This window comes from Glycine soja, chromosome 18 (assembly GCF_004193775.1).
Source record: "Glycine soja cultivar W05 chromosome 18, ASM419377v2, whole genome shotgun sequence".
Lineage (NCBI taxonomy): Eukaryota > Viridiplantae > Streptophyta > Magnoliopsida > Fabales > Fabaceae > Glycine > Glycine soja.
The window spans coordinates 40,836,522-40,908,610 of record NC_041019.1 but is presented as its reverse complement, the minus strand read 5'-3'; the positions used below and the strand labels follow the sequence as shown (position 1 = coordinate 40,908,610).

Sequence of the window (72,089 nt, the reverse complement as noted above, 5' to 3'; positions counted from 1 at the left end):
TATTTGTTTTTTATTTTATAAAAAGAAATTCTATTTTCTTTCCTATCAAAAGAATAAATAAAATATCATTTTTATTTTCTCTCAAACCATCATTTTAATATATTTATTTTTCTTTATTTATTTAATTATAAAAACCTCATCGTTTTTTCTAAAACTCTATTTATTTACAAATAATAATCTTTTTTAAATTAGTTTATGAAAAATAGGATGTTACAGTAACAGTAGAAGTGGTGGTTTATCCTCTTATGAAAAAATCCATTTGATTGCTCTCTTTTGAAATTTACTCAAAACTTCATAAATGTAAAAGTTTCTTAAGCATGTAAACCATGTTGGCACCTCACAGGTTGTTATTATGGTTTCCCTGACAGGGGGAATAAAACAGCTTCTTGGGGTCTTATTAGAAATCTGGCATGTGATAATTCCTTGCCTTGGTGTATTATCAGAGATTTCATGACCTTCTTGCACAACATGAAAAAAGGGGCCACCATGATCACCCAAACTCGATCATACAGGGCTTTAGAGAGGTTGTAACTGATTATGAGCTACAAGATATTCCTCTTATGGTTTATCCATTCACTTGGCAAAAAAGTAGAGGTGCCACAACAAAAATTCAATAGAAACTAGATCGCGCTATGGCAACTCAGGAGTGGATTGACATGTTCCCAAATTGTTGTTTAAAAAATGTTATCTCATCCAGATCATATCACTCCTATTTTTTATTTATTTTTTTGAAACTCCAGAATAATGAAATACATAGAATCAACAACAGGAAATTCCATTATGAGAACTATCATTTTGCTTAACTAATTCTCCACGTGATGATATTATCATAAAGCTTGAAAATTGTGCAGATGATCTCCTGATCTGGGGCCGAAATCTTCATTCTCAGCATAGTAAAGAAATTAAACAATGTAGAAATCAAATAGAGTTTGCAAGGATCTCCACGATACTATATATTTCTATATCTCGATACATGTAGCTGGAAAAGAAGCTAAATTCATTATTGGAGCAAAAAGAACACTATTGGAAGCAATGTGCCAAGGCTTTTTGGCTACCCAAGGGTGACTCAAATTCCCGCTATTTCCATGCCACTGCCAATAGCAGGAGAAAGAGGAATATTATATCTCAATTGGAGGACATTGATTCGAGTTTCAAAGCCCAATCTCATGATGATATTTGTGAAGCGGTAGCATGCTATTTTTCTCAATTTTATGCTAGCTAAGAGGGGATATTGATGTAAATGCCACAATCCAGCACATGGATCCCAAGCTCAATGAAGATGATAATGCTACCCTCCTTGCACCTTTCACCATTGAAGAATTCAGAAAGGCAATTTTCCAAATGCACAATGATAAATCCCCTGGCCTGGATGGTTTAAATCCAACTTTCTACAAAAAGTTCTAGGATTGTCATGGTGATGATATTTTCAGGTAGCAACTCATTGGCTCAATGAAGGTGTGTTCCCTCCAAATCTAAATAACTCTGATATTGTCCTTGTCCCTAAAAAAGACATTGTTTTATCTATGCTTGATCCGAGGCATATCTCCCTCTACAATGTCTTATACAAAATTATTTCAAAGGTGCTTGTAAATAGATTAAAACCCTCCTTACAAAATGTGTATCACATGAACAGTTAGCCTTGGTTGAGGGAAGATCCATTATAGATAACATTCTTGTTGCCACTGAAACGGTGCACCACATGAAATGCAAAGTTAGAGGAAAAATTGGTGAGATAACCTTAAAAACATACATCAATAAGGCTTTGATAAAATTGAATGGAACTTCCTATTTTTTGTCATGCAAAAATTGGGCTTTGATTCTAAATGGGTTGGATGGATCAAAGTGTGTATTGAAACTATTAATTTTTAACATTTTGACTAATGGCGATGGAGTTGGGCCTATTTCTCCTAGAAGGGGCCTTAGACAAGCCTCATACCTCTTTATTATTTGCATAAAGGGTCTTTCCACTTTGTTGAAGGAAGCCGAAGGGAGAGGAGACATCCATTGTATAAAAGTGTGTATAGGAGCCCATGTCTTCTCACACTTGTTATTTGCTGATGATTTTTTTTATTTTGTAGGACCACTAATAGAGAAGTGGAATCCCTTCAAAATATCTTGCATATCTTTAAGAGGTCTTCTGGCCTTACTGTGAATCTTACAAGTCAAAAAAAATTTCCAGCGAAAACACCTCCCAGGAAGACGGAGAAAATATTTCCAAGTTCTTATGTGTTTTTGAACCCTTAGGAATAGGAAAATATTTGGGATTGCCATCAATGATTGGACAGAAGAAGAAGGCAATATTCAACTACCTATGGGACAGAATTTGGAAGAAGATAAATTAACGATCTAGCAAATATCTATCCAAAGCTGGCAAAAAAGTTTTGATCAAATCTATAGCACATGCTATCCCAACTTACTACATGATGTACGTTCCTACTTCCATCATCCTTGGGTGATGAGATCCATAAAATGTTAAATTCTTTTTGGTGGGGCACAAATAAAATATCTCGAAAAGGAATTCATTGTCTCAATTGGGATCGATTAACAATGAGGAAAAAATATGGTGGAATGAGTTTTCAGTCATCTTTATGGCTTTAATTTAGCCATGCTAGGGAAGTAAGGTTGGAGCTTTTTGTTGGCCAAGATGCTATTGTAACAAAGGTCCTCAAAGCTAAAATATTTCCCTAAGGGGGATTTTTTACAAGCTAAACTGGGTCACAGCCCAAGCTTCACTTGGCGTAGCATCTATTCTAATGGGTAATGATTAAACATGGTATAAGAAGGTGGTTGGGTGATGGTTCGAAAATAAAGGCATGGAACGATCCTTGGTTAAAGTAAAATGAAAATCCTTATATCCGCAGCATCCCTATTGAAGGTTTAAAGGACCTAAAATTTTGTGAGCTCATTCATCATAATACACAAAAGTGGTGCCATGACATTCTCAAAGATATTTTTGATGATTCTGATGTCGCTTCCATTCAATCCATTCCTATCAATTTTGCAAACTTTGAAGATACTTTGATCTAGAGTTTCACAAAAGATGGAAATTACTCTGTCAGGTTAGCCTATTTCCATATTGTCGCAACCTACCCTTCGGCGGGAGGGCGACGCGAGACTCGCGGGATGCGTGTTCCACGAAAGGAATACGCGCGGAGTCGTCACCAACGTTTATTTGAGGAAAACGTCGGAAAAACCGGAAAAGACGCGATCTACGAACTTTTAAGTGAAAGGTTCGGGAGTTGTATTTACGCACGGGGAAGGTATTAGCACCCCACACGTCCGCCCCAAGGGACGGCAGCCTTTAATCGAATGTGCAAACATGACTTTGATTTTTACGTTCCTTTTTATGTCCTTATATCCTTTTATACCCTTTTTATATTTTTCCCTTTTTTTTGTGGTCGACAAGGGTGTTTCCCTTTGCTCCTACGTATTCCTCAATTTGGGATGAGAAAATCAGACCTACGTAGTTCTTTTTTATCAAGTGATTCTTTTTTACTTTAAGAGGTGATCATTTTAAGGCGTTGGACCTTAAAAATGATCCATTTTACTTAGTGAGGAAATGAAATGACAAACTTCAAAAGCCTATTTTTTATGGACGAGCTTGACTAGGCGAATTGATTTTAGCCTTTTAGTTTCACTTTAGTTATTAATCAATTCGATTAAGAATGAGAAATCCCAAAGAGAAAACGTCCACTTGATTTTCCGCTTTATTTTACTAAAAGATGTCTTTTTGATTATTATATTATTTTTTACCTCTTTTTGATTTCCAACGTGGTTACGGCACGACCGAACGGTCGGAATTTATTTTAACCGAAGTTAATGGATAATACAATTCAAACGTTCGGTGGAAATTTATTTTATTTTTAAGTTAAGCGAGAAATGACTTAAGTAAAATGGCTTAAGCACGTCAACAGGGGGTATAAAAAGTAAACAAAACGAGAATAAAAATGCACGAAACACAATGTGGACCACTACGGGCACATAGAATGAATCGAAAAGCTTGGTTCGAGGTACTTACCCGTTGAAGATCGAAGAACAATGAAGAACGAATGAAGAACGTCGAAGAACGGTTGAAATCTTTGCGAAATTCCTCACGGAAAACGTTACGGAAACGTTTCGGAAGCGCCTCGGCTTAGATTTTCTTCACGGAAACAATTTTTCCAAGCAAATTCGAAAGAGAGAGAAGTGCCTAAGGGGCTGAACCCCTTCCTTCTTGCCTTCCTCCCCTATTTATAGCAAAATAGGGGAGGTGGTTGCCGCCCAGCTCGCCCAGGCGAGCTCAGCTCGCCCAGGCGAGCAGGGTTGCTTCCTCCAGAAGCAACCGCCTTCTGGAGGAATATTCCGGAGGGCCCAAGTGGGCCTGGGTGCTATTTGCACCCCCATTTTTACTAAGTACACCCCCCTCTGCTGTTTTTTGGTGATTCTTTTTTCGTAAAGTTACGGAAACTTACGAATTTCGTAACGATACTTGTTTTCTTTCCGTAATGTTACGGAACCTTGCGGATTACATAATCATCCCCTTTTTGACTTACGGAATGTTACGAAACCTCACTTAATTATGCAACGATGCTTCCATTTGATTTCCGGTGTGTCACGGAAACTTACGGATTGTGCATCAATATTTTTTTGGTTTTTCGGCATGTCCTGGAATTTCACAAATTGCCTAATGATGGGTGCCAAGCACCTCACGAGGACCAAAGAATGGTCGCACGTCATCGAGCAAAGGTCCACGGACGAAATTAGGGTATGACAGTTGCCCCTCTTTACTTGTCTTTTATTGGAGATAAAAGGAAAGTAAAGATAAGACACTAATTTCGTTCCTCTCGATTTGACGAGAGTCGCAGGTGACCATAAAATCTCCACATGCAAATGACTTGTTGTTCCCAAAATTTCACAAATTGCCTAATGATGGGTGCCAAGCACCTCACAAGGACCAAAGAATGGTCGCTTGTCATCAAGCAAAGGTCCCCGAAAATCAGTGTATGACACTAATTTCGTTCCTCTCGGTTGACGAGAGTCGCGGGTGACCATGACTTGTCGCTCCTAGAATTTCACAAATTGCCTAATGATGGATGCCAAGCACCTCACAAGGACCAAAGAATGGTCGCATGTCATCAAGCAAAGGTCCCCGAAAATCAGTGTATGACACTAATTTCGCTCCTCTCGGTTGACGAGAGTCGCGGGCGACCATGAAATTTCCGCATGTAAATGACTTGTTGTTCCCGGAGGAACAAAAGGTGCAGAAGACTATGTCAGCCTCTGCATGCTATCAAGCGTTCTGTCTTACAGATAGCAAAAGAATGTTTATACGGATAACCACTCGGGTATTTCCGCGTATCATCGGGCCCGCCGCCTCTGGATGATACAAGGGTGCAGAATGACCAAACTTGGTCTCTGCTTGTCATCGGGCCCGCCGCCTCTGGATGACAAATGGGTGCGAATAACCGTAAGGTATCTCCGCGTATCATCGGGCCCGCCGCCTCTGGATGATACAAGGGTGCAGAATGACCAAACTTGGTCTCTGCTTGTCATCATGCCCGCCGCCTCTGGATGACAAAAGGGCGCGAATAACTGTAAGGTATCTCCGCGTATCATCGGGCCCGCCGCCTCTGGATGATACAAGGGTGCAGAATGACCAAACTTGGTCTCTGCTTGTCATCGGGCCCGCCGCCTCTGGATGACAAAAGGGTGCGAATAACCGTAAGGTATCTCCGCGTATCATCGGGCCCGCCGCCTCTGGATGATACAAGGGTGCAGAATGACCAAACTTGGTCTCTGCTTGTCATCGGGCCCGCCGCCTCTGGATGACAAAAGGGTGCGAATAACCGTAAGGTATCTCCGCGGGCTACCAGCTCTTGAGTCATGGCAACAAAAGGCGGTATGGTCGACAAAAGCGAGGCTCTTGCTCCTACGTATCCTCCAATGAGGAACTCAGACCTACGTAGTTCTGGATAACTTGTGAGACTTGAAAGAGTCTCAGTGTTTTCTTCGCTAAAATGCAAACATGCTTTAGCAAAGAGACAAATATTCCAACTGATTTAGAGCAGCATATGCTCTCTTTTTTTTTTTGAGTGAAAAACAATGCGTCTACCGGGGAAGGAGAGTCTGCTGATGAAATCTCCCATAACCATAAATGAGATTTTGGATGTTAGCATTTCATTTCTAAATGATCATTTAGAGGAAACACTGGGTTCGACAAAAATAGAAGAAATCCACTCAAAGTGTATCAATCTCGCACAGGTAAGTGTTTCATCCTAATTCCGAACCATAGATATGTCATGACTTGACTTTGCAAATTATTTCCTATCAAATCAAAAATTACACGCGTGATCATGGATCAACAGGGCTTCCCTTGGGAATGGGTTCTTTTGGTGGTTTCTTCTTTCGGCTTTTGTGTGTTTTTGGCTTTTGATTTTTCTGGCTTTTTTCTTTTTCTGTTTTTGTTTAGTGCGGGGCGAGAAAAAAGGGTCGCTAGCGCACGGGATTTCGGTTGGTAATCAAAGGGAGAAGACCATTTTAGGTCGTGGATTCCTTTCCTTCTTTTTGTTCATTTGGTGACAATTCTGTATTGTTCAGATATTGTCTGGTTAAAAGACCTTTCTGCACATTTCTTCTAGTTTCTTTGATCAAGAACTTTCTTTCCTTCCTTTTTTACTTTCTCCCATTCTTTGGTTGGGAATTTTCTTTCTTTTCCTTTTGCTTTCTCCCACTCTTTGATTGGGAATTTCCTTTCTTTTCTTTTTGACTTTCTCTTTGATTGGAAATTTTCCTTCTTTTCTTTTTTGCTTCCGAGGGTAAGGATTATGGTGAGTCAGGATTTTGGCTCAAGGCTTGTAGAATGGCTAGACATGATACATGTCAGGGTTTGGTTTGGTTCAAGGATAAAAAGGGATGCCCCACATTATTTCCATGACACAAATGCAAAAATGATGATTTGGAAATTTTATGCAAAACTGGTCATGCATGCACCTATGCGGACACTCAAGTGTCAAATTTTTATGGTCATGTGATGCTAGGGCTCAGGATTCATTCCCTCTATTTTTAGATCAACCCAATGTTTCCAAAATATGTTCTTTTATCAATTTGTGCATTCATCCGAGTCCATTTTGGGCGTCTGGGAAAATCTTCACAGCATTCACCCTTCAGGTGCATACACATTTTTTCAAAAACTAGTTATGATCAGTGAATTTTTCCAAAGAAAAGTTGGAAGTCATCTCTTTTCAACAGCATGTTGGTTTTTCAGCTTGACAACTTATTTTTTTCTTTTTTCTACCTTTTTCCTTACTTGCCTTTTTTTCCTTATTTGCTCTCTTTTTCTTTTCACTTTCTTTTCTTTTCTATTTCATTTTCTTTCCTTTTCTATTTTTATTTTTATCATGATTTTTTTTGTTTATTTCACCTATATACTTTTGGACGATGTTCCTAAACGAAGAACTCTACACGGTTCCAGAATTTCAAACATCATTGATAGTAGTGATATATAAATACTAACGCAACAATCTAAACAAAAATGTATGCGCTGTACAAATGACAATCGAAACAACAAAAACAAACGTTAGTCTCTCAAGTCAAAACAATAACATAGAATAAAAATGACAAAAGAAATATGAAAGAAAACATGAATCTGGGGATCTCCCAGTCACGTATCTCCACTCCCTCCCAAGAAGTCAAGCAAATCGGCCATCTCCTCATCCTCGTGGGCTTCTTCTCCATCGCCGGGAGCTTCTGGGGGTGCCTCTCCTGCTTGGGCCTCGGGCCAATCTCCGGGCCATGCAACCTCTGCCCTGAACTGGTCTGGAGTAGGGCATGAAAAAGAAGCGGAGCCCTGGCTCTGCATGCTAAGGCTCATCTGGTACAGACAGTCATGGGTCCGTACATGTGCTCGGTGGTTGGCCGCCTGCTGGCGAACCAAATGTCGTAAATACTGCTCCATGTCAAATGCCCCAGCCTGGCCAGCCTGATGAGGTGGTGGGGGCGCGCCTGCGGCCTGTGGAGCATCACCCTGACCCTGTCTCTGGGTACAGTACTTCTCAATAAAAACCCGGGTGATGGGCGGCCGAATCACCTTGGTAGGTGCAACGGGGACTCCGAACGACTGGCAGAGTCCTGTGATCAGTGCGGGGAATCCCAGGGCCCTGTTGGACTTATCTGGGTCCAAAGGGTGCCTAGTGGGCGCCATACCTGCAAAAATATAGATGGCATCAGCGATCAACTGAGCCACATGGATGCTCATCCGTGTCAGGATGGCGTACACCAGCTGGCACTTCGGCATGGGGAGGTCGGAATTATGATCGGTGGGCAGGATGTTGCTGAGCAGCAGAGTCATCCATATCTGAGTCAGGGTGGTCATGTTGGTGCGCATGATCCGCACCCGTCTTCCGGCAGCAGTCCGGGCAAAATCCTGCCCCGGTATACATAGCAACTGGGCGATGGCCTCCTCATCGAACCCATCAGACCGGTTCCTCCTCTGGCCATACTCGCACTCCTGGCCCTCTTCTAACACCAACGGATATCCCAGGAGCTGGCCGATAGCGTCGGCATCGAACGGGATCCACTGACCCCTAACCCAGGATCTCATGTCACGCACGCCCTCCTCTGTTGGCCAAGCATTGGCATAAAACTCAAGGACTATTTCTGGATCAAACTTGGCCATGGGAGTAACCAGTGGTGCCCACCGCCGGCGCCCTATTTCCTCCTGGAAATCAGTATACTCGTCGTCCCTGAGCTGGACGCGTCGCTCCCGGAGAAACGACCACCCCTTGATGGCTTCGAAGCGCTGCTGGTGTACCGCGCTCCTAAAGCGGTGACTATCATACTCCGGAGCGGAACTAGTTCCTTCTGCTGCCTTGTCCTTCCTGGACCTCTTTGAGGCAAGCTTCCTCGGGGCCATTTCCTGCGAAGGCAAACATTTGGAAAGTTAGTTTTACCAGTGGGATACTATTCTTAAAACAAAAATGACATACAACCTCCTCCCATAAATACAAACATCAATGTAAATTTAGAGGAAGCTTATGCGCATATTTCCTTACAAACGTTCTCTTGCACAAGACATTCTATTAACCAAAAAAAATGCACCCATATACAATCAAGGCAGCTTCGTTACCTAGATTATTTACACGTACTTCCAAGGTGTATTTGTTACTTACATCACACACCTCCTTGGCTAAATTCACATACATGCATACTCAAAGCATTTTGGGGTACCAAAAATTGCACATGTGCACATCTTGGTATTTCTAATACCTATACATACACAAACTTCATGATGAATCTTGACTATCTACACAATAAGGTGCTACATTTTATGCTCTTTTCAAGTTTTTGCTACCTAAAGCCGCATGCAAATTCAAGTATATTTTCCTTTGCTGACTAAAATTGTATTCAAATTAAAAGGTATACATTTTTTGGTAATGTATCTTCTTTACATAACATGCAACATATTTATGTATATTTTTTTGTGAGACATTTTGACTACCAAAAATTATATGTACATACATCCAAGTATTTTGCTATCATACCCAAAGTGTAAATTGCCAAAGGTATTTTGCTACCTATTCTAAACCTACACATTTATGATGAGCAAAATTCCTAACCCTCTAGGCATAGGGAAAATATTGTAGCGTGGCCCATAGCTGATTGCTGGCCAAAAAAGGGTAACTTTACCCAATATGCACCTCCTTTTGTGCTTTTTTTTTTTTTGCATAAAATTTCAGTTTCTAGGACTAGGATATATGTGGGGCAATTACTCTAGCCTTTTTCGGGAATGAATACATATTCCAAAAAAATAGAAAATATGCACAAACCAAAATACCCCATGGGTTGTCTCCTTACAAAAGTCACACGCTAATGCCATTGAGGCATTCCACCGAACACTTGGTGGGCGCGCGTTTAGGCATCAATAGCAAGAGAACGGGGACAATGTGGCATGTCCTATTGTTTCAAAATGCATTATAGGCCTAGGGCCATCTCATACCAACCCCTAATTCAACCTAATCAAGCAAGAAAACAAATCAAAATTGCCCCATATATTTGAGCACACTCCCACAATTTAGAGCACCAAAAGGAGATCAAAATACACCAATGAAAAGCTAGAAAGCTTAGGGATGGAATACTTACTTGTTGGTGATGAACAAAAGCGCAAAACGGAATCAAAAAATGCGAAAAAGGATGACCCTAGGGCTGCAAATTCGTCAATCCCGTGGGTATGGCTTTTGAAAGGGGGGAAAAGAAGTTTTTGAATGTAAAAACGCCCCCCCTTTCGTCATTTTTATAATTTGGTGCAGGGGTGGCTCGCCCAGGCGAGCTAACCTGCACTTTTATTTTTTTTTTTATTTTTTTTATTTTTTTTTATTTTTTTTTATTTTTTTTGAGGGGAACATTAACCATGTCCCCTCCCTTCTCATGGATTAGCATTTTGCCTAACTTGAACTTACTTAGGTTAGAATTAGGCGTTGATTACTTATTTTATTATTACTCTTTTCCTTTTTAAAACAAACAAATAGTAAAAGAAAGCTGCAAAATACAAAGGATACGGGGCTGCCTTGCAGTGACATTCCCTGCTTGTTTCGCACAGAGAAGGGCAACGATCGGTCGGTCGTGACCCCATCCCCGCTTGCGTTCATCCTTAAGTACCTGCAAGTAATAAACAACCAGGTATGGCCAATCTTGGCCGCATCATTACCCTACCTTGATTGGTTTCTGCCGTTCATGTTTTGTCTTCACTCCAGAAGGTAGCCCAAGGTGATCCTGCCCCTGTTTTACCACAACAATATACATGCGTATGCGTATGCGTATGCATGAATGTTTTCAAACGCAGAAAATTTAGGGAAAGTTGGTTCAGGTTCAATTCTAATTAAGCGCTTGGGGGATCCCATGAACTGAGCGGAAGGGCTCAGGCGATCACAAATTAACGCAAGGTGTGAAACTAACGTGAGGACTAAAAGCCTCAAATCCATGTTCATCTCTTTGAAAGATCGTAACAAGAGATACAACGGACCGGAAATCCCTGGGGGGAAATCTAGAAAACGCATAAAGATAGAGAACATGCAGCGACATCCTTAATTGCCCCAGCTTCTAAGCATAATATTGTTTGACAACATCAGAGTTCACGGGTGAAGGTAGCTCTTCGCCATCCATGTTGGTAAGCACCAGGGCTCCTCCGGAGAAAGCCCTCTTCACAACAAAAGGCCCTTCGTAGTTCGGGGCCCATTTCCCTCGGTGGTCCTTGACAGCATGGGACATTTTCTTTAGCACAAGGTCTCCCTCATGGAACCTGCGTAAGCGTACTTTCTTGTCGAACGTGCTCTTCATTCTTTGCTGGTACAAGCGCCCATGACTCATGGCCGTTAAGCGCTTACCCTCAATGAGGTTGAGCTGATCGTAGCGTGTTTGAGCCCACTCTGATTCCTTTAATCCGGATTCTGCCAAGATCCTTAATGACGGGACTTCTACCTCAAATGGTAACACCGCCTCCATCCCATATACCAATGAGAACGGCGTTGCCCCAGTTGACGTTCGCACTGAAGTCCGGTAACCGTGCAACGCGAATGGGAGCATCTCGTGCCAATCCTTGTATGACACGGTCATCTTTTGGATAATCTTTTTGATATTCTTATTGGCTGCTTCCACGGCTCCATTCATCTTTGGCCGGTAGGGTGTGGAATTGTGATGCTGGATTTTAAACTCCTCGCACATTTCCCCCATCATCTTGTTATTCAGATTGGTGCCGTTGTCCGTGATAATCTTTCTTGGCAAACCATATCGGCAGATGATCTCCTTCTTAATGAACCTGACCACCACATTCCTCGTGACATTGGTATATGAAGCCGCCTCGACCCACTTGGTGAAATAATCTATTGCTACGAGGATGAAGCGATGACCATTCGAGGCCTTGGGCTCAATGGCCCCGATGACATCTATTCCCCACATGGAGAAAGGCCAAGGGGCGGACATGACATTCAGGGGATGCGGTGGGGCATTGACATTATCCGCGAATGCTTGACATTTGTGGCACTTCCTCACATGGACACAACAATCACTTTCCATGGTAAGCCAGTAATAACCTGCTCTTAAGATCTTCCTGGCCATAGCATGCCCGTTGGCGTGCGTTCCAAACGAGCCCTCATGGACTTCCTCGATCATGTGATTTGCCTCCTTGGCATCCACACATCGCAGGAGTGTCATGTCGTGATTTCTCTTATACAGTGTGCCTCCGCTCATGAAGAAACTGGCTGCCAACCTCCTCAATGTCCTTTTATCGTTGTCGGCGATCTCTGGCGGGTATTCTTTGCTTACGACATACCGCTTGATGTCGTAATACCAAGGCTTTCCGTCCCGTTCCTCTTCCACTTGGCAACAATGTGCGGGTTTGCCACGACACTGAAATTCAATGTAGGGTAGGTCCCCGTGCGGTGTTAGCTGGAACATAGATGCCAACGTAGCAAGTGCATCCGCCATTTGATTTTCCTCGCGGGGAACATGATGGAAGGAGATCTCATCAAAAGTCTTAGCCAATTCCTTGATGTAGGCTTTGTAGGGTATCAGCTTGGGATCTCTAGTTTCCCATTCCCCTCTCAGCTGATGGATTACCAACGCTGAGTCGCCGTACACCTTGAGTAGTTTGACATCGGAGTCAATTGCTGCCTGGACGGCTAGGGCACATGCTTCATATTCGGCCATGTTGTTGGTGCAGTCGAATCCTAGCCTGGCTGTGAAAGGTACACATTGATTGTCCGGAGAGATCAACACTGCCCCAACGCCATGACCTAGAATGTTTGACGCTCCGTCAAACCATACAGTCCATTTGTCCCGATCTTCGTCCAACTTTTCCTCGAACAAGGCCATGATGTCCTCATCCGGGAATTCCGGATGCATGGGCTGGTAGTCGTTAAGAGGCTGTTGGGCCAAATAATCCGCCAAAGCGCTTCCTTTTATCGCCTTTTGGGTGACGTAGACTATATCAAACTCAGATAGCAAGACTTGCCACCGGGCGATTCGTCCTATGAGAGCTGGCTTTTCAAAGATGTACTTGACCGGGTCCATTTTGGATATCAACCAGGTAGTATGGCTCAGCATGTACTGCCTTAAGCGATGGGACGCCCATACTAAAGCACAACACGTTCTTTCGAGCAAGGAGTAATTCATCTCACAGGTCGTGAACTTCTTACTTAGGTAGTAAACAGCGCGCTCTTTCTTCCCGGATTCGTCATGTTGCCCCAGCATACACCCCATTGATTCGTCCAAGACTGTCATGTACAAAATGAGAGGCCTTCCAGGTACTGGTGGCATAAGCACGGGAGGATTCATTAGGCACTTTTTGATCCTTCCAAAAGCCTCTTGGCAATCCTCATTCCACCGATCAGTTTGGTTTTTGCGCAAGAGTTTAAACAACGGCTCACAAATGGCGGTGAGCTGCGATATGAATCTGGCAATATAATTCAAACGCCCCAGGAAACCTCGGACTTGCCTCTCTGTACGGGGTTCCGGCATCTCAAGGATAGCCTTCACTTTTTCGGGGTCTACCTCTATCTATTTCTGGCTTACAACGAAACCAAGCAATTTCCCTGATTTGACCCCAAAGGTACACTTAGCGGGGTTCAACCTTAATTGATATTTCTTAAGCCTTTCGAACAACTTCCGCAGGTTGACAAGGTGTTCTTCCTCAGATTTAGATTTAGCAATTATGTCGTCCACGTAGACCTCGATCTCTTGATGCATCATATCATGGAACAAAGCTACCATGGCCCGTTGATAAGTTGCCCCGGCATTCTTGAGTCCAAAGGACATCACCTTGTAACAGAACGTTCCCCACAGGGTGACGAAAGTAGTCTTTTCCATATCCTCGGGCGCCATCTTTATCTGATTGTAACCAGAGAAACCGTCCATGAAGGAAAATAAAGCGAAATTGGCCGTGTTATCTACGAGGATATCGATGTGTGGTAAAGGAAGATTGTCCTTGGGACTGGCCCGATTCAGGTCCCGATAATCTACACACATTCGTACTTTCCCATCTTTTTTAGGAACTGGTACGATGTTGGCAACCCATTCTGGATACCGAGCGACGGCCAGAAATCCAGCGTCAAATTGCTTCTTCACTTCTTCTTTTATCTTCAAGGATGTTTCGGGCTTCATCCTCCTCAATTTCTGTTTTACCGGGGAACACCCGGGATTTAGAGGTAATCGGTGCTGCACAATGTCAGAACTCAAACCGGGCATATCTTGGTATGACCAAGCAAAGATGTCTTGGTAGTCTTTTAGCAGGATTATTAATTCTTCACGGATAGGTGCGGTAATGCCTGTACCTATCTTTACTTCCCTCTTTCCACTGCCAATTCCTAAGTCTACTAGCTCTGTTTCTTCTTGATGAGGCCCCATTTCTTGGTCCTCATGGGCGACCATTCTTTCTAGTTCCGAAGGAAGTCCCACATCCTCATCTCCTTCATCTTCCGTTTGATTCATTTCTTGCTCGAAGTTGATAGACGGGTCCCAGGTATTAGTACCTTCGGGGGACTCGTCATCGAATCTGCCGTTTTAGAAAAAGAAGTAAACATGCAAATGAATGAGAATGGGTAGAGACCAGGAACAGATGAAGAAAGATCCTTGTATTATAAATTCAAAAACAAAAGACACAAAGCCTTAACAAAATGAAAACTCTAAAGCCTAGGCCCAACTATAGAGCTTTTAAAACCGTAAAGGTTTACATTATGCTTGTTGCGTAAATGCCGGGGCGTTCCTCCACTCGCCAATTTCCCAGCTGGAAATCAGGAGAGCATGGTCGTACCAAATCCAAAGTACTCGGAATATCATCTTCGCATATCGCGAACGCTTGACCTTTGTCTCCCGAACCCGCACTTATAAAGCTTCTACTTATGTGGCAGGGCGGGCTTCCTTCACCTTCTTGTCTCCAACGCGAACTTTGACCATTGTTCTTCCTTCCCGCAATGCTTCTTTTCATGTCTGCCTGAGTGGGCTTATAGCCTAAACCATACTTCCCACGATTTCCTTGAGTATTTATCAGGCTAGTTATGCCGCCGTTGTTTTTTCCTAAACCCATCCCGGGTTCAAAACCGTTCCCCAACATAACTCGGGCCATCATTACCGCTGCATCGGACAGACAAGGTTGCCCAAAGAGGGAGTCCACGGAGGAAATGCTGACCACCTCAAAAGACTGGAAAGCAGTTTCTAACGATTCTTCTGCGGCTTCCACATAAGGCATGGAGGATGGGCAGCTTACCAAGATATCTTCCTCGCCTGACACGATGACCAAGTGCCCCTCCACTACGAATTTCAGCTTTTGGTGGAGCGTAGACGGCACGACTCCCACTGAGCGTAGGGGGGGTTAATATCCATTATTTGGAAGGTGACTTGACAGGTGTGAGGGCCTATTTGTACTGGGAGATCGATCTCTCCCCTAACCTCTCGGCGAGTGCCGTCGAAGGCCCGAACCACCATTGAACTTGGTTTTAAGTGGGAAACATTGAATGGTAACTTCTCCAAAGTGCTCTTAGGCATCACGTTTAAACTGGAACCATTATCGATGAGTACCTTGGCTACGATATGGTCCATACACTTAACTGACACGTGTAAAGCCTTATTATGCCCTCTCCCCTCGGCGGGGATTTCTTCTTCGGCGAAGGCAAGATAGTTGTTGGCAGTGATATTGTTGATCAGCCCTCCGAAACCTTCTACCGAGATATCTTGGGCCACGTGAGCCTCGTTCAGCACTTTTACTAGCAGAGCCCGATGAGGCTCAGAGCTCATAAGTAACTCCAGCAGCGAGACCCTAGCCGGGGTTTTGTTGAGCTGTTCGATAACCTTGAATTCGCTCTGCTGAATTATGCGAAGGAACTCGCTGGCTTCCTCTAGCGACACCTCCTTTCTACCATCCTTTTTCTCTGGGGGCCCCTTTGCTGGAATATCTTTATTCGAAGCGTGGGGTGCTTCGCCATCTTGTTCCTCCACCACTTTTCCTTTTCCTTTGACGTCGACGGGTTGGACTGGTAGGTCCGGAGGTGCGAACATACGACCACTACGGGTCACACCACTCAGCCCCGTGATACTTGTTACTTTAGCTGACAGCGAGCTGACGTCAGTGACTTCTTCTTCCTTCTTCCCCGGAGGTGTATATCTCCACGGGACCGCGTGACTATTTTGATATGGGAAAGGAACAGGTTTGGCCATTAAGGGGTGCCCGGGCTTTTGCGAGGCTGCACTTTTAGTGAAGTATATCACCAAGGGTTTGGGCTTCGCAACACCGCTCCCCTCCGTAGATTGCATGCATATGTGCTGCTCTTCTTTTCCTTCAATGCCGACTTCTAGTCGACCTTGGTCTATCATCCGCTGTAACAATTCCTCTACTTCCAAACACGTCTCCATGTCATGCATCTCGCCGGAATGTAGCAGACAGGAATCCTCCTTACACCCACTATGGGGAATTACACCTCCCTTTTGTAGGGCCTCAAAGATAAACCTCCTAGGGGTTGCCACATCTCTTAAAGGTTTAGACCTGTGGGGCCTATCGGATTCAACTGCATTAACTGCTCCCCCTCCATGATTGGCGAGCGGGTTGGTCCTCACATTGGGCCGATCCTCTTGGAAAGTCAGCCATCCGGCATCCATTAAATGTTGGACCTTGTATTTAAGGGCCAAGCATTTTTCGACGGAATGCCCCGGGACACCCCCATGGTACTTGCAAGTTGCATTAGGGTCATACCACTTCGGGAAAGGGGGTTCGAGGACCCTTCCGGGAGTTACCACGGCCAAATGATTGGCGATGAGGGATGGTAGAAGATCTTCGTACGTCATTGGGAGCGGGGTGAATTCCGGCAATGGCCTCGGAGGGAAGTTCCTTGTCGTGTTGGAATTACCGGCCGGTCGAGTCGTGTTCGGAGTTGGAACTTGGGGAGCTTCCCTCTGGGTGGGTGCCTTAGGTTGCACGGGTGTTGAACTAGAGGCGTTCCCCGCATGAGCCGAGAAGCTTGGGTGATGTTGCGCGTACTGATGGGTACCATGAGGTGTTTGCTGGGGTTTGACCCACGCGGGTGTTGAAGAGACGGCATGGGCATCTCCTTCTTTCCTTTTTGCCCCTGTCGCCCCGATTCTTTTGGCATTCACGTTTGTGGAGGAAACGTAATCAAACTTTCCTCTCTTCAATCCAACCTCGATTCTTTCCCCGGCAAACACCAGATCCGCAAAGCTGGACGGCATGTAACCCACTAGCTTCTCATAGTAGAACACTGGCAGAGTGTCTACCATCATGGTGATCATCTATCTCTCAACCATGGGAGGAGCTACTTGTGCCGCCAAATCCCTCCATCGCTGCGCATATTCTTTAAAGGTTTCACCCTCTTTCTTGAACATATTCTGCAATTGAGTACGGTCAGGAGCCATATCAGAATTGTACTGATACTGCCTTAGGAAGGCGGTAATCAGATCCTTCCAAGTACGGATACGGGAAGCTTCCAAATTAGTGTACCACACTACCGCAGCTCCGGCCAAGCTATCCTGAAAGAAGTGTATCAACAGCTTTTCATCTTTAGAATGGGCGCCCATCTTACGGCAGTACATTTTGAGATGGTTTTTGGGACAAGTCGTCCCTTTATACTTGTCGAAGTCCGGCACTTTGAACTTCGGGGGAATAACAACATCGGGTACTAAGCAAAGATCCGTCATGTCTGCAAACGGATAGTCCCCAAATCCTTCCACAGCCCTCAATCTTTCCTCAAGGAGATCGAGCTTCCTCCTTTCTTCAGTTGCCGGGGGCGGCCCTTCCATAGACAAAACTATTGGCGATGCTGCGATGTTGGGTTGAGGCAACGTGCCTGGTGCCGGCCCTTCGGGGATCGGGGGATAAAACTCGACATCCCTCCGAGCATAATCTTGAGGGTCTTTATGGACTTCGTCGGGCTGCTGAGGAGGCTCTTTTTCATGGACGGGAGAAGCAATGTGGCCCGCATCTTCTTGCAAGATGGGTGGTGAATAGTTGGGCGGCAATCCATAAGGGTAAGCCGCTCGGTTGTATCCCAGGTGAGGGCTGCCGTCGTGCCCCAGTGTGTCCTTCCCCGTCCTACTATGTTTGAGGGAGGATGGTGCGTAGTTGCCAAGAGAGTCGGGTCTGCTTCGGCAGCCGAACTGACAGCGGCGGCAGTGGCCGCGTTCTTCTCCATGAGCTGCTTCATACCTAACATGGCCTCCATCATGGAGGCCATTTGTTCTTTCAGAGCCGACATGTCGGCTTTCATCTGTTCCTGCGTCTCCTCTTGATCACCCATCGTTCTAGATTTGGATCTGGTGCGATAGGGATCCCTTGCGGCGCGTTTAGTTATGGTGTTTTTCCCTAAAAAACCAAACGTGAGGAGTGGGTAAAGAAAGAAAACGCATGCTAGAGATGAGATGTAGGAGTGATTTGATTTGCACAAGCTTTTTGGAGTAGAAACATGGGACCAACTCATTTTATTTCAAAAAGGAAGTCATATCTAGTCAAGGTCTGAGAGACCATACAAGTTTCCTAACGATTTCTAATTATGTGGGCCATTAAGTCTATCATATGCTGACAATAGCCGAGAAGCCCATGAATCTCTTCGGGGCGGAGTAGGTGTCTGCCATCGCCTTGGCCTTGGCTAACAATCGGGGAAGTTCTTGACTCCCGTTCAAGGTAAGAGCAAACCGATCCATCCACATGGTTGCCTCTTGGTGTAAAGAGTCGATCACCCTTCCTCTAGCCTCTTTTTCCGCGTATACTTGGGCATACTCATCCGCGATTCTATGCTCGTGGGCCGTGGCTAGACCTAACTCTTCTTGGTACTTGGCGATGATAGCTAACATGTTGGTCTCTGTCTCGCATAAACGCTGAGACAAGCTTCTTTTGGACCTTGAACAAGCAATCAACTCCTCTTTCAGAACCATGCTATGTGCTCGCGACTGTCCCTTCTTCCCTTCGCAACTTGAGTTCATTATTGCTACCCCATAGAGCTCCGCGAAATTTGTTCCGGCCATACTCTTCCTTGCGAGCCCTCTTGGTCTCTTGTTCAAGGCTCTTGCGGTAATTGCATTCTCTTCCCGTAACCCGGCACACTCCTTCCGAACGTGTGTAGCAGCCAACTTGAACTTCTCCTTGGCGAGTTTTGCCTTTCCTAACTCGCTTTTGAGAGCTTGGACTTCTTCGTCCTCTTCCGGTGCTTCAAATTCTCTTCGCTGACGACTTTTAACTTGGCGAGCCAATCTAAACCTCGTATGCGAACTTTCAGCCATTCGTGGTACCCACCAATGATGCCATTACGAATGCCTCTAAGCTCTTGATCTTTCCTTAACGGGGTTTCCCATGCTTATGGATTCTTTGTATAGTCTTGGAATTTTGTGCGCCGAGATCCCTCACAAGGAAAGGAGACATGCTTTCTTCCGTCGGTGCTCCCCTCATGGGGTACCCTAGTTGTCTTATAGCGAGCGTGGGATTGTAATTAATACAACCCCTCGTTCCTACCAGCGGAATGTTTGGGTATCTTCCACATGAGAAAAGGACTCCTTTTTTCTTCCTTCCATCGGGGGAACCACTGATTGTTCTACCTCCTATCCCGGCCAAGAGCTGGTCCCAATCCATTCTCCTCTTTCAGTACACGAGCGATGGCTCAGGAGCGGACATGGATGTCTTGTGTCTTGTTGGAACAAGTGTGAAACCAACCAAACACAGAGGGCGGGTAAGCAACAGATGATCCGTGCGCTACTCTTCTCGCACCTTCGGTCAAATGTGTCAAATAGATCTGCCAAGACAGCTACCACCGGACTTTCCTTGCTATGGTGGTAGGCAAGGAAAGCGTCGATTGCTGCTAGGTCTACCAAACCATCCACGTTTGGAAAGAGGACGACCCCAAAAATTAGCAAAGCTAACACATCCATAAACGGACCCAGTCTCCTTGATTGGCCATACCCCTCGCCTTGTCTTCTAGGTACTTCTGTGGTAGGCCCGCTATGCCGTTCCGAGTCTGTTTTATGCGGTCCAAACCTCTTGCTGAATCCTTGACCACAGTTGCAATTCTGCTCAAAGAGGGGAGACATCCGGAGGAAAGATATGGTTTTCTTCCCCCGAGAGGACATCCTAGAATTTCTTCAAATTCTTCAATGGTTGGTACTAATTGGAAGTCTCCGAATGTGAAGCATCTCAAAGGCTGGTCGTAGTATTGGGTGAGTGATGCAATGGCTTCTATGGACACCTCTGCTATGGTCAACTCTAAGATCTTTCCGTAAGTCTTGCGGAAGGCTTGCATTTGGAGGGGTTTCCATCAACCGCCCTAATTCCTTGATGCTGGTGGTATCTAGGCTTTTGACCTTGACTTGGTAGAACCTCTTGCCGGTTTGATTTGTTCCCATGCTTACTAAAGTGAGACAAAAGCTGGTGCAAATCAAAACTCCGATATCTCATGGGTGGGATGGATGAATGCATGATGGAATGCATATGACACAGATGCAATCTAGGAATGCGGGGGTCCGGGGAATTTGTCCCCTTCTTAGATACGACGTCTAGGGGTAGCGAAATGCCCCAAACGCACGTTTTTAAGAAGGCGACACGGACCCTCCGTTGGTTTGTTACAGTAGGGATCAAGACAGAACCCATATGCAATGCCTATGCAAAAGACACAATGCGGGAATGTGCACAGTATGACAATATTTACCGAACATAAGCAAAAGGGTATATGATACTCATGCATGGCAGTGTGAAAAATGGCACGCAGCGTGTTTGCTTCGTGCCCCTATTAAGGGACCTATAAGGGAGAGAACTAACTAGGCTTTTAGCAATAATCCCCAAGGTAGTTATATCTCTCTTGATGGTTTCTAGAGGTATCATCCCCTTTGACGAACATATTGTAGCAGTAGACTGCATTAACTGCTCCCCCTCCATGATTGGCGAGCGGGTTGTCTCACATTGGGCCGATCCTCTTGAAAGTCAGCCATCCGGCATCCATTAAATGTTGGACCTTGTATTAAGGGCCAAAGCATTTTCGACGGAATGTCCCCGGGACACCCCATGGTACTGCAAGTTGCATTAGGGTCATAACCACTTCGGGAAAGGGTTCGAGGACCCTTCCGGGAGTTACCACGGCCAAATGATTGGCGATGAGGATGGTAGAAGATCTTCGTACGTCATTGGGAGCGGGGTGAATTCCGGCAATGGCCTCGGAGGGAAGTTCCTTGTCGTGTTGGAATTACCGGCCGGTCGAGTCGTGTTCGGAGTTGGAACTTGGGGAGTTCCCTCTGGGTGGGTGCCTTAGGTTGCACGGTGTTGAACTAGAGGCGTTCCCCGCATGAGCCGAAAGTTGGTGATGTTGCGCGTACTGATGGTACCATGAGGTGTTTGCTGGGTTTGACCCACGCGGGTGTTGAAGAGACGGCATGGGCATCTCCTTCTTTCCTTTTGCCCCTGTCGCCCCGATTCTTTTGGCATTCACGTTTGTGGAGGAAACGTAATCAAACTTTCCTCTCTTCAATCCAACCTCGATTCTTTCCCCGGCAAACACAGATCCGCAAAGCTGGACGGCATGTAACCCACTAGCTTCTCATAGTGAACACTGGCAGAGTGTCTACCATCATGGTGATCATCTATTCTCTCAACCATGGGAGGAGCTACTTGTGCCGCCAAATCCCTCCATCGCTGCGCATATTCTTTAAAGGTTTCACCCTCTTTCTTGAACATATTCGCAATTGAGTACGGTCAGGAGCCATATCAGAATTGTACTGATATGCTTAGGAAGGCGGTAATCAGATCCTTCCAAGTACGGATACGGGAAGCTTCCAAATTAGTGTACCACACTACCGCAGCTCCCGGCCAAGCTATCCTGAAAGAAGTGTATCAACAGCTTTTCATCTTTAGAATGGGGCCCATCTTACGCAGTACATTTTGAGATGGTTTTTGGGACAAGTCGTCCCTTTATACTGTCGAAGTCCGGCACTTTGAACTTCGGGGGAATAACAACATCGGGTACTAAGCAAAGATCCGTCATGTCTGCAAACGATAGTCCCCAATCCTTCCACAGCCCTCAATCTTTCCTCAAGGAGATCGAGCTTCCTCCTTTCTTCAGTTGCGGGGGCGGCCTTCCATAGACAAAACTATTGGCGATGCTGCGATGTTGGGTTGAGGCAACGGCCTGGTGCCGGCCCTTCGGGGATCGGGGGATAAAACTCGACATCCCTCCGAGCATAATCTTGAGGGTCTTTATGGACTTCGTCGGCTGCTGAGGAGGCTCTTTTTCATGACGGGAGAAGCAATGTGGCCCGCATCTTCTTGCAAGATGGGTGGTGAATAGTTGGGCGGCAATCCATAAGGGTAAGCCGCTCGTGTTGTATCCCAGGTGAGGGCTGCCGTCGTGCCCAGTGTGTCCCTTCCCCGTCCTACTATGTTGAGGGAGGATGGTGCGTAGTTGCCAAGAGAGTCGGTCTGCTTCGGCAGCCGAACTGACAGCGCGGCAGTGGCCGCGTTCTTCTCCATGAGCTGCTTCATACCTAACATGGCCTCCATCATGGAGGCCATTTTTCTTTCAGAGCCGACATGTCGCTTTCATCTGTTCCTGCGTCTCCTCTTGATCACCCATCGTTCTAGATTTGGATCTGGTGCGATAGGGATCCCTTGCGGCGCGTTTAGTTATGGTGTTTTTCCCTAAAAAACCAAACGTGAGGAGTGGGTAAAGAAAGAAAACGCATGCTATTCTGGATACCGAGCGACGGCCAGAAATCCAGCGTCAAATTGCTTCTTCACTTCTCTTTTATCTTCAAGGATGTTTCGGGCTTCATCCTCCTCAATTTCTGTTTTACCCGGGGAAACACCCGGGATTAGAGGTAATCGGTGCTGCAACAATGTCAGAACTCAAACCGGGCATATCTTGGTATGACCAAGCAAAGATGTCTTGGTAGTCTTTTAGCAGGATTATTAATTCTTCACGGATAGGTGCGGTAATGCCTGTACCTTCTTTACTTCCCTCTTTCCACTGCCAATTCCTAAGTCTACTAGCTCTGTTTCTTCTTGATGAGGCCCCATTTCTTGGTCCTCATGGCGACCATTCTTTCTAGTTCCGAAGGAAGTCCCACATCCTCATCTCCTTCATCTTCCGTTTGATTCATTTCTTGCTCGAAGTTGATAGACGGGTCCCAGGTATTAGTACCTTCGGGGGACTCGTCATCGAATCTGCCGTTTTAGAAAAAGAAGTAAACATGCAAATGAATGAGAATGGGTAGAGACAGGAACAGATGAAGAAAGATCCTTGTATTATAAATTCAAAAACAAAAGACACAAAGCCTTAACAAAATGAAAACTCTAAAGCCTAGGCCCAACTATAGAGCTTTTAAAACCGTAAAGGTTTACATTATGCTTGTTGCGTAAATGCCGGGCGTTCCTCCACTCGCCAATTTCCCAGCTGGAAATCAGGAGAGCATGGTCGTACCAAATCCAAAGTACTCGGAATATCATCTTCGCATATCGCGAACGCTTGACCTTTGTCTCCCGAACCCGCACTTATAAAGCTTCTACTTATGTGGCAGGGCGGGCTTCCTTCACCTTCTTGTCTCCAACGCGAACTTTGACCATTGTTCTTCCTTCCCGCAATGCTTCTTTTCATGTCTGCCTGAGTGGGCTTATAGCCTAAACCATACTTCCCACGATTTCCTTGAGTATTTATCAGGCTAGTTATGCCGCCGTTGTTTTTCCTAAACCCATCCCGGGTTCAAAACCGTTCCCCAACATAACTCGGGCCATCATTACCGCTGCATCGGACAGACAAGGTTGCCCAAAGAGGGAGTCCACGGAGGAAATGCTGACCACCTCAAAAGACTGGAAAGCAGTTTCTAACGATTCTTCTGCGGCTTCCACATAAGGCATGGAGGATGGGCAGCTTACCAAGATATCTTCCTCGCCTGACACGATGACCAAGTGCCCCTCCACTACGAATTTCAGCTTTTGGTGGAGCGTAGACGGCACGACTCCCACTGAGCGTAGGGGGGTTAATATCCATTATTTGGAAGGTGACTTGACAGGTGTGAGGGCCTATTTGTACTGGGAGATCGATCTCTCCCCTAACCTCTCGGCGAGTGCCGTCGAAGGCCCGAACCACCATTGAACTTGGTTTTAAGTGGAAACATTGAATGGTAACTTCTCCAAAGTGCTCTTAGGCATCACGTTTAAACTGGAACCATTATCGATGAGTACCTTGGCTACGATATGGTCCATACACTTAACTGACACGTGTAAAGCCTTATTATGCCCTCTCCCCTCGGCGGGGATTTCTTCTTCGGCGAAGGCAAGATAGTTGTTGGCAGTGATATTGTTGATCAGCCCTCCGAAACCTTCTACCGAGATATCTTGGGCCACGTGAGCCTCGTTCAGCACTTTTACTAGCAGAGCCCGATGAGGCTCAGAGCTCATAAGTAACTCCAGCAGCGAGACCCTAGCCGGGGTTTTGTTGAGCTGTTCGATAACCTTGAATTCGCTCTGCTGAATTATGCGAAGGAACTCGCTGGCTTCCTCTAGCGACACCTCCTTTCTACCATCCTTTTTCTCTGGGGGCCCCTTTGCTGGAATATCTTTATTCGAAGCGTGGGGTGCTTCGCCATCTTGTTCCTCCACCACTTTTCCTTTTCCTTTGACGTCGACGGGTTGGACTGGTAGGTCCGGAGGTGCGAACATACGACCACTACGGGTCACACCACTCAGCCCCGTGATACTTGTTACTTTAGCTGACAGCGAGCTGACGTCAGTGACTTCTTCTTCCTTCTTCCCCGGAGGTGTATATCTCCACGGGACCGCGTGACTATTTTGATATGGGAAAGGAACAGGTTTGGCCATTAAGGGGTGCCCGGGCTTTTGCGAGGCTGCACTTTTAGTGAAGTATATCACCAAGGGTTTGGGCTTCGCAACACCGCTCCCCTCCGTAGATTGCATGCATATGTGCTGCTCTTCTTTTCCTTCAATGCCGACTTCTAGTCGACCTTGGTCTATCATCCGCTGTAACAATTCCTCTACTTCCAAACACGTCTCCATGTCATGCATCTCGCCGGAATGTAGCAGACAGGAATCCTCCTTACACCCACTATGGGGAATTACACCTCCCTTTTGTAGGGCCTCAAAGATAAACCTCCTAGGGGTTGCCACATCTCTTAAAGGTTTAGACCTGTGGGGCCTATCGGATTCAACTGCATTAACTGCTCCCCCTCCATGATTGGCGAGCGGGTTGGTCCTCACATTGGGCCGATCCTCTTGGAAAGTCAGCCATCCGGCATCCATTAAATGTTGGACCTTGTATTTAAGGGCCAAGCATTTTTCGACGGAATGCCCCGGGACACCCCCATGGTACTTGCAAGTTGCATTAGGGTCATACCACTTCGGGAAAGGGGGTTCGAGGACCCTTCCGGGAGTTACCACGGCCAAATGATTGGCGATGAGGGATGGTAGAAGATCTTCGTACGTCATTGGGAGCGGGGTGAATTCCGGCAATGGCCTCGGAGGGAAGTTCCTTGTCGTGTTGGAATTACCGGCCGGTCGAGTCGTGTTCGGAGTTGGAACTTGGGGAGCTTCCCTCTGGGTGGGTGCCTTAGGTTGCACGGGTGTTGAACTAGAGGCGTTCCCCGCATGAGCCGAGAAGCTTGGGTGATGTTGCGCGTACTGATGGGTACCATGAGGTGTTTGCTGGGGTTTGACCCACGCGGGTGTTGAAGAGACGGCATGGGCATCTCCTTCTTTCCTTTTTGCCCCTGTCGCCCCGATTCTTTTGGCATTCACGTTTGTGGAGGAAACGTAATCAAACTTTCCTCTCTTCAATCCAACCTCGATTCTTTCCCCGGCAAACACCAGATCCGCAAAGCTGGACGGCATGTAACCCACTAGCTTCTCATAGTAGAACACTGGCAGAGTGTCTACCATCATGGTGATCATCTATCTCTCAACCATGGGAGGAGCTACTTGTGCCGCCAAATCCCTCCATCGCTGCGCATATTCTTTAAAGGTTTCACCCTCTTTCTTGAACATATTCTGCAATTGAGTACGGTCAGGAGCCATATCAGAATTGTACTGATACTGCCTTAGGAAGGCGGTAATCAGATCCTTCCAAGTACGGATACGGGAAGCTTCCAAATTAGTGTACCACACTACCGCAGCTCCGGCCAAGCTATCCTGAAAGAAGTGTATCAACAGCTTTTCATCTTTAGAATGGGCGCCCATCTTACGGCAGTACATTTTGAGATGGTTTTTGGGACAAGTCGTCCCTTTATACTTGTCGAAGTCCGGCACTTTGAACTTCGGGGGAATAACAACATCGGGTACTAAGCAAAGATCCGTCATGTCTGCAAACGGATAGTCCCCAAATCCTTCCACAGCCCTCAATCTTTCCTCAAGGAGATCGAGCTTCCTCCTTTCTTCAGTTGCCGGGGGCGGCCCTTCCATAGACAAAACTATTGGCGATGCTGCGATGTTGGGTTGAGGCAACGTGCCTGGTGCCGGCCCTTCGGGGATCGGGGGATAAAACTCGACATCCCTCCGAGCATAATCTTGAGGGTCTTTATGGACTTCGTCGGGCTGCTGAGGAGGCTCTTTTTCATGGACGGGAGAAGCAATGTGGCCCGCATCTTCTTGCAAGATGGGTGGTGAATAGTTGGGCGGCAATCCATAAGGGTAAGCCGCTCGGTTGTATCCCAGGTGAGGGCTGCCGTCGTGCCCCAGTGTGTCCCTTCCCCGTCCTACTATGTTTGAGGGAGGATGGTGCGTAGTTGCCAAGAGAGTCGGGTCTGCTTCGGCAGCCGAACTGACAGCGGCGGCAGTGGCCGCGTTCTTCTCCATGAGCTGCTTCATACCTAACATGGCCTCCATCATGGAGGCCATTTGTTCTTTCAGAGCCGACATGTCGGCTTTCATCTGTTCCTGCGTCTCCTCTTGATCACCCATCGTTCTAGATTTGGATCTGGTGCGATAGGGATCCCTTGCGGCGCGTTTAGTTATGGTGTTTTTCCCTAAAAAACCAAACGTGAGGAGTGGGTAAAGAAAGAAAACGCATGCTAGAGATGAGATGTAGGAGTGATTTGATTTGCACAAGCTTTTTGGAGTAGAAACATGGGACCAACTCATTTTATTTCAAAAAGGAAGTCATATCTAGTCAAGGTCTGAGAGACCATACAAGTTTCCTAACGATTTCTAATTATGTGGGCCATTAAGTCTATCATATGCTGACAATAGCCGAGAAGCCCATGAATCTCTTCGGGGGCGGAGTAGGTGTCTGCCATCGCCTTGGCCTTGGCTAACAATCGGGGAAGTTCTTGACTCCCGTTCAAGGTAAGAGCAAACCGATCCATCCACATGGTTGCCTCTTGGTGTAAAGAGTCGATCACCCTTCCTCTAGCCTCTTTTTCCGCGTATACTTGGGCATACTCATCCGCGATTCTATGCTCGTGGGCCGTGGCTAGACCTAACTCTTCTTGGTACTTGGCGATGATAGCTAACATGTTGGTCTCTGTCTCGCATAAACGCTGAGACAAGCTTCTTTTGGACCTTGAACAAGCAATCAACTCCTCTTTCAGAACCATGCTATGTGCTCGCGACTGGTCCCTTTCTTCCCTTCGCAACTTGAGTTCATTATTGCTACCCCATAGAGCTCCGCGAAATTTGTTCCGGCCATACTCTTCCTTGCGAGCCCTCTTGGTCTCTTGTTCAAGGGCTCTTGCGGTAATTGCATTCTCTTCCCGTAACCCGGCACACTCCTTCCGAACGTGTGTAGCAGCCAACTTGAACTTCTCCTTGGCGAGTTTTGCCTTTCCTAACTCGCTTTTGAGAGCTTGGACTTCTTCGTCCTCTTCCGGTGCTTCAAAATTCTCTTCGCTGACGACTTTTAACTTGGCGAGCCAATCTAAACCTCGTATGCGAACTTTCAGCCATTCGTGGTACCCACCAATGATGCCATTACGAATGCCTCTAAGCTCTTGATCTTTCCTTAACGGGGTTTCCCATGCCTTATGGATTCTTTGTATAGTCTTGGAATTTTGTGCGCCGAGATCCCTCACAAGGAAAGGAGACATGCTTTCTTCCGTCGGTGCTCCCCTCATGGGGTACCCTAGTTGTCTTATAGCGAGCGTGGGATTGTAATTAATACAACCCCTCGTTCCTACCAGCGGAATGTTTGGGTATCTTCCACATGAGAAAAGGACTCCTTCTTTTCCTTCCTTCCATCGGGGGAACCAACTGATTGTTCTACCTCCTATCCCGGCCAAGAGCTGGTCCCAATCCATTCTCCTCTTTTCAGTACACGAGCGATGGCTCAGGAGCGGACATGGATGTCTTGTGTCTTGTTGGAACAAGTGTGAAACCAACCAAACACAGAGGGCGGGTAAGCAACAGATGATCCGTGCGCTACTCTTCTCGCACCTTCGGTCAAATGTGTCAAATAGATCTGCCAAGACAGCTACCACCGGACTTTCCTTGCTATGGTGGTAGGCAAGGAAAGCGTCGATTGCTGCTAGGTCTACCAAACCATCCACGTTTGGAAAGAGGACGACCCCAAAAATTAGCAAAGCTAACACATCCATAAACGGGACCCAGTCTCCTTGATTGGCCATACCCCTCGCCTTGTCTTCTAGGTACTTCTGTGGTAGGCCCGCTATGCCGTTCCGAGTCTGTTTTATGCGGTCCAAACCTCTTGCTGAATCCTTGACCACAGTTGCAATTCTGCTCAAAGAGGGGAGACATCCGGAGGAAAGATATGGTTTTCTTCCCCCGAGAGGACATCCTAGAATTTCTTCAAATTCTTCAATGGTTGGTACTAATTGGAAGTCTCCGAATGTGAAGCATCTCAAAGGCTGGTCGTAGTATTGGGTGAGTGATGCAATGGCTTCTATGGACACCTCTGCTATGGTCAACTCTAAGATCTTTCCGTAAGTCTTGCGGAAGGCTTGCATTTGGAGGGGTTCCATCAACCGCCCTAATTCCTTGATGCTGGTGGTATCTAGGCTTTTGACCTTGACTTGGTAGAACCTCTTGCCGGTTTGATTTGTTCCCATGCTTACTAAAGTGAGACAAAAGCTGGTGCAAATCAAAACTCCGATATCTCATGGGTGGGATGGATGAATGCATGATGGAATGCATATGACACAGATGCAATCTAGGAATGCGGGGGTCCGGGGAATTTGTCCCCTTCTTAGATACGACGTCTAGGGGTAGCGAAATGCCCCAACGCACGTTTTTAAGAAGGCGACACGGACCCTCCGTTGGTTTGTTTACAGTAGGGATCAAGACAGAACCCATATGCAATGCCTATGCAAAAGACACAATGCGGGAATGTGCACAGTATGACAATATTTACCGAACATAAGCAAAAGGGTATATGATACTCATGCATGGCAGTGTGAAAAATGGCACGCAGCGTGTTTGCTTCGTGCCCCTATTTAAGGGACCTATAAGGGAGAGAACTAACTAGGCTTTTAGCAATAATCCCCAAGGTAGTTATATCTCTCTTGATGGTTTCTAGAGGTATCATCCCCTTTGAAGAACATATTGTAGCAGTAGGGACTACTAGCAACAATAGGTTTTCAAAGAGAAAAGCTCTAGATGAGGGTTCACTGTAATCAAGCAAGTCGGAGACCTAGCATGATCACAGATTCACCTCCACTCCTTATGCTCCCATGAACCCGGGTATAGGGCCCTTTTTCACTCACAGTGTGTGCAAATAGTGTTGGTGTTTGTGTGCATCAAATGAATAAATATTTACTTCATGCATACATTTAAAACGCACTAAAAGCAACAAAGAGTTTATATACACAAGAACATAATGAAAGGAAACCAACAAAGGGGTAAGTCACGGTAAAACATTGCACAAAATTAAATGGCCTAACTCTCTAAAAATTTCCCCAGTGGAGTCGCCAACTGTCGCAACCTACCCTTCGGCGGGAGGGCGACGCGAGACTCGCGGGATGCGTGTTCCACGAAAGGAATACGCGCGGAGTCGCCACCAACGTTTATTTGAGGAAAACGTCGGAAAAACCGAAAAAGACGCGATCTACGAACTTTTAAGTGAAAGGTTCGGGAGTTGTATTTACGCACGGGGAAGGTATTAGCACCCCACACGTCCGCCCCAAGGGACGGCAGCCTTTAATCGAATGTGCAAACATGACTTTGATTTTTACGTTCCTTTTTATGTCCTTATATCCTTTTATACCCTTTTTATATTTTTCCCTTTTTTTTGTGGTCGACAAGGGTGTTTCCCTTTGCTCCTACGTATTCCTCAATTTGGGATGAGAAAATCAGACCTACGTAGTTCTTTTTTATCAAGTGATTCTTTTTTACTTTAAGAGGTGATCATTTTAAGGCGTTGGACCTTAAAAATGATCCATTTTACTTAGTGAGGAAATGAAATGACAAACTTCAAAAGCCTATTTTTTATGGACGAGCTTGACTAGGCGAATTGATTTTAGCCTTTTAGTTTCACTTTAGTTATTAATCAATTCGATTAAGAATGAGAAATCCCAAAGAGAAAACGTCCACTTGATTTTCCGCTTTATTTTACTAAAAGATGTCTTTTTGATTATTATATTATTTTTTACCTCTTTTTGATTTCCAACGTGGTTACGGCACGACCGAACGGTCGGAATTTATTTTAACCGAAGTTAATGGATAATACAATTCAAACGTTCGGTGGAAATTTATTTTATTTTTAAGTTAAGCGAGAAATGACTTAAGTAAAATGGCTTAAGCACGTCAACAGGGGGTATAAAAAGTAAACAAAACGAGAATAAAAATGCACGAAACACAATGTGGACCACTACGGGCACATAGAATGAATCGAAAAGCTTGGTTCGAGGTACTTACCCGTTGAAGATCGAAGAACAATGAAGAACGAATGAAGAACGTCGAAGAACGGTTGAAATCTTTGCGAAATTCCTCACGGAAAACGTTACGGAAACGTTTCGGAAGCGCCTCGGCTTAGATTTTCTTCACGGAAACAATTTTTCCAAGCAAATTCGAAAGAGAGAGAAGTGCCTAAGGGGCTGAACCCCTTCCTTCTTGCCTTCCTCCCCTATTTATAGCAAAATAGGGGAGGTGGTTGCCGCCCAGCTCGCCCAGGCGAGCAGGGTTGCTTCCTCCAGAAGCAACCGCCTTCTGGAGGAATATTCCGGAGGGCCCAAGTGGGCCTGGGTGCTATTTGCACCCCCATTTTTACTAAGTACACCCCCCTCTGCTGTTTTTTGGTGATTCTTTTTTCGTAAAGTTACGGAAACTTACGAATTTCGTAACGATACTTGTTTTCTTTCCGTAATGTTACGGAACCTTGCGGATTACATAATCATCCCCTTTTTGACTTACGGAATGTTACGGAACCTCACTTAATTATGCAACGATGCTTCCATTTGATTTCCGGTGTGTCACGGAAACTTACGGATTGTGCATCAATATTTTTTTGGTTTTTCGGCATGTCCTGGAATTTCACAAATTGCCTAATGATGGGTGCCAAGCACCTCACGAGGACCAAAGAATGGTCGCACGTCATCGAGCAAAGGTCCCCGGACGAAATTAGGGTATGACACATATTATGTAGTCCTTCATAGACACTGTAATATACGATAATTTTAATTTTTATAAAAAGAACTCCTTTAATTTTTTGCTTATGAAAACAGAAGTAATTTTGTCTCGGCATACATTCATCCAACAACACGCCATTACTTAAGTGAATATACATAATTATATAGAAACAATAGTTCGGTACACGTCATACACATAACAAAAATTAAATATGTTCATAAATATAATTAAAATCTAAAGTTTACATCTTTGATTCAACAAAATAGAACTTGAAAACCAACTACGGAGAAGTTGATTACAAAACACAACTCTCCCCCAAAATAATGCCAACGTCATCACGTTGCCTCGACGGCTCCTCACCAGAATCTTACTCCCTGCACCCTGCCACTGTCATTCTGCTCCCACGAACAAGGTTCGTGATCATCACAGGTATCAACCACACGATACAAAATTGCAAGGGTGAGTTCATTATGAAAAGAACCAATACCAAATCCAAATAACCACAATTAGGAAGGAACATAGGCAAACATCATGAGCTTACACAACATTCAGTATTCAACACTCACATCCAATAATTATTCATCATCCACATCCAACAATTACTCATCATCCATCCATGGATCCAATCAAGACTGCACAAAATGATGCATGCACCTGACTCAACACTCAGATGCAATGTGGTACGTACCAACAACACCCAAATCTCAGGAAATAACCTAAACGTGTCCACACAACACTCTCACTTAGGGAACCGTGCTGAGTTCATCGAGACCACCCAGTTGTGCACGTAACAGCCCCCCATTCATGCTCATTCATGCTGGAAGAAACTCTTGCTAGAAGAAACTTTTGCTCATTCATGCTGGTTTCATTGTCAAATCATAAGAGCACTGAGTCAGCCATTAAAAATTTAGAGATCCAGGTGAGGCAACTGGCCAAGCAACTAGTTGACAACTCTTCCAACAAATTTGGAGAAAACATAGAAAACAATCCAAAGGAAGAGTGTAAAGTTGTGATGACCCGTGGCAAGATGGCAACCATGGCTGAAGAAGAGAAGGATGAGAAGATGGTGGATGGAGATAAACAACAACGGGAAATTGAACCAGCACCTGAACCAGTGGACCCTTTTTGTGAACTTGAGGAAATGGAAGATGAGGAGGATGACCAAGAGGATGAGACACCAATAATTTTGAGTGAGAAAGAAATAAAAGATGAGAAAAAGAGAGAAAAAGGAAAAGAAAAAGAAAAAAAATGAAAAAGAAGAAAAGAAAGAAGAGAAGAAAAAGAGTAAGAATGAGTTTGCCAGAGAGAAGAAAAAGGAGGTAGCTCCATCTAAAGGGAAAGAGGTGCCATATCCATTGGTACCCTCAAAGAAAGACAAGGAGTGGCACCTAGCTCGGTTCCTTGATATCTTCAAGAAATTGGAGATCACTATGCCCTTCGGAGAAGCTCTACAACAAATGCCATTTTACTCGAAATTTCTGAAGGATATGCTAACTCGAAAGAGAAAGTACATCCGTAGTGACACCATTGTAGTGGAAGGAAACTGTAGTGCTATGATTCAATGCATCCTTCCACCAAAGCATAAAGATCCAGGCAGTGTCACTATTCCTTGCTCGATCGGTGCAGTTTCTGTGGGAAAAACTCTTATTAATTTTGGAGCAAGTATTAATTTAATGCCGCTTTCCATGTGTCGGAGGATGGGAGAGCTGGAGATAATGCTCACAAGAATGACTCTGCAGTTAGCAGACCGCTCCATCACTAGGCCATATGGATTTATTGAAGATGTTTTGGTTCGAGTAAAGCATTTCATTTTCCCAGCTGATTTCGTTGTAATGGACATAGAAGAGGACTCTAAAATCCCTTTGATCTTGGGACGTTCTTTCATGTTAACTGTCAGTTGTGTGGTCGATATGGGAAAGAAGAAGCTGGAGATGGGTATTGATAATCAGAAGATCTGCTTTGACTTATTTGAGGAAGATAAGCAGTTGCTGGACCAAAATGTCTGTTTTGAGATGGATGAAGTTGAGGAGGAGAAGGTTCTGAAGGTTGGAACCAAGTTTGACCCCGATCCATAAAGTAAGATGTGTCAAGCTAGTGACGTTAAAAGAGCGCTTACTGGGAGGCAACCCAATCCTTTTTATTTTTATGTTCATTGCATCTAGTTTGGGAATACTTGTTTGTGATTGTTTGAATGAATATTCTGCATGTTTTGCATTGAAAATGGGATTGATTAAGCTTCTTTGGAAGCTGTGGATGGAAACACTTAGAAAAAAATTTCAGTCATCTACTCGCTCAGCATGTCCCACGCGCTAAGCGAATAATCCTTCACGCGCTGAGCTAGTCACTTCTCGCGCTAAGTGCATTAACCCCAGTTCATTGGCTGAAGGGGTCTCCCTGAGCGAGCCTTATGCGCTAAGGCCAAAAACTTCTCTGGAATTTCATCTTTTGGAATTGGGCTAAGCAAGTCATCTCGCTAAGTGCACAACTTTATCTCACTAAGCGCCCACTGTGCGCTAAGCACAATTCCTTCTCTGTTGGACCTTATTTTGAATTGGGCCCAGCGGGTCAAACCGCTAAGCCCAAATCCCTCTCGAGTTTGGAATTGCGCTAAGCGAGAGCCACTCGCTGAGCGAGCTCCACTACTACATCAGGAAGCATTTTATTCACTAAGCTGGCCCATGGCCCACTAAGCGGGAGTTGCAGACCAATCAGAGTTGCAGAACTCGCTAAGCACGACTCTTCGCGCTAAGCCCAATTTCTTCTCTGGAATGTCATATTTTCGAATTGGGCTGAGCGAGTCCACCCACTAAGCGCGTGAGTTTGAATTCTGAAAACTCAAAAGTCCTTGAGTGCTCGCTAAGCGAGTGACCCACGCTAAGCAAGGCAGTCGAAACTGCCAAAAATAAGGCTTAACTGCCTTTGGTAGTTTTCTTTTGTGCATTTACAAACATCTTTTCACTCTCATCCTTTGCATCCTGCACTCATCTGCATTGTGCTCACATTGTGCTCTCTACTTCTCTGCTTTCCTCTTGCTCATTTCTTACTGCAATCCAAGTAAGTAATCCCAACTTTGCACTTTAATTTTTGCTCTGAACCTTAGGATAGAGGACTTATTTTAGTAGTTTGAAGCTTTGATTTTGTGATTGAATTGTTGTTGTTAGGTTAGTTGTTAGTAATCATGCTATTAGGGGTTTTATTTCGCACACAATGTACATGATTTTATGATGTTTTGATTAGGTTTTGAGGCCTAATAGAGGCCTACGGTAGGGGGCTAAAAAGTCCCAAGTTTTTCTGGATTTTTCGATGATCTCACTAAGCGAGCCTGCTCGCTAAACGAGTTCATCAGTTTCAGTTGATTTTCTGTGTTTTTGGATGAACTCGCATAGCTGGCCCTGTTCCGCTAAGCGTGTTCATCATTTTTGTACATATATTTGAATGTTCGTATGAACTCGCTAAGCCATTGCACCTTGAGCTTAGTAAGTATTTAAATTTCTAGTTTGTGCTTTTGAGTTCGTATGAACGCCTAAGTCGACATGCCATGCTTAGCGAGTTAGTTTGTGTATGTCAGACTCTTAGAGTCTTTTTTTCTTCTGTTGGTGGCTAAACGAGTACTCTCACTAAGCCACTCAGCCCTGGTGGGCTGAATAAGCTTGGGCTAAGCGAGTCAGTCTCGCTGAGTAAGATCGCTAAGCGCAATTTCTTCTCTGTTTTGTTTATTTTGAGAATTGAGCTTAGCGAGTCTGCTCGCTAAGCCAATTAAGTTCCAGTAGTGTATTTAGGCTAAGCGCCTGCTGGCGCTGAGCCTGCTTAGTGTGTCGCACTAAGCGAGCCAGTCTCGCTAAGTGCAATTAGCTCTTTGTTAAAGAATAGGGCTTAGCGAGCCATGCTCGCTTAGTTACTGTGCTGTTTCAGCTAAGCGAGTGTGTCTCGCTTAGCTAGAGTCTTTGTTTATGTGTTGTCGCACTAAGCGCGCCCTGCGTGCTAAGCGAGTGCTATTATTTTCATAAGGCGCACTAAGCGAGTCAGTCTCGCTAAGCGCCCAATCTGTTTTTCAATTTTATTTTTCTGTTTTTAGATGAAATAAAAACCTTTCTAACTTGATTCTTGTGCTCATTTTTTATGCAGATGGCCTCCAGGAAGAGGAAAGCAATAGCATCCCGGCACCAGGAACCCTATGATACCACTAGACTCACCTCTGAGGGGGCCTGGGAACGTTATTCACAGAACATTCACTCCCGGAACACCCTTTCGGAGAGGAATGTTAATCTTTTTGTCACTGAGTACGACGAATTCCATCGGGAGCTGATCAGGCGGAACTGGCATAAGGCCTTGACCTAGTTCATGGATGGGCATATTGATGTGGCCCTGGTCAAGGAATATTACTCGAACCTATATGAACCTGAAGATAAATCACCAAAACAGGTTCGAGTCAGAGGGCGGCTGATTAAATTTGATGCAACATCACTGAATGCTTTCCGGGAGATGCCACCAGTGATTCAGCCAGGGGAGCAATACCCTTCTTACTCTATTTTTTGCAAGTTGCGCGCAGATCCTCAGGAGCTTGCCTCCAAGCTTTGTATTCCAAGGTGCGTATTTGTTCTGATTGCTGAAGGAGCGCCCTGAAAGCTCTTGAGGAAGGATCTGACGATGCTGGCCCAGACCTGAAGCGTGCTATCATATTCTAACATCGCCCCCACTTCTCATACCTCTGATCTGAACCTAGACCGGGCGAGGTTAGTTTATGAACTAGTTATGAAGATGGACATGGACTTGGGCTTCCTCATATCACATCAGATCTCTCATATGGCCCAGTCTAACTCCTCAAGGCTCGGCTTTCCAGCCCTCATTTCCGCACTCTGCGTGGCCCGAGGAGTAGTTTCAGATTCTCTGACCTTCGAGTCCCTCAGCCCTGCCATTAATTTGGCATACATAAAAAAGAACCGTTGGAACCTGTACGATCCCATGATCGAATTTCCAAGGACCCGCAAGGCACGGGCTCGAGGATCTGAGGGTCCATCTTCAGCTGCTCCTGCTTCCTTTGCACCTGCTCCTGCTTCCTTTGCACCTGCTCCTCCACCACTTCCTCATGCTCATTCTCCAGCACCAGTTCCTTCTACTCCATCCTCATCATTCCAGCACCGATGCTCTGAAGTCACCATTCCTTTGTTGCAGAGCATCCACCGTGGCTTATGCCTGGTGATGCAAAGTATGCATGACTCAGCTCAGCATCAGCCTTTTATCAGCATGGATGAGTTCATGGCACAGGTGGCCTGGCCAGGAGTCCAGCCTTCTCCTTTAGGGGGAGGTGAGGCTTCCGCAACCTAGGAGCCTCAGCCAAAGCCAGAGGTTGCTCATGAGGCCACTCCAGAGGCGACTCCATAGGTTTCACATGCTACTTCACCTGTCGTGGAGATCTCTGAAGGTGAAGAAGGTGTCGAGGACACCGACTATGCAGTAGATCTACAGGCAGCACAGAGTACCTGGGATCCCTGGCCTATAGCAGCACAGGAGAAACCTCAACCAACCCAAGATACTCCTTTTTCACCTTATGGAGAGCCTGCATCAGCTTAGGACGAGCCCACTGCTGCTCAAGATGATTGTTGATAGGACTTTCATTTATTTTTCTGCTTTAGATACATTTTATTTTCAGTTTATGTTTTTAGTATAGTTTTTATGTTCAATTTATTTAGTTAGTAAATTTCGAAAGCTTGTTGAATAGTTTGCAGTTTGATTATTATTGCAGTGGTTTGATTTGAATTGATTTGATCTAAAAATCTTGTGTTTGTGATTGGATTGGATTAATCAATGGCATGAATTGAGTGAATTGTAATGCGTAAATCATATGCTTTGAATAAGTATTCAATAATTAGAAGAGAAAGAACATGGATCAGATACATGATTGAAAATGTTAGTTGGTTTGACAGATTGATTGTGAAGGAAATCATTAGTCGTTACCCGGTGAGTGTGTGATCTTTAATTGTGAGAGAACGACTGACATTGGGTACTGATTTTTGCATGAATCTCTTATTACTGAGTGAATGCATGAGTTTGAAGATGATGAAGACCATGATTGATTGAAACAGTCACTTAGCCAAAAATCTTACCTTTTGCATGAATGACATATCCCTTGCACCCATGTTGAGCTAAAAATTTAATTGCTTGATTTGAACCCTGAGCTTGTGAAATTATATCTCCATCTTCCTTGTCTGAGGTTGTAGGAGAGCATCATTCATAACAGGATTGGTTCAAAGCAAATTTGTTCCAAATTTAGGGGAGTTCATTGGGTGATAGCAATTGTGGAAAGCAAAATGTCAGCACACATAGAAAATTATATAAAAAAAGAGAGAGAAATTTCAAAAATAAAACTAAGTGTGTGCTGTCATAAAAGCTGTTTGAAAGCTAAGTGCTGTAAATATTGAAAGGCAAGTAATAAAAGCTGGAATAAAAGAAAAAAAGGGTTGATGTAAGGATGAATGCTCTCCTAGAACTTAAGACTTTTTCATCCCAGAAAAACCATGATTTGTTTACAGCCCAGCCTCATTACAAGCCAAGAAAAGTGCTTCGGATTCAATTTTGTGTGTTTGTGATTGTATGGCATGAGATGAAATGCAAAGATTGAGACTTATGTTGGTTGTTAATTGATAAATTTCCTAAACACTTGTGCTTGAGTGAAACAGTGACCGTGAGGCATTGGCTTGATGATCCTTCCTTGATATTTGTCTTGCTTACTAACTTATTTCGCTTGTGTGCCTAATTATCATGTTCATATCTTTGAAAAACTGCATATCTTGTGAAAATCTGTTGGTTGAAACATTGTATGCCACTTGTGTCATGTTATTGAATGCTTGGAAACAAACAAAATTTTGAATAACCATTGTGTATAGAAAAGTGTTATAAAATGTTTGTTTTTTCCCCAATTTATGGTCCTTTTTGTAGGTTTGTACATATCTTTAGGTTTAGTTTAGTTTTATTCAGTAGAAATGTCCAACATTGTGAATTTAATGTGTTTCAACTTCAATTTCAGGTAAAAAGGATGAAATTTGTGAAGGCTAGCAACCGGTGTCTCGCTAAGCGAGGTTTGTGCACTTAGCGAGAATCATGTGCTAAGCGAGGCACTCAACCCACTTAGCGAGTTGGGAGAATTTGAGAAGCATCTGCGCGCTCAGCACATCATCAGCTCGCTCAGCGCATCATCAGCTCGCTCAGCAAGATGTTTGTCTCTTCCTGCACTAAGCGTGCCCAGCTCACTCAGTGGACATTCACTTACTCGCGCTAAGCACGTAAATGGCGCTAAGTGCACCTTCAAGGTCAAAAAGCCATTTTTAAGCCTAAAATGAAGAGAAAAGAGAGAGCTTGGTGGAGAATAGAGAAAAATAGAGAATGGAGGCACAGAATAGAGCAAGAGAGCAAAAACCTTAGCTTTTAGGTAGATTCTAGGTTTTTGAGTGATTTTTCGATCCTTAGAGGTGGAGGAGACATCCTCCCCACTGTGTATCTGTTAGTAAAAAAATCTTCAGCTAGTTTTTTTGTAATCTTCATCTGTTAATTAAACTTCAACATGTTAATTGAGAGTTTGCTAATGGTAAGGATTGTCAAGAATGAAGATGTTGGAATTTGGCATTTTTTACACATGTGTATAACCCTACCTTTACTCTGCTTCTGGATTGCACTTTTAGGAGTAATGAAGTAATTTAAAAATGCCAATATGCACTGATGGTTCAAAAAAGGTGTCCCAGTTGGTGTGATTTTAGAAACTAAGGATCAATTTGGAGTTATTTTAAATTTATTTTCTACTACCTAAGTCAGCATTAGAAAAATTCTACATAATTGTTAGAATTTTCTTAAATGAATAGAAGTTTTATTAATTGAATGAATGAATATGAACAATATCAAGAATAGAGGTTCCTTCTTATAAGAGCAAGGTCATGGGCAACTTAATAATAAGATAATTGTATTAAAATCCAAATTATTTAAGGTCTCAAAAACTATTCATAATTTTCTTAAAAAAGTTATCGTTGTATCAAGGAATAAAACTTATTATGATACAATTTTTATTTGTCATTATTTTCATTAGTAAGACTATGAATGTAAAGATATTTATATAGGTGTTGTAGTAAATCATTTAAATATTAATCTTATTATTTATTTCAAAAAAGGTTTAAGAACAATAATTTTTTTGTCTAAAACTTTGTGAGTATATAATGACTAAATGCACTCAAAAGAGACTAAATTATAACAATATTTGAATAATATAATTAATGATTTCAATACTAATTCGATATTTTTATTTTAGATAGAAATAAAGTATTATATTAGCATGAAAAAATATAAAAAAAATAAAAACAAAGTAAAAACAACAATTTAAAAAAGAAAAACATCATTGGTTTAATTTAATAAACTATGTGAGCTAAAAATTAATGTGTTTTTTATTTAATAATTAATTTTTATATAATAAATTTAATTAGATGATATGAGTTGGATTGAATTAAAAAATATAACTCATTATTCGATCTATTTATGATTGAGTCTTAATTGAGTCGGATCGATTTCGACCCAAATACCCAACCCAATATAATTGGGTCGAGTTGGGTCACGGGTAGACCCAACCTTGTGAACACCCCTATCATAAGTTTAATTAAACATTTTATTTGTAACATTTTATAAATGAATGGTATAATTTGATTAATAAATAATCATATTTTTTAAGCATCTATCATAGAGTTCAATCCTAAAATTAATGTATATGAAAAACATATTTATTGAGAGAAGTCATTCCTTAAATAAGTTTTAGCACCTCCAAAAAAATAATCAAGATATTAATCTTTGATTTTAATATACACATTTTTTTTTACCTATTTTATCCTTCCAAGTGTTATTCCTATACTATAATTGCACACTTTTCAATTTTAATTTACTGTTTTAAAATAGTACTACCTTATAGATTGATTTTTGGAAATCACCTTTGGCTTCTTGATGGGATCCTGAGGTAGTCTCACAAACTTTGTTCTTTTGTGTTGGCTATAGGACTAACCATCAGTTTAAAACTTAGTTACACTTAAAGCTTCTTTCCCAAAAATGTATTATACAGGATCGAACTCAAGACTTTCTTTACAAGCTCAATTTACGATGTCAACAAAGTTATACTGATTGGTATCTTATAAATTAATTTTTACCATCTTTATCTCTACATATAAGACCCTTTTCACTTTATTTATTGTCCTTTTTTATAAGACCCTCTTCTAAAAGTTTTAGTACATTAATTGCTTTTATCCTATGATACCCTTAATTAATTAAAAATTCTCTCTCCCAACATTAATTACTCTTTTGTGAAAACAATTAAGTGGAGACAAATGAAGGGTAATTTTGGAAGAGGAGTATAAATAATTGACAAATTTAATGTGATTAACTAAATTAATAACTTTTTTAAAGGATATGAATTAGTTGAAATAGTCTTATATATAAAGAGGAATGAGCTATTTGGTCATTGTCTAATTTTATTGGTTCAATTTGATTGTTTATTTTTTAGAGAGTTCATTTTGGTTCTTTATGTTTCAAAATAGAACCAAATTGATCCTTCCGTTAGTACAAACTTAACATTGTTAATGAAATAAAGGAATTGATGACTAAAATTATCAGAAAATGTAAGTTTTTTTCCCTCTTGATCTCCATCCCCTTCTTCTCCACAATCTCATCAAAGAAATCATCAAGGTAGCAAATGATGAGCAAACAACCAAAAGGGGGTATTTTTTTTTCCAAATTTACCAAATAGTGGTAAAATTTAAATTAATACCTCGAAAGGGATAAGTCGAAGGATAACCTATGACTTCTGAATTAAAAGTCGTAAATTGTTTTACAACCTTTTTCCATTAAGAGTTTTTTTTCCACAAAACTTTAAAGTCCTAATGAATTTTTCTTTCTTTCTTTATATTGAAGTCGTAAATCATTTTATGACTTCAATTTTTTTTGCACTTAAGGTATTTTTTTTAATCGTAAATAATTTTTATTTTTATTATTTAATGAATTAATGTATATTTTCTTTTTTTTAGTTTTATTTAATATTTTCTATATTTTTTATTTAATTTATTTTCTATATTTAGTATTTTCTATATTTTTTACTAATGTTAAGGATTATTATTTGTTTTGTAAATTAAAAAAATAATACAAAAAACTTAAATTTAAATAAAAATATTAAAATATACTTTGCTTAACAAAAATATTAAAATATTTTTTTTACTAATATTAACAAATAATATTAAATTATAATTCATTATATAATTTAATTTTTTAAAAAAAATTAATTAACATTTGCAATTATCATTAAGTAAATTAATAATTTCATACAATAGTATTAGTTAATTTTATTTTATAAATTATTTTAATATTAACCATAGAAAATAATTTAGTAATAAAAATATTTGTTAAAATAAGAACAACATAATACATTAATATAAATTAAACAATATAAAGTAAACAAAAACAGGTGAATTGGACAACGAGCAATGACATGCACAATCAAATTAAACGAATGGTGGTGTGATTGTGGAGAATTTCACGCATCTCGAATTCCTTGCTTGCATGCAATTGCAACATGTGCTTATTGCAATTTAAATTGAGATGACTTTGTTGACCATGTATATAAGTTGGAAAACATTTACAAAGTTTTATCAACACTAGTTTCATTCACTTGGAAGTGAAGATAAATGACCTCAATATTTGGGTTCATATTTTATGTTTGATCCTTCAAAACGACGAGATACAGCAGGAAGGTCAGTCATTAGTCGTATACTTAATGAGATAAACGAATCAATTCCAAATAGGTCTAAGAAATATTCACTGTGTGGAACTGAATGAGATAATCGTAGTAAAAATCCATACAAGTAAGTTGATGGCTAATATTATTTCAATTTTTTAATTTTATGCTTTTGTTTACTTTGTATTGTTTAATTTATATTAATGTATTATGTTGTTCTTATTTTAACAAATATTTTTATTACTAAATTATTTTCTTTTATTAATATTAAAATAATTTATAAAATAAAATTTGTTGGATCGAGTGGCTCAGAATAATTAAGAAAGGGGTTGAATTAATTATTCCTAAAACTTTACCAATTAAAAATTACTCTTTTAAGGCTTTTACTTTTGTTGTTAAGAGAATATGGAGTAGAAGAGAAACTTAACAGAAAGTAAAAGTGAAAATTAAATGCACAGCGGAAAGTAAAAGAGTAGGGAAGAAGGAAACAAACACACAAGAGTTTTTATACTGGTTCGGCAACAACCCGTGCCTACCTCCAGTCCCCAAGCGACCTGCGGTCCTTGAGACTTCTTTCAACCTTGTAAAAATCCTTTTACAAGCAAAGATCCACAAGGGATGTACCCTCCCTTGTTCTCTTTGAAACCCTAGTGGATGTACCCTCCACTAGAACTGATCCACAAGAGATGTATCCTCTCTTGTTCTCAGTCAAACCCCAGTAGATGTACCCTCTACTTGTACCACAAAGGATGTACCCTCCAATGTGTTAAGACAAAGATCTTAGGCTGTTACACCTTTGATACTTTGTGAATGGGGATACAAAAGAATTCTCAGTCGGTTAAACCTTTGAACGCTTTTGTATTAGGGAATGGGAAGAATCAAAAGAATTCTCAAGCTGTGTCGTGTTGAATTCTTTGACAAGGGAGAAGGGAGACACAAAAGAATTCAGGCGGTTACTCCTTTGTTCTTTTGGAAAAGGGAGAAGAGAGACACAAAAAGAATTCAGGCGGTTAGTCCTTGGCGAATTCTTTTTGGCAAAGGGAGAAGAGAATGAAAAGATGAATAACACAAGTTTTCAAGGTTTAGAAAACCAGAAAACTTCAGAAAGCTTTTGGTACAAAAGAAGAAGAAGAAGAACTTCAAAGAGATTTCAAGGCTTGTAAAGGATTGATTGGAAAAGCAAAAGTATTCAAGATTGTTGTTAGAAAGATTGATTGAAAATGCAAAACAAAGCCTTGCTTTTATAGACTCTTCATGTCTGGTCAAGAAGACCATTCAGAAGAGTTATGACTTTTAGAAAAACTTAAAACCCATTTGAAAAAGTCAAAACCTTTTTGAAGAGTTACATCTTTAGATTTTTCAGAAACAAACACTGGTAATCGATTACCAAATAAGTGTAATCGATTACACAAAGCTTTTGAGTGAAAGGATGTGACTCTTCACATTTAAATTTGAATTTCAACGTTCAAGGGCACTGGTAATCGATTACCAAAAAATTGTAATCGATTATAGCCTTTTGAAAATATTTGGAACGTTGTAAATTCAGTTTGAAAAACTTTTTCAAACTCATTTTCCTACTGGTAATCGATTACAACAATATGGTAATCGATTACCAGAGAGTAAAAACTCTTTGGTAAAGGTTTTGTCAAAAACTCATGTGCTATTCAAAGTTTTGAAAAAACTTTTTAATACTTATCTTGACTGAGTCTTTTCTTCATTCTTGAATCTTGAGTCTTGAATCTTGATCTTGATTCTTGAGATCTTGAATCTTGAATCTTGATTCTTGATTCTAGGCTTTCTTCTTGAGTCTTGAATTCTTCTTGATTCTTGAACTCTTGACTTGTTCTTGATTCACTTGAGATGTTCTTTGATTCACTTGAGATGTTCTTTGATTCACTTGAGTTGTTTTTTGATCTTTAAACTTTTTGTTCATCACCTTTGTCATCATCTTTTGTTGTTATCATTGTTATCATCAAAACACCTTTAAATCACATTCACGATGAAGCCTTGCTTCTACAAAATTAACTAATACTATTGTATGAAATTATTAATTTACTTAATAATAATTGCAAAAGTTAATTAATTTTTTTAAAAAATTAATATTATATAATGAATTATAATTTAATATTATTTATTAATATTAGCAACAAAATATTTTAATATTTTTTGTTAAAAAAGTACATTTTAATATTTTTATTTAAGTTTAAGTCTTTTGTATTATTTTTTTAATTTACAAAACAAACAATAATCCTTAACATTAGTAAAAAATATAAAATAATAAAAAATATTAAATGAAATTAAAAAAAGAAAATATATATTAATTTATTAAAATAAAAAATTATTTATGATTTTAAAAAATACCTTACATGTAAAAAAAATTAAAGTCATAAAATAATTTATAACTTCAATAGAAAAAAAGAAAAAAAAAATCATTACGAAGTCGGGTAAGCAGAATCTCTTATGATTTAAAGTTAGAAATCATAAGTTATCCTTCTACTTATCCCTTTTGATATTAATTTAAATTTTATCCCATTTGATAAATTTGAAAACAAAAATATCCTCTCTCAAAGCGTGGTTCTGCACCTCCAATCCCAAAGCCTCCCTTCTACACCTCTTCTCAAACCGCATCGTCCAACAATCACCGCCAGTAGAGATCTTGCGCTTGGATTTGCCAACCGCTATCGTGGCTCAACGTCACGCTCCTCCACCACCCCACCATCGAAAAACCTCCCCATTGTCGTCGGCAACCCCAACTCCTTCGTCCATGTGTTTCTCGTCCAAAACCTCAACCCTCCACTCTCATGCCAACTCTAAATTGGACGATCAGGTTTTAGCGCCAAAGCTCTGACAATCATATTTCTTGCTCCGATGGTCCCCAAAGATATGACACCACCATAGATAAGCAAAAGAAGAGGAACTGATTTTGCATTTGGGTTTCTTGTGGGTTTTGGACCTGATTTTGGGTTTGGATTTGTTGTGGGTTTCAGATATGATTTTGAGTTTGGGTTAATTGATCTGGATTTTTATTTTGATTTGTGTGTTGATTGATTTTGTTTTGAAGATTTTTATGTTGTTGAGTTGAAGTTGTTGGGTTATAAATATGAGGTGAAATTTTTCATTAGGTAGGAGTGGAAAGATTAAGTACGTATAAGTGAGAAGTGAGAAGGAGGAAGTGAGAAGGAGAATATCCATAAAACTGAGCCTTAAGTTTTTTTAGTTAGAATATGATGTCAGATCTCCTTACGTGGTGATTTGTGGTCTATATAATTAATATCATAACAGATGATTCACTTACGATTTGTGAGAATTTTTAATTATCAATATCTTTATTTCATTAAAGAAGTTAAAATTGCACATGAAAGGTACATTTGATTTTTTTTAAAATATAAAAAATCAAAATATGTTTTTAAAAAAATAATAAATCAAATTAAATCAATAACATAAAATGAAAGATTAAATAGGTCACCCAATTCTATTTTTTTTTATTATTAAGAAAAAGAATACATGCACATGTATCTTACCCCTATTGTACTTAACGGGGGAAGAGAGGTATTTCATGTCTCTCTAAATTTTTTAAATAATAAAAGAAATAAAAGTTAGATTTAATTAATAAAAAACGACAGAATAAAAAAAATAATAATATAAAAGTAATGAGAAATTAATATAAATTAGTTTTTTTTTTTAAAAAGAAGTAATTTTAAAAAAAATTATCTAATAAAATATAGATATCAAATAGGATAATTTTCATTATTTCATGTACAGAGTATTTAAACCCCCAATTTAGCCCAATGTGTTCGGGGACCCGTGAATCAATATCCTTGTGGATAGGTGCACGCTGCATTTTCATTTTTGTTTGTCCTAGTTCTATTATATTATATATAGATAAATAATAAAGCCATCAATTGGGAAATCCATTTTCTTCCGTGTCTTGTTTCTTCTCTGCATCCTTTGGGATCTCTTGCATAGACCAACCCCAGAAGAAGAAGGAAAAAAATAAAAAAAAATAAAAATCAACCCTTTTTGTAAATCCCCACCTTTTGTTCTGCTAAAGATTTTATTTTTCATTTTTAGTTTCTGCAATTTATCTTTCTGGATCTTAATTGGGTTTGATCTTTCTCTTTCAATTTGTTGGTGATTATGTTGTTGTGTTTTTGGATTGTAATTTTCCCAAGAAAATTCATGAATTTTTATGGTGATTGAATTTTGTTCAGGGTTTGGATTTGGGGGTTAGGTTTAGGGTTTGTTTTGAATTGTTGTGGTGATTGGATGTTGATCTGGGGTTTGTGCCCGCCACGTATGACTTTCCTTTCGATTTAATTGGGTATTGGAAATTGGAACGTAGTTTATCCCCAATCTTTTATGGGATTCCTTTCTATTTCTTCATTCCAGATGTTTCTAACTTTTTGTGTTTGATTTGGTGATTGGATGGTGTGCAATTGGAATATTTTACAATTGCCATGTCTGTTATTGAAACAGAGATTTTCTGCGTGGAAATCATTACAATTTTGCTTGGTTATCTGTTTAAATTTGTTCAGTAGATGCCTTGTTTGAGCAAATAAGTCCCTGTTGTTCATGAATCTTGAGAGCTTGCAAAACTTTGTGGTTTGATACTGCTGTATGGGATTTTGTTAGTTTTGTCATGTCTATTTTTTATTCTATTGGTTTCTACTTGGTATTTGTTATATGGTCAAAGAATCGAATTTGATACTCTATGCTATGGTCCATGTCCATGTGATTGGTTATATGACTTTAATAGTGCTTAATGCTTCCATGCTTTTGGACTTTTGAAGGGTATGTGGGATAGACACCCTGAATGTGTAAAATTTGATTTGATGATCTTAAGTAGTTGTAATGTGGACACCTTGGTTGTATTGGATAGTAGGAAGAATTCCTGTACCTAACTTTTTTGTGGCTATTATCGATGTCATAAGATCCCATATTTACAAACCCACCCTGATAATGTCTTTGTAATTTCCTAAATTTTTCTGTCTCTAAGTAATGACACCAACCTGCTGTACTGGAAAATAAGTCTAGTGGCACAATACATCAGAAGAGTTGCTTCTGTAACAATAATGCATTTAAGTTCTTTTGTTTCTTATTTACTATCTTGCATTCTTTCTTAATGTTCATTTAAGTTTTAGTCAAATAACTAGACAAAACTCCTTCCTCCATTTATATCATTTCATAGTATCAGTTCCATTCCTACCCTCTTCTAGGTTGAATTACACTATTGCAGACAGCCATTTCTTTGCATGATCTTTGATGCAAGACAATATAAATGGAATTCATTGACTAGCCTAGAACGCAGAATCCATGTTATGACTTGTGATCTAGCATATTAAGTGATTCACCGATGAACACATTAGAATAGAAAACTCCCCCAATATCATCTTGTTCAAAGTATAGTGTTGTATTGATGAATCAGTTTGATTGAAGTGACCTTATTTCTCTGTTTATAGGGTTCTATTTCTAACTGCTGATTCCTATATTTTAAATTTAATTGATTCTGAAATTTATCAGATTGAAATCTTGTGTTGCTGAACGTAGTCTGTTTCTTCCTTTTTTGGTGGTGTACCCGCAGATTTTGGGGCTTGTTGGTGATTCTGTTGTACAGAAGTGTTCGTTAGTTATACATTTGTTCAAGATTGTTGTATAGATTGATTCATTATTTTAACGTACTTTGGAGCATTGCATGAGTGATTGCCCTCTGATTCTTTTGTGAAGTCAACTAAAGTCCCTATAATTACAAACTGAGATTCAGAAGCCTCCGGTAGGGGTATAGCTAGAGCTTATTGCCTTGGTAAGTTTATAAGCAAGCGATGCAGCATATTGTTACCCTCTTGCCTTTATTTCCATTCTGAAAAATGCCTTTTGCATTGCCCACACTAAATCTTTGTTTTAGCTATTTAATTTCTTGTCTTGTATGGATCTCCTTTTTCATATTCTCCAATGGTAAAATTTTGCTAGTCATATTTATCAGTTAAGACAGTTTTTTATGGATACCTAGTCTTCTAGTATGAGAAAAGCTTGATATTACAATGAAGAGACCTAGTTTTCTTCTACAAGAAATCTGGATTTTCCAATGGGCCAGAATGTCTTTGTTTTAGTTTTATTTTACCATTTGATAAGTTTTCTTTTGGGATTGGCTTCAAGAAGTAGTGATTAATAGTCACTAAAGCAAAATTCCATTACATTGAAAGTTATAGTAGTTGCGTATCTCCTGTTCAGATTTTGGTAAAGATACAAAGTGTAGTTTTAGGAGATAAGATTGATTCTCATAGTCCATTCCTAATCGAATTAGTTTTAGTTCAATGTTAACCAATATCACCATTCTAGTATAGGTCTTTTAGTTTAAAGAATCTATTGATGTAGGTGCCATTAGACTGGAGTGCCAATTGATATCCTAGTCAAATGGTTGGTTTTGAATCCAAGATGATGTTATATTGATGTCTATCAGAAAGTATCAAGAAGTAACTGCACTTTGTTTAAATCTATAATTCAAATGACGCAATTGGGGCTACCTAGTAATTTGGTTAATGGTACATTTTGTGTTGTCAACAGTCTGTTCTGCTAATCGGTTTTTTGTTTTCTTTTCTTACTGTTTTACATTTCTTTTATATTGATTTCTATATAGTCGAGCAAATAAAGATTTTTGTGTCATGAAAGTTTAAACATCTGGGTGGAGGGGGAGGGGGGGGGGGGGGTAGTGTGGAAGTGTGATATACTTCATTTTGAATTATAAATTAACGGATGCACTACAGAGTCAACATATTCAAACCCTAGATGAAGATTATACATTGGTGATTTAAATCTCAGAATCATACATAGAATCAAAATATGACTTTCTTGTTATCATGTTGTGTAGGAAGGATAGTATATAGACTTCACTGTTGTGTAAATAAAAGGGAAAATGTTATACTAGATTTAGTCAAAGTCAATTTTTCCCATTTGTATTTTGTTCCTTTTTAATGTTTGAGAGGAGGAAAGAAAGGGCAAATATAATTAGATATAGAAGAATGCATAAAAATTGGTTGAGAGGAAGTAACTAGAAGTCTGAACAATATTATCCATCAATCTTATCACCTTCCTTCTTGGTGTTGTTTATACATTCACAATAGGGCAAAGCTTAAGTTGTTCATATGGACTTTATTATACCTAGTTTTAGTATGTTTACATTTTTATTGTAATCCTTTGCTTGTTCCTAGATAAATAGAATTTTTCTTCTACAGCAGACCATGTTTTTTATTCATAATTTTATGTCAAAAATTGTATGCTATCTTGTTATGAAAAAATGAAAAAAATTTGGTCCGGTTACTTGCAACCTTTTCTAATTAGTTCAATATGTTTAGTAGTTAACACAGTGTGAAGAAGATGGCTGGTATTAAGAGAAGATTATGTAGTGATTCAGATATTCATGCTCTTCACAAAGAATTGGATGAAGTTTCATGTCCTATCTGCATGGACCATCCACATAATGCTGTTCTCCTCCTTTGCAGCTCTCATGAGAAGGGCTGCAGATCTTACATTTGTGATACAAGTTATAGACATTCAAATTGCCTGGACCGATTTAAAAAAATGAGGGACAATTCTAAGGAGAACCAAAATTTACCCAGTTCTTTAGTAAACACAAACAATTCTGGTAATAGTTTTGATGTTAACATTACTGTGCAATCTGACATGCATGATGTTAATGATCTCCATCAAAATGAAATTAATACTCTATTATCTGTTGGACTTGCTCAAGGATCAAGACAGGGTGATGCCCAAGATCCAAGTAGGCATTTAGACCAACATGATGAAGGGATTTTAGAAACTGCTGATTCTGAGACCTTGCAGGACAGGGCTGTGCTTGAGGATTTAGATGCAGATGCATCTGAGTCAAAATTAAACTTGAAATGCCCTTTATGTAGAGGCTCAGTATTGAACTGGGAGGTGGTTGAAGAGGCTAGAAATTATCTGAACATGAAGAAGAGAAGTTGCTCAAGGGACTCGTGCTCATTTGTTGGTGATTATCTGGAATTGCGTAGGCATGCAAGGAGAGTTCATCCTACTTCTCGTCCCTCTAATGTTGATCCTACAAGAGAAAGAGCCTGGCGACATTTTGAGCGCCAAAGAGAATATGGTGATATTGTGAGTGCTATTCAGTCTGCCATGCCTGGAGCTGTGCTAGTTGGGGACTATGCTCTTGAGAACGGAGATGGTATTGGTAGGTTACAAGATGAACGTGTTGAAGGCAACATTGACAATGCTAACAGGCCTTGGTTAGCCACCACTATCTTGTTTCAGATGATGGATAGCACCATTGAAATTGTTAGGGAACCAAGAGCACATTCGAGTGCATGGACAAGGCACCGTCGTTCATCTGAACGTCGGCGCTATCTGTGGGGTGAGAGTTTACTGGGTCTTCATGATAATGACATTGAGGATGATCTACGTATATTTAGGGATGCAGGTGAAGATGCATCTCCTGTGCCAAGGAGGCGTCGGCGTTTGACCCGGACAAGGTCCAATGAAGATCAACCTTGATGACTGCCATAATTTTACCTGGTAATATTTATAGTTCAGTTTTTGCAGGAACTTGTATTACTTGAATTGTTTTGGATTTGTCATCAGTTAACCCACTTGGTTTCTTCACTAGAATTGTCTGAACAGCATGCAGAACTTGTTCAAAGTTTTGTACTGGAAACATGCATTAATGTACCAGCTTTGGACCCAGTAGAGTATGCTGAAGCAGCAAGTTCAGAATAAATCATGGTCAAATCCTTAAACACAAGTTTAATTGAAACAAGGAAAATTGCTAGGAGGATGTTTTCAAAGAACCCTTTAATGTAAAGACATTTAGCCTTGGGCACGCTAAACATCTGGGTGATTTGGAAGGTTATTGCACAGTTAATATTTGTATTATTATGTATAACTTGTACTGTAAGTCTATGTTGTTCAATTCTTATCTAATCTCTTCTACTAATTTTTTTTGTTTTAAGCTTGAGAATATTGTGTGATTCTTATGAGGCACATTGTATATCTGTTTGCTGGGGTATAATGAAAAATCTAGACAAGTACCCTCATCTGAAACATTGTCTTACGTGTTAAGCTATGCTTCAAAATAGTTATTATTTCTAGGTCATTGAAATAAAAGGATGGAAGGGACAAAAGAAAGTGGTGATTTAGAAAAGTAACTGAAGTGGTCTGTGAAGTAGGGGAGCTATCAAAACAATTTTAATATTTAAATGTTTGAATGTACTAAATCAAGAAGTTTAAACATATGTAGAGAGAGAGAGTAAGAGAGAGAGAATGCATATTTAGAGAGTAAGATTTAGTTTTTAATTAAACATATTTTCTCACTTTTTATTCTCTGTATACTCTGAATTGATTGCGGTTTGACTGCTCAAGCTTATGTTAACAAATTTGGTCCTTTTAAAATAAAAGGTGTATTTTAAAACATATAATAGTGTTAATTGAGTGGAAATTAAATTCTCAGTTAAAATTTTAATATTTTTTTAATTTATTATGATTTTAACTTTTAATTTTTTAAATAAGGTTTATAATTATATACATTTTACTTTCTGAAATGCACATTATACATGAAAGATCATTAAGAAATGCCTACCTGTGAATTACGTGTACGTTTTATTGTCTAGATAGAATCTCGCAGGAATTCCTATTAGGTTGACAAATACTAAATTTTCAATTCCTTTAACTTTGGGTTTATCCCAATAGTCAGTCATTTGTTTATTAATTATGAGTCTTTAGTTATAATAGTTTCGCTCAAATTTGCTTTTTTTTTTTAATTTTTTTTATTTTGAGAGAAATGCTCAAAATTTGCTAACCACTAATCCTTTCATTAATTTATTAGAAGTAACATTCTTAAAATATCCTAAAGAACGAGGTTTTTTCACAAAAGCACAAATAGATCAAAATGTATGTGGATTAGTGAGTGTTGAGATCAGCATATTTTAGAAAAAAAGTTTATAATTACAATTACAAAAAAAAGTAAATAATCTAAATAGTTAATGAGTTTGAAAATTATTCACTCGTGTACATGAAGTCCTGTCATTCCAAAGTAAAAAAATACAATTTCTAAGAATGATTTGTAATAAGTCACGAACCTTTTAAAATATTATATCATTTTGTATAGTTTTTTTTTTACACATGTATATTGATAGTTTTTTTTTTATCATATGTATCCTTCTAAAAGATAATCTTATTTAAGTTAGATAAATATTATGAATAATAAAATTCTTTCTTTAAGTATTTAACAGAATTGTATTTTCAGACTCAAATATAAAATCACCTAAATTAAAACAATTTGATATCAATTGATTTACGTGTTTGATGTGATGTATAATAATAATATTTGTTACAACATCCTTGGAATACAAAATTTATAGTCTTAAATTCTCTATTTTAGCTATAAATAATATTTTAAAAGGTAAATTACAACTAAAAACACGTTGAACAGTCTGCAACTTGTAATCTTTGATTTCATAAGAATAGTAGAATCAACTGGTTTCATGGATCTTAGTTGTGCAAGTTTTTGGTTCACTTGGTCAAACAAACACAAACTGTCTGACCTGTTGAAAAGGAGCGATTAGATCACGCTTTGGCCAACACATAATGGTGCATTATTGAATAGTGGAACAAGAAGTGTACGTGGCAAAAAATGATTTGATACTATTACATCATTTTGTTTCATGAACTTGAATATAATATTTTTTGAGACAAAACTTAGAAATCCGTTGTGCCAAAGAAATTAGGAGAGGTGAGGTGACCACCAACGATTCCATTTCTACGATCTCAGACCCTTCAATCCCAATTGGTGCCTTATTTCTATCAATTTTTTTTTTCATGTTTCATTATTTTTCTCAATTTTCTATAAAAATAATATATTTTAAAAATCATTTGCAAGTAATAATAATCATAATAATAATAATAATAAATAATAATAATAATAGTAATAGTAATAATTAGTTGTGTAAAAATAATTATTAGTTCTTTTAATTTTAATATATATATATACATAATATTATATATATTAATAATAATTTAATCAACTAATTGACACAAATGGTAGCAGTTGGTGAGTAAAATTTAATTATTTTTATTAATTTTTCTTAAGTTAATTCTAACTCAATTATCTTTATTAATTTTTTTAAAATTATTTTATAAATTTATCAATATAATATTTAATAATTATTTTTATACAAGATAATTAAAAAAGGAGCTTAACATGTAGTATATGAAATTAAAAAATAAATAAAAATTTGAGCTTGACTCTTTTACATAATCAACTGAGAGTGATATTTCAAAAAAAAGTGATATCTAAAAAATAAGTGAGAGATAAAATGAAAAAAAAAATATTAATTTATCAACAAAAACATCACATAAACACACTAGTAACTTTTAATTAATTATTAAGCTTTGATTAGTGTATATGTTATATTGAGCCTTATTGGGTTTCAATCAATTATTAGTCCATATGTTATACAAAAGTCATATTGAGTCTCAATCAATTATTAATATATGTTACACTAAAGTCATATTATTGGAGAGCGATGAATGCATAAGTTACACACTGAACCTTTATAAATAATTATCGAACATTGGTTAGTGAATATGTTAAATTATGACTTAATTACAAAATTTGTCCCTCTATTTTGATTACACTAGAAAGTTTACCAATATTTTCTTAAAAAATAAGAACTTAAAAAAATTACTTGAGGAAAAACTAGAATCATGGTCCTTCAAATAAACAACATACTCTTTTACCATTATATCCACCTGTCCATCTGAATATTTGAGATAGAATATAATATTAATATAAGTTTTATACGAAAATAGTTTAAAATTTAAACTTTATTCTTTTTTAATTTATTATATTTTTATAATCTTATATACTATATTCTAAAATATAATATAAAAGATTAAATTTTATTTTCGTACAAATTAGAATATGTAAATTTTATTCTTTTTTAATTTATAATCTTTTAAAATATTTATATATGTGATTTAATGACAATATTTTTTTACTTATATTAAAATATTCTTGTTACTTTTTATAATATTATTTTTATTTATATTTAACTTTATTTAATCAGGTATGTAATTTTTTTAAAGAATTAAATTATATATTAAACACACACAATTAAATAAAATGATAGTATTTTCTATTTTTTAAAAATATTTATGTGTGTGATTTATTGATAATATTATTTTATCTATACTACAATAAATAACATGAATATCTTAATATATATATAAAAAATGTTATTAGTAAATCACAAGCATTATTTTAAAACATAAATATAATTTTAAAAATAAAAATAAAACTTATATAAATATACATATTCTAATTTATATGAAAATAAAATTTAATCATATATATTATATTTTAAAAGATATTATATAAGATTATAAAAATATAATAAATTAAAAAAGAATAAAATTTGAATTTTGAACTATTTTCACATAAAACTTATATTAATATTTCATTTTGTACCAAATATTCAAATGAACACTTGGATGTAATAATAAAAGAGTGTGCGTCTCACTCCAAGGACTATGGTTTTAGTCCATTTTCAAGCATTTTAAAATTTCTTATTTTTTTAAGAAAATGTTGGTCAACTCTCTAATCTAGTCAATATTTAAAACTTAACAAAAAGGTTAGTCAACGGTTAAAATCAGCACATTTTGAAATATAGGGGGACAGATTTTACAAATAAACCTTAAATTAAAGAGTCAATTTGGGATTTTAGTGAATACATAAGTTACATCTTATTAGGCTTGCTTAGTGCACATATTGTAATAAACTCAAATTGGATCTTCACCAATACATAAATTTCACTTACACAGTATTGAATCTTAATGGATCATTAGTGTTAGACTTATATCTTGTATTTTAAAATACTTAATTTTACAAAATTTGATTATGACATATTTTCATAATATAAAGGGTCTTATTTATTTATGATAATTTTTAAATAATTATATAAAATAAACAATTATTAAAAAAAAAACAAAATTAAAAGACTATTGATAAGCATGATTAACTTATATTATTCAAATAATGTAAATATTGATTTGTTAATTTTATTAAAAATTATCATAGTATAGTTAAAAATATTATATATTTATTATGATTTATAAAATTTGCAAAATATTGGTTTTAATTTAAAAATATCACTAATATATTAATTTCAAAATTTTGCAAGTATAAAATATATTTAAGTATATTATATATTTATTATCATTTATAAAAAATTAAAAATTTAGTATGTCATTTTATTTAAAATAAAATTGGTTGCTAATCTCATATACCGAAGTGCTTTCGGTCGCTATCTTATAACAAAACGACCGAAGCATATTTAGTTGTTATTTTCTTGTGGCTCACTGCCAATAAGAGTCTTCCTACTAACCAGTTTCATCTGAAACATCATTTGTTTGCGGTTTCTGTTTGTAATAGGTGTGGAGCTCCTCAACAATCGATCATTCATCTTCATGATTACAATAAAGCTCAGCGTATTTGGAACCTACTTCAATTAGACGTTAACCAACAAGCCTTTAATCAAGACAGCACATCTTGGATTCGTCATTATGCTAGAAAAAGAAGTAAGTTAGGAACGTTTATTATTAGAAATGTTGAAAAAAAAAACATAACTCACGAACTTGCTAACATTTATTGTTTGAAAAGTTACAAAAAAGTGTAACTCAAATAATAAACTAGTAACATTTTATGCATGTTACTATATGTTTGTCCAATAATGTATTAACACGTCACTTCATAACGTAATATTTTTGCACAAACAATTTTCATAGTACATAATAATACACAATAGTCACACACACACACATATATATATATATATATATATATATATATATATTCATCTCACATGAAAGAAAGATCACAATTTGAAAAATAAAATCATCTTGAAATGGCTTATCGCTTCTATCAAATTTTTCTCTTGGGAGTTTTATTTGTTTCCTCTGTTTTGGCATTAGGTAATTGCCAGAAAGATCTCATTGATCTATTTTTATTTTATAACATATAATTCTCATGAGAAAAATGATACTGTGATTATATTTTATCTATATACATTAAAAAAAGATGGAAAAACAACAAAAGTAAATAATTCTATATCAATTTTATGTTTAAATGTTAAATAACAAAAGCAAGGAGTTCTTTTCATCAAAATTGTGAACTTTTGTTCTTATTGCAGGACCAACAACAGTACCAAGCAATCCCTTAAGCTTAAAGTGTGGGGAAATGAGATGCAGTATAAGTAATCAATTTTGCAAGGACTGTTGCATTGGAGAAGGGTATACGAATGGCTTTTGTAAGAAAAGAAAGATATACTATTTTTGTTATTGTCAGTAGTGTTGAGTGTTGTTCCAATGATTATTTTATAAATTACAATAAAACAGGTTCTTGAACTAAGATTTTATTATGATTAGAGATGGTAGAAGTTTGGTGCCATAAATCATCACTGGGTCATTAGCAATGTAATTTCTTTAAAATAATCATTGATCCTCATTTGCGGGACATGATTTTAAACTTCATGAAATCATTTCTAAAAAGATGGGCTAGAAAATGAGAATTCTCATTTGTTCAGATTAATAAGAGAACACGTTTAGCTATATAAATAATTTTGCAGGAAGTAAGCTTCCCGCTTTAGCAAATTTTTATTCTTATAAGGAAGGTTGGGTGTATGATATACTCCAATCAATTATACATTTTTATAGATTCATAAAAATATTTTTATAATCTTTTTAAAATATTATTTCTCGTTTTTAATTTGAATTAACGACAACTACAAGAGATACAGCTTTGTTATTAAACCCATCGTGATGGTTTTGAAATAGATAACGGAAGCTACTTTACGAGATCTGAAGTTCAATTAGAAAAATCCAAACAATTATGTGATTACGGTAATCCACACATACTTTTTTTGTGAAGGGATGTGGGCAAAGCACCCACAACCAAGATTAACTAACTATTATGAGAAAACATTATACAACGCAAATCACCCATTAAGGGCTCAGACACAAAGATAGGAGCATCGGTAAACACATTACATTGCTCTAAGATTCCTAAGCCAAATTTGGGAAAGCCATCTGCCAGCCTTGGTCAATCAGCTCAAGCACACCTTGAGAATCTAACTCAATGATTAGTTCCCTAAAACCCTACTCATGCCAAACGCAAGCCATTCAAAATACTTGAACACTTCGCCATATCCACCCCACACATCACCAAAATGAACTAGCAAACCCCAAGATGAATTGGCCATGACAGTCACGGAAAACCCCACCACAAGCAGCCTTGCTATCCGCTGCACAAACTGCTCCATCACAATTAATTTTGATAACTCCAGCAGGCGGTGGTCTTCATTGCAGAACCTAAGCCAACCCATCAAAAGTAGTTCCAGAATCCTGAATCATCAGCTTGAAGACATCAGCTCTCTACAAATCCACCATCATACACTTAACATTGTGAAAAATCTCCTCATTTGTCCAGTCTCTATTCCTAAAAATATGCTCATTCCTTCTCCACCATAATCTATCCAGGACCACCTACCGATGGTTAAAAATGTTATTGGTATCCTGCCCATGGTTAGAAATAAGACTCTCATACGTAGTTTTGGTAGTAAAGTTTCCATCTGCAGACCTACCCCACTGCGGAGTATCATCATCCATTTAATGGTTTTGATAGCTTTAACAGTCTCAGCAGGAAGAAGATTAAGTTTTTCTAAATCTCAAGCTCTATCACGAGCTACAAAGAAGCAGACTTTGGATCCAGGCCTTTGGATTCAGTCATCCTACCATTTCCAATTCACCACAGCAAATTCTGAGAAACATTTTGCCATCCATTACGAATGCCCTTCCAGAAGTTAGACCCATTGCTTGTGGTATCTATAACAGGAATCACTGATTGGCCACACTTGTACTTGGCCCGAATCACTTAGAGACCCAAGGATCCTTTCCCCAGTTACAAAGTTGCCACCCAACTTTCACAAGGAGTGCCTGGTTAACATGTCTGGTCTTTCCCATAGATTTAGGCATACAAACACCATTCCATCCAGGCCCATGGGTTTTCCTACTTTCACTAGAATTGCCCCAAACAAAACTTCTGCATTTTTTTTTATCTATTTCTTCACAGATAGAGACAGGAAGAATATTAGATTGCATGACATGCGTGGGCAATGCTTGCACGACGGATTTAGCTAGAGTAAAACGTCCCGCAAAGTAGAGCATGTTCCTTTTTCAGTTTCTTAAACGCTGGTTGATCTTATAAATCAGAAACTGGTATGTATGCTTATACACTCGATCCTGGTGCGAGGGGATACCAAGTATTTCCCAAGATCTGAAATGTTCTCAAAGCCCAAGAGCAATTTGATCCCAAATATTCCAATGCACATTATTAGAAAAAAAAGACCCACTTCTCTTGACTAACTTTTTGAAATAATAGCAATCAAACTAAAAGAGTTAAATAGTGTGTTAATCAAAGATGCTAATTTTTTGTCAAATAGTTACTTTAATCATAGGCTTAGGAAGATAGAAACAAATGATGAGAAAAACAAGTTTGATGAAAACAAAATATAATCGTTTAGTAGTAACAAAATAATATTTTCACAAATGTTTTTCAAAGAAACACGTGGGGTGAAGATAGTGTAATAATTTTGGTCTTAACATTTTGGAAAATGAAAGACTCCATTAGCTTTGGAATTGAGAAGCCAAATTTTGAATGGGTGGTAATAATCACTAATGGGTGGTAATGACTACTAAATGCATTCTTGATGATAGAATATCCATATATAGCACATGTATTTGGCCCTTATCTCTTCCAATTCATCTGATACACCATCTAGAGAGAGAGAGAGTGAGAGCTTGGAAGAACCTAAACAAAGCAACTCTTTCATGACAATGGCTGGAAGTATATTTTGATTTTTGTTTTTCCGCATTTTGTTGATGACCTGTGTTTCTTTTTGTAGTTTGTAACATCACAGGTTAAAAATTTTAGTTTAACATTTGGTATCAGAGCCTCAGTTGCCTTTGTCTTGTCCATTTTCGATTTTCAGTATTTTTTCGATTTAATTTCGTTTATGGTATGAATGACCTTGTTTGTTAAAAATAAGATTAGAATCATTAAAGGTTTTTTGATATGTAATTGTTTTTCATATGTTATATCCTTATTCTGTTTACCTTTAAAATTTATGGAATTTTGATTTATTTTATGCATGAATATATTCTAGAAAATTTTATTCTATGCATGTATATATGAAATCAAATGCATAATATTATGTTTCAATTATGAAATTATATGAGAATCTTATTCATAATTATATTATATCTTGATCTTGAAATGTATAATATGATTTATTCTCATATAATTAAGTTTTATGTCTAAGTGATCTTTATAATTTTGATTAATTATGGATTAGCCACAACATCTATATTTTGATTAAAATTATATATTAAGTTGTTTAAAGATCATATAAGGAATTAGACATACTATTGTGATTAATTGTACTTATACAATGAATTTTATCCCACGAGAATTTTTATTATATTTGTATAGTAAATTGGGACAAAATGACATATTATTTTTCACGGTTTACCCATAAGCATCATGAGGTATGTATAATTTGTCGACTTTATCATAAAGTAAATATTTGTGATAGAAATTAAATTATTTTTATGTTGTACCCGTAAAGCATGAATTTGAGTATGTAATTTGATTATTCTATCGTAAGGTTTAATTGTTTCGTATTGAATTAAAAATTTAGCCCACAAGCAATTTTTATGTCACAAGACTCAATTTTCTAGTATGTTTACAATGGTAAAAGATACAATTAAGATTAGTATGCCTCAAATTTTGACATAAACCTTTGAATTTTGCAGCTTCTCAAACTGTTAGTTTTTCTCATATTCAATGTGATGTTCCCGAACTCAAAGGAGATAATTATAAGATATGGAAGGAGAGAACTCTTTTGCAATTGGGGTGGATGGACATAGACTATGCTATAAGGAAAGATAAATCACTTGCAATCACTAATGAAAGTAACCCAGCTGATGTTGCACTATATGAGTGAGGGGAGCGATCCAACCGGCTCAGCGTGATGTTCATTAAGACCAAAATCTCGGCTGGGATACGCGGTTCTGTTGACCAACATGAAAGATCCGAGACTTGCTTAAGACCATTGATGACCAGTTCATCACTTCAAATAAGACTTTAGCAAGCACCCTGATCATGAAGTTTTCCTTTCTTCGGCTCACCAGTGTGAAAGGTGTGCATGAGTACATAATGACAATGTGAGATATTTCAACTCAACTTAAGAAACTGGAGGTTGATATGTTTGAGTCCTTCTAGGTGCACTTCATTTTGAACACCCTTCCGCATGAATATGGGCTGTTTAAGATTTCCTACAACACACATAAGGACAAATGGTCTATCAATGAATTAATGACCATGTATGTTCAGGAAAGAGAAGGGCTTGTAATGGAGATGAGTGAGAGTGCATTGTTGACAACTGTTTATGGGAAGAACAAAGGAACTAAGTCTCAAGCTAATCAGAAGGGGAATGGTAAAATACCACCTGAAGCTGATATTAAGAAGGTGGCAAAGTGTTTCTTTTGCAAGAAGAAGGGACACATGAAGAAGAATTTCCCCGAATTCCAGAAATGGCTTGAGAAGAAAGGTAAATCAATCTCATTAGTATGTTATGAATCTAATATGGTTAGTGTTAATATTAACACCTGGTGGATTGATTCTGGATCTACTATTCATATTGCAAATTCTTTACAGGATATGAAAAACCTAAGGAAACCAGTGGGAAGTGAGCAAAGCATTTTATTAGGCAATAAGCTAGGCTCACCTCAGGAGGCCATTGGAACTTGCATTTTAACTTTAAGTAGTGGCTTTATTTTAAAATTAGAAATGACCTTTTATGTACCAAGTTTTCTCAAAACTTGATTTCTGTTTCTAGACTTGTACCTTTTGGATATTCCTTTTATTTTAAAGACACATCATTTGAGTTATTTTATAATTCTAAATGTGTTGGGAATGGTATCTTATCTGATGGTCTTTATCTTTTTGGTTTACAAAATTATGCCACTTATAGTTCAATGCATGTTCAAACTGGTATTAAAAGGTGTAATATTAATGATAATTCCTCTATGTTATGGCACCAGAGATTAGGACATATCTCCATTGAGAGGATTAAAAGATTAGTGAAAGATGGGGTACTCGATACTCTAGATTTTGTTGACTTTAAGACTTGTGTGGACTGCATTAAGGGTAAGCAGACCAACACTGTTAGACAAGTGGCCTCAGATATCTTAAGAAGGGGGGTTGAATTAAGATATTCCAAACTACTTTCCCAATAAAAAATCTATTTCACTTTTTATTCAAGTTATAAATTCCCTTAATAATGAACTTCTTGAATATTAATTCAAATAAAACAATTTGAATATGAATATAAAGCAATAATAAACAAAGGAGATTAAGGGAAGAGAAAGTGCAAACTCAGATTTATACTGGTTCGACCACACCCTTGTGCCTACGTCCAGTCCCCAAGCAACCTGCTTGAGAGTTCCACTATCTTGTAAATTCCTTTTACAAGTTCTAAACACACAAGAACAATCCTTCCTTTGTGTTTAGAATTCCTTTACAACAAGAGACCCACGGTCTCTTAATCCTTTAGAGAATGAGGAGAAGGAGAAGAATGAATCTCTCTAGAAAGAGATAGATTTTACAGATTGAGCACTCAAATAATTCCTTAATGAATTTCAATTGAATTGGCCAAGGAATTCTTAAGAGGATAAAATGATTTTGCTCTTTTAGAGGATAAACACTTGTTGTTCTGAAAAACTCTGAGCAAATTCGTGTTATAAGTCACATATATATAGACCATTGGTGGTCATGAATAAAGCCTTTGAAAAGTTGTGACTCTTAGAATTATTTTTCTGAAAATCCTGTCTGGTAATCGATTACAGGAATTGTGTAATCGATTACAGCTTTTAAAATTTGAATTAAAACGTTTATTAACTGCTGGTAATCGATTACCAAAATTATGTAATCGATTACACAGTCTAAAATTTCGAATTAAAATTTTAGTAGCTGTTATAAAACATATTTGGCCACTGGTAATCGATTACATCCTCTGGTAATCGATTACCAGAGAGTAAATCCTTTGAAAAACACTTTTTAATTTAAATTACTTGGCCAAACCTTTTGCTAATTCAATTAGGAATTCCCTTCCTAATATACTAGTGATCATCTTGATGTTGTGACTTGTAATCTTGAAGTATTGTCTTGAATTTAATCTTGAAAAGCCCATTTGCATCAATTGCATCATATCATCATGATCATCATCAAAACACCAAAGACAATTGCATCTACAAACACGTCTAAGAAAGGTGCTAACAGGAGTTCAAGCATATTAGAAATAATTCATACTGATATTTGTTGTCTAGATATGGATGCACGTGGTCAGAAATATTTTATCACCTTTATAGATGATTGATGGAGGCCGTACCCAAATCAAATAAACATGAAAATGCAGTAACTAGGAAGTGATCCTAGGTCGTTTCCCAACGAGCAATGATAAACCAATGTTCATAATATACTTGCAGTAACAATAACGATGGGGGGGGGGTTGTTTGTTTTGTGAAATAAAGAACAAGCAAACTAGAATACGAAATTAATAATATTAAAAATGGGTTGTTTCCTCTGATTCAAAAGCCACTCTCTTGTCCTAGGTTATGGAGAATTCGTCCCTAACAGTTAACCACTTAATCCAACCCTATTTCAATTTACTAAGCGAAAATCGACTTAGGGCTGTCAATACGTGATTAGGCAACACGTACACCAATTAACCCTTCATCCATTAAGCATGAACGCAAGTTAGGCTCAGAGGCAATTAATCGAACGTGAAGCGTGCACATATTAATATTAACGAATGTGGGTTAATTGGTGAAGGGAAAATTGCCAGGATGCTACATTATAAACGAAACCTCGAAGAGAGTTGAGCTTCGTCCTCAGAAGGAAACAACACCAGAAAACTTAGCCTTTCATAGATTCAATAAAAGGAGAAAACGTAAATGAAAATAAAAGCAGAAATGTAAATGAAAGCAGAAGAAGAAACAAGAACGAAATTGTAATTAGAAGCAGAAAATAGAAAATTGCATTACGTGAACAGTAGCATTCGAACATAAAAACGTAAAACATAAACCCTATGTTCTGAATAATAGTCTAACAGAATAGCCTTGCACGAATCCCAAGGCTGCTATTTGAAAAAGTCACTCAAAGTCACTAGGTCCTATTACATTATTCTGGCCCAAAACGAAATAAACACTGCACTACATAAAATAAAATTGCAATCTCCTAATTAGAAATTAACTAAGGTAAGCACTGCTTTATTTGCCCTCTTCAAGTCCACAACCAAAATTCGGATTAAGCCCAATGTTTCATTAATTCCTGAAATTAGATTAAAAACATCAAATTAGCTAAATGAGCCTAAATAATAAAACTGCCTAATTAATTTAACAATTAAGACTAATCAGTGATTAAAATGGTGCGAAAAGGGTTTAAGAAATAGAAGAAAATGATGGCACATCAAAAACCCCCATACTTAGCCTTTTGCACTCCTGGGCAAAATGAAATAAAGAAAAAAATCCAAGGATATCAAAGAGAGACAAACAAAAACATTCACATATTTCTCAATGAACATCAAGGAATGAAAGTAATGGGTAACATCTAACATAAGGAGATCCGAAAAGTCAAGACATTCATGAAAATCATCCAAGCAACCTAATCATGGCAAAATAGTTAGTCAGCTCAAGAATGAAAAGTGATAAAGCCTCACAAGATATACACTCTATCTCTTAAGTGTCTAGGCTACTATTTACCCTCAAAGCACCCATGAAAACAAACACCACATAAACTTGGCAAGATTCTAAAATTGACAATCAACCCATAAACACAAGCACATGAGGATCAAAAGGTCTTTTAAGATTGTAATGGGGCCAAGGACAAGGTAGGAAAAATATGGAATAAGTGGCTAAATCCCAAAGGAATAGAGGAGCAATGGCTAAATCCTCAAGAATCGATCATTCATCTTCACGATTGCAATAAAGCTCAGCGTATTTGGAACCTACTCCAATTAGACATTAACCAACAAGCCTTTAATCAAGACAACACATCTTGGATTTGTCATTATGCTAAAGTGCTGCTGGGATCTTATTTGTGGTGGATTTCTGGGTTCTTTGGAAGGACCGAAACACACTCATCTTCCAAAATACAGGGTGGGAAGATTGGTTGGTGCAATCCTTCCCCGCAAGGGCATTGGATAGAAGACTCCAAGTAGATTGGGCTAGAGATGCAAGAGAAAGCCCTAGGGTTCTCATGAGCCTTAGGGTAGATTTTGGACCTATGGGCTAAGTATGAGCCTACTTATCTTTGTACATATTAGATTAAGGTTTCATTATTTTTGGGCCTTGTATTTAGGGCTTCATAATGTAGGTAGGGTACCCTAGAAATGTAGGATTTTTCAGCCCTTGTATACAAAAACTAGTCTAGGTGCCCTAAAATACAAGGGCTGAAAAATCCTACATTTCTAGGGTACCATACCTACATTATGGAGCCCTAAATACAAGGCTCAATGTTGGATCAAGTGGCCTCGGAATAATTAAGAAGGGGGGGGGGTTTAATTAATTATGAACATGTCTTGACTAATTAAAAATCCATCCTTCTTAATGTTACTAGATTCTATTAGGCTTTTACTACAAAGTTAGGAAAGTAAAGAACAAAAATAAAAACTTAACCAAAAGTAAAAGCGATAATTAAAAGTGCACAATGGAAATTAAAGAGTGTAGGGAAGAAGAAGACAAACACAAGATTTATACTGGTTCGGCCACAAACCGTGCCTACATCTAGTCCCCAAGTAACCTGCGGTTCTTAAGATTTCTTTCAACCTTGTAAAAACCTTTACAAGCCAAAGATCCACAAGGGATGTACCCTCCCTTGTTCTCTTTGAAGAACCAAGTGGATGTACCCTCCACTTAAACTGATCCATAAGAGATGTACCTTCTCTTGTTCTCAGTATAACAATCCCCAAGTAGATGTACCCTCTACTTGTACCACAAAGGATGTACCCTCCAATGTGTTGGGACAAAGAATTCTGAGGTGGTTAGTCCTTTGAATCTTTGTAAGGGGAAACAAAAGATATCTCAGGCGGTTAGTCCTTTGAAATATTTTGCTTAAGGGGAAGGGAAGAATCAAAAGAATTCTCTGGCGGTTAGTCCTTTGAATCTTTTGTAAGGGAGAAGAGAGACACAAAAGAATTCAGGCGGTTAGTCCTTTGTTCTTTTGGCAAAGGGAGAAGAGAGACACAATAATTCAGGCGGTTAGTCCTTCTATTCTTTTGGCAAAGAGAGAAGAGAATGAAAAAGATGAATAACACAAGTTTTTGAACAAAGAACTTTTCTCGGAAGAGAAAGTTTTGAACAAAAACTTTTAGAAATATGAAGAGAAATGAATCAAAAAATTCTGTAGAAAGAGTTGAAAGATATTGAATGATGTTGAGAGAAGATTGAAAGATAGATTATTGATTGTTGAAATTCATGCCATGGTCACATATTTATAATCTCTTGATAACTCAAGTCAAAGCTTGTGACTCTTGGCAATTTCTTTAAAACTAGTCACTTAACAAGTTGTGACTTTTGAAAAAATCTTCAGAAACAAGTCACTTAAAGAATTGTGACTTGTGGAAATGTATTTTTCGAAATCAGTAACTGGTAATCGATTACCATTACACATCAACAGATGTGACTCTTCATTTTGAATTTTGAAAATTAAAACGTTTAGAAACACTGGTAATCGATTACAAGTATTGTGTAATCGATTACACAAGTTAAAAATGTTTAAACACAAGTTGTAACTCTTGAAATTTGAAATCTTAGCGTTTTAAAACACTGGTAATCGATTACTACCTTCTGGTAATCGATTACCAGAGAGTAAAACTCTTTGGTAATGATTTTGTGAAAACTTCTTGTGCTACTCAATGTTTTGGAAAAGCTTTTTTGTACTTATCTTGATTGAGTCTTCCCTTGAGTCTTGAATCTTGATCTTGATTATTCTTGAATCTTGAATCTTGAATCTTGATTCTTGAAACTTGATTCTTGAATCTTTGGATTTTGCTTGACTCTTGATTCTTTGGCATCATCAAAATAACCTTGGAAGACATTGCTTCCACACCCAAAAATAATGAAACCTTAATCTAATATGTACAAAGATAAATAGGCTCATACTTAGCCCATGGGCCCGAAATCTACCCTAAGGCTCATGAGAAACCTAGGGCCTTCTCTTGCATCTCTGGTCCAATCTACTTGGAGTCTTCTATCCAATGCTATTGCGGGGTAGGATTGCATCATTCCCTCCCCCTAAAAAGGATTTGACCTCAAATCCCGAGGTTCTTGAAACTCTAGGTTTTTTTTCTCAACACTTGTAAAAAGAACAAAGACATATATATTAGTGGTGTTTGGTTTGAAGTAAGGCAAGGTCTGAAAACCCATTTCCTAGGCATCTTCCCATGAAGGAACATGGTTCCTCACCAACTCAATGAGTGGTGCTACAAGTATAGAAAAATATGGGACAAACCTTTTGTAAAAGTTTGTTAAGTCATGGAAGCCCTAAATTTTCCTTATACTTGGTGGAGTGGGTCACTCAGGAATGACCTTTATTCTCTTAGGGTTCATAAGAACCCCTTGATCACTATTTAAAAAAATTAAGAAAAGTAATGCAATAAAACATACCTTTTTTAGTATTTTCATGTTGATTGTTCCTACCAAAAAGTATGACAAACCTAAGGTGTCCCATATGAGTACCTAAGTTTGTATTGAAACTAAAAATAAGAACAAACCTACCTAATGAGTCCCTATGTACACAAATCATGAAGATGTTGGGTGCACGAGTGATTTTACAAAAGAGGGTTGCACCACTCAAAACATTCATCATACCACCTATTTTTGGGATTTGGTGCCTAATAATACCTATTTTGGGCACCAACAAAGCACAAGGATTTAAGCTCTTGCGAACCAAACCCTCATCCAACAACTCCTTTACTTGAGGAATAAACTTAAGCCCAAGAGGTGTGGCAATGCTAACTAGTGTCTTTTTACAAAGGATAAAATATGGAGGTTGTCTAAGAGGAGAAATTTCTTTAATATTTGTCTTTATTTCAAAATGCCTTTCCTTCTTAGCTAACCTCTTGGAGGAGACACTTACCTCCTTACACTCCTCCTTAACCATTAAAGGTTGTCCTTCTTCTTGGGGGTAGATTTCTTCACTAGATTCTTCCCTTTTTGCTTCTTCATTTTCACTAGAGGAAGGTGAAGTAGTAGCCTTATCTTGGCTACTATAAATGTCTTGGCTCCACATAATCATGGTTTTTGTGGTGGGGCATTGAGAAGTAATGAGTCCTCTTCCAAGACATTTAAAGCACTTTATAGAGCTAGTCTTTTCTTGCCTACTAGCCTTAGGGGGTTTCTTTTCTATTGTCTTTCCCTTATCATCTTTGGGCTTAGAAGCTGTTGCCCCTAAGATGCCTAGACCTTGGTCTTTATTTGGATAAGAATGAGAGTCATAAGATTTTAAAGCAGACTTTCTTTTATGTTTTTGCTCTACCCTTATTTCCCAATCTAAGTAAGCCTCTGCATTGTCCTTCCCTTGGAAGTATGACAGGTTAATGTTAGCCTCTTGAGGCTTTCTTTCATTTTCTATCCTATGGGAGTGAGGTCTAAGATGTGACCTGTGCCTTCCTTCATAATAGTCACGAAGTTCTTCACTTAGGCTCTTGCAAGAGTTATGACTACTATAGGAGGCATGTTTTTCTCTTTTCATTTCTTTCATTATTTTTCTTCTTTCTTCCTCTCTTATTTTCTCTCTTTCATCTTGACTTATTTCTTCCACTTTTTTTTTCCTTTTTCTTTTCTCTCTTGTTTTTCTTTCCACAACTTAAGGGATCTCAACTCATCTAATATCTTATACAAGGGGTCCTTAGGAGTAGAACCCTCACCATTAACACTAAATGAAGAATGAAGACTCATGTTGGTTCCTAAGTTATGGTTCTTTCTTGTTGGGGTTTGAAAACATAAGATAAAAGAAACTATGGTTGAAACTAGCCAAAATAAACACTAAAAGAAGTGTGAAAGATAAGGTAAAAACTAATTGGTAAAAGGTAAGTTATCTAGGCGGTTTGACAATGGAAGGTAAAGGAAATAAGCTATGAAAGTAAGCAAGGAATGTAAACTAGGCAAATCCTAAGAGTGTTTGGATGACCACATTTAAGGTTCCCAACAAAACACTCACAATCCTAAGGGAAAATTGCCTAAAATTATTACACACAAATGGAAGTAGGGTGACCTAATGGAGGCTCCCAACTTACTTCCAATGAAAGGCCTTTTTGTTACAAAATTTGAAAGCAATGAAAGTAAGTAAATTGTCAATTACAAAATTACCAAAAAGTCCTCAATTTTGGTGGTTGTTCTCTCTTTGGTGATTCACTCAATTTGGAGTGCTTCTTAGTCCAATAGCTCTTAAGGTGGTTTTCCCCTTGCTTCTTGACTCAAATTCTTCAAGGGATGGCACCAATCCTCCTTTCCAATTCCCTATATGGCAACTCACAAACAAGGAAACAAAGAGACAAGCAATAACCAAAGACCCAAAAATTGAAATGAAAGATAAACCAATAGAGTTTTAACAAGAAAAATTTCCAGGGATTTTTCAACAATTAAAGCAATGAAAAGCACATAAAAGCAAGCTAGGACTCAAAGAGAAACTTAGAATGGCTCTAGAGTAGAGTAAAAAAACTAAAAGAAAAAGACTCAAGAAACCTCTAGTTTTGGCACTTGTCTTCACACTAATTTTCAATTGAAATTTCAGAACTAAGATTGGTATAAAATAGGCACCAATTATAGAACAAATTTCGAGCCAAAACAACAAGCACACTTCCCTTTCACTTTTTTTTCCTAGACACTGATTTTTCTGCCAACTTGTGTGATTTTTATTATTTTTTCCTTTTATCCCAATCGCTTTGTTATTTTTCATAATTTTTCTCCAGATGTCTAGAAAATTTAGTAAAAATTTCAGCTCAAAAAATGTAGTGGTCAATTCCCAGTAATTTATACAAGTTCGTATGTTCAAGCTGCCAACACAAGCGATTTCAACCTAGAAATCAACAGTAGTGTTTATGTTGCTTAAGGCTTGGATAGTTACAATTTGAGTTTGCTTATGCTCAATTATCTTGAATAACACAATTCAAGAGAGCTTAAGACTTATTGTGATTCACAAATCCAGCCACAACTTAGCACCACGACTCAACTTCATCATAGGCATCATGTAGGAAACTTAGAAAACAAAAAAAAAAGAGTTCAACAACAAGACTATTTCTAGGAATTGATTTAGAACATGTTATGAACTAAATAACATGCATGAATTAGACTCAAAATTCAAAAGATAGGCTAAGAATGACAAGAATACATGAACAAATGTATCTAGAATTCAATCAACAAAAATAAAAGTTCAACACAAACTTATAACATAATGTGACAATTACTATGACTAAACATGACTCTAAGACAACATGGATTAAGTGATTTACACTTAGATTTTTGTGTTTTTTTTTTCTAATCAATATTTTGGAAGAAAATTTAGATCTAAGGTTCAGCACAAGAATATTATGAATGGAAAATGATAGAACCTAAAATTAACACAAAAACATGATTCAAGAGTTGATCTACAAAATTTGAACCATAGAAATGCAAGAACAAGTGTAGATCTAAGATTTAATCGGTTTAGTTTTTTGAATCTACTCTAAACAGCACCAAATCACAAGACAATGGAGGATATACATGGAGAATAAGATGAGGAACAAGGAATTAAAGAGAATTCACCGAACAAAAAGATAGAGGAAGCAAAAGAACATCACCTAGATGAAGATGCTCTGATACCACATGATGTAAGCTCCATTGGAGCCTGTAGGCCTAGGATCTTCTTCATCAATGGATTTCTTTGCTTCTTGGAAGATGAATGGAAGCGGAAGAGAGAGAGGAGATGCCACTTCAAGGAGAAGATGAGTCTAGAAGAAGCTCACCACCATAGGAGGCCATGGATAAGAGCTTGGAGGAAGAATGAGATGGCTGAAGGGAGAGAAAGAGAAGAGCATGAAATTTTATGCTCTAAAAAGCTCTGAAATCTGAAGTTTAATTTTCAAATGATCAAAGTTGGAAAAAATGCACACACATGACCTCTATTTATAGCCTAAGTGTCACACAAAATTAGAGGGAAATTTGAATTTCTATTCAAATTTCACTTGGATTTGAAATTGAATTTGTGGAGCCAAAATTTCATTAATTATGATTAGTGAATTTTATTTATGGTTCAACCCACTAATCCAAGATCAAGTCCAAGATTCTCCACTAAGTGTGCTTAGGTGTCATGAGGCATGTAAAGCATGAAGGACATGCACAAAGTGTGACTATATGATGTGGCAATGGGGTGTAGCAAGCAAATGCTCACCTCCCCATCTAAAATTTAATTGGATTGGGCTTCTCCCAATTCAATTAAATTTATTTTCCAACACACACATCAAATATTCATTTAATACATGTGAAATTACAAAAGTACCCCTAATACAAAAACTTGTCTAGGTGCCCTAAAATACATGGGCTGAAAAATCCTACATTTCTAGGGTACCCTACCTACATTATGGAGCCCTAAATACAAGGCCCAAAAATAATGAAACCTTAATCTAGTATGTACAAAGATAAGTGGGCTCATACTTAGCCCATGGCCCCGAAATGTACCCTAAGGCGCATGAGAACCCTACGGCCTTCTCTTGCATCTCTGGCCCAATCTATTTGGAGTCTTCTATCCAATGACCTTGCGGGGTAGGATTGCATCATTGGAAAAACTTGTCAAGGTCCACCCTTGGTAAGCCCTCTCCATTACTCAGTTCCATCTCCACGGGAACCCAAGGTACACAAGGTCGACCTTGACAATCTTTCTATTCCTGACTTTTATTTGTGCAAGAATACAGGCTCATCAAAAACCCAAGGTTTGCCTTTGGTACATACTTCTACTAGACCCAACGTACCCCCTTAGTCCGTTCACATGCAGCGACTATGACGACCATCGTCAAGGGTTCAAGTTCCACCAAGCGAACTACCACCCCATTATTCGACAAGACCTTTAATTAGGTCAAAGCCACACTTACTCCTCATAACCATTAGGGGAGTACTTCTGCAGGTCAAGACGACCCACCACTCGATTGTATGACAAGACCTTCAATTAGGTGCAGCTCACACTTACTCCTCATAATCATCAAAGGAGGAACTCAACGGGTCAAGTGACCTATCCTCACACTAGTTAGGCAAGACCTTCAACCAGGGGCAATTCAAACACAACTCCTCACAACCATCATGGGAGAAGCTCCACAAAACAAAAGTAAGCCCCACCAAATGGGTGACAAGACCTTCAATTAGGTTGAAATCAAACATGAGATGACTCTGTGTCATTTTACTCTTTACAAGACCATAACCATCCTACTTCTACATCAACAAGGTCTTGCTTCCTATGTTGTCTACGTCACGACCGCTTATTCATATAGCCATAAGTACAGAGCGTTGCAAATACAAAGGCAGCATACATACACACAAGACATACATAGTTCAAAATTTGTTATCAAAGGAAAAGCTTGTGCATTAAAGAAAATAAAATAATTGTCATTAAAAAAAGATGAAGACAAAGGCAGCCTAGAC

General features: G+C 38.8%; 1 protein-coding gene across 6 annotated transcripts; it reads left to right on the top strand.

The window, feature by feature from the left end:
* The first annotated feature begins 46,067 nt into the window (after nucleotides 1-46,067).
* LOC114396731 lies at nucleotides 46,068-51,350 on the top strand. Of its 6 annotated transcripts, none has more exons than XM_028358864.1 (4): nucleotides 46,068-46,106; nucleotides 47,860-48,078; nucleotides 49,631-50,825; nucleotides 50,917-51,350. In XM_028358864.1, exon 3 carries the CDS (start codon nucleotides 49,650-49,652, stop codon nucleotides 50,802-50,804), a length of 1,155 nt encoding a protein of 384 aa, XP_028214665.1. In that variant the 5' UTR covers nucleotides 46,068-46,106; nucleotides 47,860-48,078; nucleotides 49,631-49,649; the 3' UTR covers nucleotides 50,805-50,825; nucleotides 50,917-51,350. The 6 variants fall into 6 exon arrangements, with proteins under 6 accessions (XP_028214665.1, XP_028214667.1, XP_028214666.1 ...); XM_028358863.1 differs by lacking the exon at nucleotides 46,068-46,106 and adding an exon at nucleotides 46,158-46,300; XM_028358867.1 differs by lacking the exon at nucleotides 46,068-46,106 and having other exon boundaries at nucleotides 46,160-48,078; nucleotides 49,631-49,917; nucleotides 50,023-50,825.
* Nucleotides 51,351-72,089: the final 20,739 nt, after the last annotated feature.

Excerpts from the sequence above, each read along its gene's own strand:
- LOC114396731 (XM_028358864.1), top strand. The coding sequence starts at position 49,650 with ATGGCTGGTATTAAGAGAAGATTATGTAGTGATTCAGATATTCATGCT.